At 37.6% G+C, this 72,089-nt stretch overlaps 1 protein-coding gene across 4 annotated transcripts; it reads right to left on the bottom strand.

Moving 5' to 3' along the window:
* Positions 1 to 746: 746 nt before the first annotated feature.
* Positions 747 to 27,041, bottom strand: LOC115981939 (ENHANCER OF AG-4 protein 2). 4 transcript variants are annotated; one of them, XR_004089481.1, is made up of 13 exons: positions 26,546 to 27,040; positions 26,192 to 26,268; positions 20,605 to 22,656; positions 19,990 to 20,512; positions 17,652 to 17,760; positions 17,439 to 17,551; positions 17,173 to 17,360; positions 15,496 to 16,243; positions 14,897 to 15,404; positions 10,797 to 10,892; positions 9,474 to 9,565; positions 8,913 to 9,139; positions 757 to 1,181 (listed from the first exon to the last, which is right to left on the bottom strand). XR_004089481.1 is itself a non-coding variant. In XM_031104378.1 (12 exons), the coding sequence occupies exons 1-11, from the start codon at positions 26,660 to 26,662 to the stop codon at positions 9,495 to 9,497; spliced, it is 4,602 nt and encodes a 1,533-aa protein (XP_030960238.1). In that variant the 5' UTR covers positions 26,663 to 27,040; the 3' UTR covers positions 8,706 to 9,139; positions 9,474 to 9,494. The 4 variants fall into 4 exon arrangements, 2 of the variants coding, with proteins under 2 accessions (XP_030960238.1, XP_030960237.1); XR_004089480.1 differs by lacking the exon at positions 9,474 to 9,565 and having other exon boundaries at positions 747 to 1,181; positions 26,546 to 27,041; XM_031104378.1 differs by lacking the exon at positions 757 to 1,181 and having other exon boundaries at positions 8,706 to 9,139.
* Between the last annotated feature and the right edge of the window lie 45,048 nt (positions 27,042 to 72,089).

The following is a 72,089-nucleotide window of genomic DNA, read 5'->3' on the forward strand; positions in this document are numbered from 1 at the left end:
AATTTACCCACCTTTAAGGTTGTACATTGCAATTTAGTCTCTCTCTTTTTTTAAGTAAAACTGGTACCACTTGAAGACATTGCTGCTAGGAGAGGTGAAAAAAAAAAAAGGAGCAAATTCAAGATTTACTGTTCTTCGGAATTATAGAGAGGATTAAAAAGTAAAACTAGAATCTAGAATCGGCACTTTCTAATAAAATGACAATCTCGTAACTAAGTACATATTACACTTTCGACGGTAAACTATCTCAATTACAGTTTTTTTTTTTTTTTTTTTTAAATGTAACAAATGATCCACCCCCAATTTTAAAAATAACTAAAATCTAACCCCATATCGAATATTTTGCTATTAATTAACGGAATTTAGTTTTGAAAAAACAATTTAACCACATCTATTTGTTTTGAAGAGGAATAAATTGGTCTTTCAATGCCAAATTCCATCCGACATAACACCAAAAGATATGGTAGGGAAAACATTAAAACAAAGTTATAACTTTGAAAGGTCAATCGTGCATCTTCAATGCAATAGTTCAGGGATTAAGTGTGACAATTTAGGGTAGACGAGTGATTTGCCCCCATAAATAACCCCAATCATTTTGCTTCCTCTCACACAAACGCAATCATATCACATTCATTTCTTATTTTATTTTCCCTCCTTTATTCCTCCGTTCCTAGTCTCCCTTTCCCCTAACAAGAATTAGAAAACTTGGAAAGAAGAAAAAGAAAACTAATAACACAAAACATCAATATCCCTGTAAAAGAAGACTTGTAAAGAAATGAATAATGAGTAATGAACAACCAATTGCTGTGTGTAACAGTCTCTGTGTGACTATGCAGCATGTACGAGTATCATACTCCACTCATCAGGAGAAAATGCTCGGAAGTTTTTCAGAGAGAAGCAAATTACATACAACAAAATCAAAAGCTATTGGAAAAATAAAGCATCCGCAGTTCTGAAGCATAAGATAACTATAGCTACAACGGTACAATTACCCTCATGAAAATTGTACTTGATTAACAAATATATGAGCATTATCCTGCCAAGAACCTCAAATATTTACCTCAACATTTTGCAGTAGTAATTTCTGCCACGAAGTATTGTATTTACCTCAACATGATGCGTGACCAAATTGGAAATCGCCAAAATGATGAGCGTTTCAATTTTTAGTGGTTTTCCATAACCTGTAATAATAGGATGTGTAGTTACAATGTTATTCTGAACTGAACTCTACTTCAGCAAGGGACAAAAGACAAGCATATAACACAGTATCTATCAAATTATACACTTCAAGTGAACCACATTTCAGGGTTCAGGCGCACATAAAATACTGTAGGTGATATATAGACAAAACTTCCCCACTTCCATGACCTATCTAAAAATAAAAACTTTCAAGTGGAACATTCTGCTATACTAACACCAGGATAACTTTACATGCTTTTTACTCTTACAAGGAACAAGAACATTCAAAGAGAGAACTTTCTGGAACATCAACTGTCCCACACAGCTTAAATAAGACAAGAAAATAGTGTAAGCAATTTGGAAATTGTAGATAAAGAGGATGCCAGTTTCATATTAAAATCAAAGATAAAGGTCAGATATGAAAGACAGGTAATATCAAAGATGCACAAATATCATTGTTGTATCTAAATAGCCTCAAAATCATTATCAGCGGAAAGGAGGGAGGGGGAATTGAAACTGATCAACTATACAAACCAAGGAGGAGACATCAACAAAGAAAACTGTCAACTCAAATTTATAACACCAGTAAATTGAAGAAAAGACACAAGTCTAACCTTCTATTTAACTCTTAAAGTTACTACTTTTAAGGTCCCTTCAAGATCCTCATCCAAATTAGAACTGCAGCCAAGAACTATCAGGCCAACAATATAATACAGGTAAACAGAACCAAAGACAGCCTTAAGCTTCTATTTAAATAGAATTACTACTTTCCAATCACCCCCTTTAAGATACTCATTCAAATTATAACCATGCTGTAAATATAAAAAGCAAAACCCAAGGAAAACCAAAGGAATGACTTCAAACTTCTCTTTACTTCTTAAACCACAACTCCTATCCATGTCAAGATCCTGATCCAGATTATATTTGCAGTTGTAAATGCATAAGTATTTAGAACATGTTTTGGTAAATAAATAGAGACATTCAAAACAATTTCAACCCAGAAGCCATCCAACATATCACATAAATCGAGGACCATAACCAAGCCAAACAAATATTAGTTGTTTGGACTTGTCTTGGACATGAGTGAGACATGTCAAAGTAGGCTCAAACTCAAGCCAAGCTTCACTTACCCTGTTCGATCTTGACAAGCATGTTTGGCAAAACCTCAAGTGTAGCTCAGCTTTCTATCCCAACACCAAAAGGCAACCATAGGAATTATGGATACATTTGCCATCCCAACACTAATTATGGAAAAACTCATATTCAAGCTAGAGAATTAGAAAGACTCCTCTAGATTGACTTAACTTAACCAGTTAGAGAAATTTCTTATAACTTACATATTGAGGCAATTAAAGAAGGTGCTAGTAAATTGATAACTAATCCCAATCTCAAATGAGAGGGCTCCCAAATGAGCAAATTCAGTAATGCATCTAACTAAACACAACGTAAAAAAATAAATAAAATAAAAAGTAATGAAAGAAAAGGAAGAATTTATGACAAGCTGCTCAGTTAGAGAAAAATATTGGGTACCAAATTAGATAAGTAAATGGAAGAGGTGGCGATCATAATCTGGTTATGAAAAGCTTATAATCATCTTCTTCATTTGCATGACCGTATGTCCCAAAATTAATACTGACCTTCATCGTGGTGACCATCGTGTTTATCTTTCTTTGCATGCTGCTAATTTAGGAATTTTAAAATTAATACTAGTGCGACAAGCTTAAGCTGTTATAAATGGTTGACCACACTCCCTCAATTCTGGGCCCAAACTCTCCCTTAATAACTAAAGCCCAACATGTGGGAATTTTAACTTTTTATAGGAAAAGTGGAGAGGAGATAAGGTTCGAACTCAAAACCACATGCTCGAATACCATGATAAATTACCACTAGTCTCAAAGCCTAAACTAAGAAAAACCGAATTCAATCATTTAACCATTATTCCAACAAGAGAAATTGACCCAAGGCAAGTTGATAACTAAATCCAACAAATTATAGCTAGAGAACATTTTGGGAGAAACTCAAGTAAACAAAAATTGATGACAGATCCGATGTGGGTTAGGATTTGATTTTTGTTGGATTTTAGGAATATTTTAGAGGGATTAATGGTGCCCAAAATCTGCTGAGTAAGAGAGGGAAATGAATGGCTGAAACACAAAGAAATTGATAAGAGATGATAAATAATGGATTGCTGAGGTTTCTTTATACCCTTGGCCAGACTCTTTTCTTAGGAATAAGGGAAAATATAAGACATTTTGTGGATTATTTCAAACCCATATCAAGCCTAAGCTCAGATTGTATGTTCATTAGTTTTTACAAACAAGTAATTTATTTGAGCAGTGCATTTACAAAACAAGGCCTAAAAGATAAGGATTGAGCTAGAGCACATTTGAGGGCATAAAAGAACCAAAATGGTGACTAGTTTAGCCTATTAGCTAAAATGCTTAGAAATTTTTTACAATTGCCGAAGGTTGTAGGTCCATCTCCTCAAAATCTCTCAAAGCCTAATAAATTTAATTTAATTTACTAGTTTTATCAAAGGATAGCAAAGAAATTATTGAATTACATAACATGTCTAGATAACATCATATACTAAAATCTTCTGCTATACAAAATATATTTTTCTGAGGCATTACAAAATACTACCCAACCAAAGGTAGCAATGACAAAACCTTGGGGTTACATGATACACAAAAATCAAACATCAAAAGGCACCAAAATAAGTAAAAGTAGCAAATCTAATGGTAAACAATCCAAAAGTATATAATCCTCAATCTTATTGTTAAAAAAATAAAAATAAAAAAAGAAGAGAGAGAGAGATCATGGACAAAATAACCATGAGCAGCAAAATATTATTAGTTTCCTCCTCCTGACCGAATCTGTAACAAACCTGGAGCTTCACTAGAAAGCACACGCTTACTGCGCTTTAACTGCAATTCAACTGTGCTTTACTAAACGGCACTTCCCTTGCCACTAAGAGTTATAAGAGCACCTAACAATACTTTCTGAGGGCTAAACTTTCAAAATGTTTGACTACATGATGCAGCCCATATCACCAACCAAAGAGAGAAAATTTAAACCCAAGGGCAAGTTTCTCCTGGATCTTTCTTAAATTTAGGTTAAATCCTTTTGCTTACTTCTAATTTTCTTAAGCTCTTACCCTTGACATGAACTCAAAAAATAAAGGTTCCAATAATTATCTTGCAAAATCTTTACATTATGGGCCCTAAAATTTGATGTGATCAGTAATTTGGTGGTTAAATTGGGGAATTTTAATTTTTGAGGCGTCTCAACAATCAAAGGAAAAGATTTTATGGATTTGGGATCAACTGATTGCAAAAAAAAAAAAAAAATGATGAATCTTGCAAGTTGTGACCAGTAAAGTAAATATCGAAGTGAACCAAAAAAAAAAAGATCAGAAAAAATTACACAAGGGCATGCAAGCCTACAATAACCACAGTACTCAAGGTCATTTCATCAGCTCTATTTTCTTCCGTTTACTATGACATATAGATTCACTCTTTTTACTCTAAACTTGTCCCAACAATAAGATTGACTCCTACCACCCACCCTCGAAGGCAGGATGGTACCTCCCCATACTAATATATAATATTTCCAATCATTTCAAAAATAAAGGAATGAATAATTGACTACTAAACTATGCAAAAAGCACATACAAAGGCCCATAAACTAAACAAGACTCACATATTTAGTAAAATAAGATCTGTGACACAACCACAGTTAAGTATACTTGTGCAACAGCAACTACTCTTTTGTTTTTCCTTTTTTTTTTTTTTCTTTTCTTTTCTTTTCTTTTTTGGATAAATTAACCCAACAGCAACAATAACAAAACAGAAAGCAACATAGTCCCTACCCAGGTAAATGGTCCACCTAATAGGTCCTACTTATTTACCAAAGTCTATATTTAATTTTTCTTCATGAAAAAAAAAATTAATTTTGTAACTGCAAGGATACACTACAAAATTTCAAAATACAATTAAACAGCCCGTACAAGAATAACAATAAAAATTCATGAACGAAATTATCAGAATCAAATCTTTTTCAATTTTTTTGTCATAATTTTTAGTAAAACATGCTAAGATTTGATGTTCTATGCTTCATGATGCTGATAACTTAGTTCATGAATGTTTTACAGTTATCCTTGCATGGGCTGTTTAATTGTATCACGAAAATTTTAGTGTTTTTGGACAACCAACCAGACAATAGACCATTGGTTTACTATTGAAATTTTTTTTATGACAAGGAACCCCCTCAAGGTATGGGCCAATGGGACCCCCCTTGAGGGTTAACCACAAATGCCTATACACCCCCATTGAGCAGGCATCGGGTAAATCACAAAATGCCTCAGCTATGAGTCAAACCAGAGACTTCTGGGTTTACAGTTAGTCCAGGCACTCTCCCATACTTCTGGTTTTCAATTGAAATTGCCCCAATGGTCTAATATTGACTCCAACCAACCTTAGGTGCAAACTCCTAGAGGTTTTCTTTCACTCAGTGCATACTCCAAGCAAGCCTAGGTACTGACTCTAAGCTTCTCTATCTTTATTTTCCCTGTTCTTTAATTTTGTAGTTCCAACGTTCTAGTTTGTACTATGTCATCGACTGAACAGAAAACTCTAGATCCCAGGTTTAGGGAACATATTTGCTTCAGTGAAGAACCAAGAGAGAGAAAAAAAAAAATTCCAATATCAGACTATCAATGAAATATCAAAGAAAACAAAGTTTCATTGAGAAGAAAGTGAATAAAGACAAAGACCAAACTCAAAAATAGCAAAATTTGAAAAAAAAAATAATAATAATTATTGGTACACATGCACATGATAGGTCTTGAAACCACAACCTCACCCTCCACCTTGCTCTTAGAAGGAAAGATGTGCCATTTGAGCTACTGAGCAAATGATACAAGCATTTCACAACAAACATGTGCAAAAACAACACCTTAGTATCAAAAGATCAGAGATGCCTAAAAGAACTTCAAGAATAAAATGCTTGAAGAGCAACTAGAGCCAAGTCATACCTACCACTCAACTTTGCCAACAGATTCCTAACCCACTTTAAAAGGGAGGGGGAAGGGGTCGACAATTCAGCAGAAGGAAAGGATTTTGGAATGGTAAAGGGTCTCTCTTATGCAACCCACTGTCACCACCCCCAACACAACCCACTGTCACAAAAGTAAACCTAGTAAGACTCACTCTTAATATTACACCATTACATGATTTTAAATTCAATTACTATTTGACAATACCACTGATTACAAATTATCTTCGTAATTCACACACAAACATATATGTGTGCGTGTGAACATATTTTATATATATATATATATTTACACACAATTTTGGAATCATATTTTGACAATCCTGCCATTTGATTAGTCTTTGTAATTAACATGCATGCTTGATTTCACATCAATCATATCTAATCCTACCGTTTGATTACAAAGTATATGTAATTAACATACCTGCTTAATTTCACATCAATCATTTCTGATCCCACCATTTGAAAACATGCAGTCTATATAACATGCACGCTTGATTTCAAAAAAAACATGCACGCTTGATTTCACATTTTATTACACAGGTTTCTATATCTCCTGTGCCTAACCAAAGAAAGTCCTGTGCAACTTATTCCGAAATAAACATCCACCCTAACCATGACTTCAAAATGAAAGAATATAAAAAGTTAAGCTGGAATGGTCTGGCAGACCAACAGTTGTTCAGCTTCCTAACAAGCATTTCACAACATGAGTAACACCACCTTCTAAGATTTTCAAGAATAGAATGCTTGAAGAGCAACTAGAGTTAACACAGACCTGTAGATCTCCCACTCAACTTTGCCAACATACGTTACATTTTAAAAGGGAGGGGGAAAGGCTCTTAGCCTTGTGGTTGCAGGTTCAAGCCCCACAGTGAGCATTCTTAATCTTACTTGGGACTAAGGCTTTATTGTCATCATTGAAAGGGTCTTTTATGCAACCCACAACACACAACCCACTGTCACAAAAGTTAACTGGTAAAACTCTTGCTTAATCTTTCTTTTTCTTTTTCTTTTTTATCAGTAAAACTCTTTCTTAGTATAACACCATAAAAAAATTTTAATACGATTACTCTTTTGAAGATACCATCATTCAACTACAAATCATCTTCATAATTCACACACACAAACACATATCTATGCGTGTGTGTATATTAATATAAGTCACGCTCTCTTTCTAATATTAAACTGAAAATTTTTGGAATAATATTTTGACAACCCCGCAATTTGATTTCACATCAATCTAAAGTTGTTTCTAAAAAGAACCCATTTTTTTTGTGTAGTATGGGAAAAATAAAAAATAAAAAAATTCTCTACAACAATATGCAATAGTTTAAAATAAAAAATAAATAAATAAACTAGTCCCAAAATTTTGGGGTCAACAGGTTAGTTAGGGTTGGCCATATGTAAATCCAGTTTAAAGAAAAAATAAATAAATAAATAAATTTGGGGCCAACAGGTTACACTTCAACAACAAAAAAATAAAATTTGGGGTCAACAGGTTACTTCAAAAAAAAAAAAAAAAATCTTTAATCCTCTTTATGTTCAATTGGTATAAAGAGTAGAGGGAGACATTGTAAATCCAATGAATTTTTCAAAATATGTTTTATAAAATCTTTATTAAAAAAAAAAAAAAGCATTGAAGAGTGTAGTCACATCAAGAATAACTTCAATCCCACCCATATAGTATAGATATGCATTGGGTTCATGTTACATATAGAATGGTTTTTTTTTTTAATAATTAAAAAAAAATTATTAATGGAGAAGATCACTTCATGTTGACGACAAAGCAAATACAAAAATATATACACACACACACACACACATATACAGAAATATGAAGAGTCCTGGAACTCAAGAATATAACTTCAATCAGTAAAATCCCACACTAGAGACCAAACAAAGTGTGAATTAGCACAAATGAAGCTAATCCAGAGAATTCTCAATGTTCTCATAAGTGACTTTATTACATTTCTTCCACACACTATACACATTAAACATAACAAAACAAGGTTCCAAATGTCTGTGAGTGTTTCCCAAACCAATTCCTCCATCCAAACAATAAAGTTTTTTTTTTTGATAAGTTCATCCAAACAATAAAGTTTCTACATCTAGATTGACACTTTGCAATATTTCATTAAATAACCTTCAATTAGATAAACATTTTGCTGAGTTCACAGTTGAAGTAAATGTTTTCCATATGTTTATTATGCATATGACAAAGTTTACTCATTTTGATGTTCATCCACCATCAGATACAAAACTCATTTCTTACTAGACTTCTAAATATAAACAAAGCTTTGAACATCTCTTAAATGAGGTGGCCTCTTAATGTTCGATCTTATTGAAATTTAGCAAGAATAATGAACATGTGAAGTTCATAGCTTTGAAAAAAGCATTACACCAAGTGCAACTTGAACCTATCCCCAAATATAGACATAGAAATTTGAAGAAAATGATAAGTCAGATACAGGTAAGAAGAAAACACTTATCTAATTATTGGGACATGTTACATCAGTATGTAACACAACCGATGAACAGATCACAAAACAATATATAAGTAAACAATGCCTAAATATTCAATAATTTAAATTGGCCAAGTCTCAAATTCATTGTTGGAATTGATTGCTATGTACAAGATACTCAAGTAATTACAAGAGTCAAGAAACAGATGCACTAACCAAGTCAGAAACATGGGCCTACACTTGGAAGCAAATGTTCCCAGGGATACATTTGTCAGGAAAAATTACAATATACACAGTCCTGCCAAGAGCCTCCACTAGTTCTTAACACTGCCTTCAAGTGGTAGTCGGATTTTGGCCTGAAACTGAATCTCACTCTGAGGCATTATGTAATAATCCTTTGCCACGTGTTGTGGCACCCACAGTAGAGAAGACAAAATGATCACCTGTGAGAGAGAGAGAGAGAGTACGTGCTCAATTAGCGCCTACAAGAGCAACACTTCAGGATAAAATATAAAAAAAAAAAAAGTTCATTCAAGCCATCCAAGAATTTACAAAGTAATCAGTCCTAAATGTTCGACTAACTATTAAAACACAATTATGAAAATAGTTCACAATATTAAACTCAAGGAAACCTAGACAAATAGTCCATATACATTTAAACGCAGCAAGATCTCAATTTACTAGCAGACTTCATACTTGTAACCCCTCCACTTCAATTGGAGAACGAAAAGCCATTTTGGCTGAATTGCAAGAAGTAACAAAGTACTGAAAACTTACTGAAGTTCTTAGTTTAGACTATCAAGCTGGCCGCCAACAATTAAGGGCAGAAATGTCTGGTCTACATGGAAACATCTGGGAGACGCCATGACCTGGGGATAAGTGAAGTCAAAAAATCAACATCACTCTCTGCCACAACAGAAGCACAACTGCTAAACAGTCTCACAAGCAGGGACACTGACACAAGCATGGATGATTTTATGCTCATCAATGCAAGAGTTGCAACTCAAGCAAGAAAGTAAATAATTTTAATTTATTCAATAATACTTCAAGTTTTCCCACAATGTAAACCTTAATTTATATTTTGATATGGCAATGTAAATCTTAATTTATTCAACAAAACAAATAAAAAGAGTGAACTCAAACTTGACAGCCTTCCCTTATCTTCCTCTTCTTCTCTCTCATCCTATCTTCTCTTCAGCCTAACAATATTCTCACCATGACACGTGGATTAAATTTCACTTTTGTTTTCCACCCCTTTTTTGCGTGGACGGTGGGGGGGTGGTGGGAAGGCGACTGTACTATATTTCTTACAAAAAATTACAAGCAGATCAGTAGATCTGATAATTGATAATTTACGATCGCAGAAAATTTGGATTTTAGATTGGTGTTTTGTGTAAAAGCAATGGCGAATCAGTAGATCACCTCCTTATCCATAGTCCTATTGCTATGGATTTGTGGTCTATGGTGTTCACCTTGTTTGGTATTCATTGGATAATGCCGAAGACAATGGTTGAGCTTTAAGCTTGTTGGCAAGGAAGTTTGGGAGACATCGGAATTGTTATATGGATGGCCGTTCCTCATTGCTTGATATGGTGCATTTGGCGGATATAGATAACCGGAACTTTGAGGATTCTGAAAGGACAATTCCTGACCTTAAAACTTTTCTTTTTCATAACTTAATTGGATTGGTCGTCTGCAGTAGGCAGTCATTCTAATTTGTCGGTTTTTTCTTTGATGGATGCTTGTAATTTGTGTATTTGATTGTTTTTGTCCCTATTGTATACTTCCTGCATACTTGGGTGAATCTTTTCTTGATATTTCAATAAAAAAAAATTTCATTACTTATCAAAAAAAAAAAAAAATCAAATACAAGCAGATCAACATGTTTGGACCAGAATCAAGACATCTAAGATAACACTCAATGCTTGACACAGATACAACTGTCCGGCATTCATTTAAGGCATATCAAAACATATACTCTGTATCTATGTATAGGACACAGGACAAACCAATGCATAGGCATGTATCCATGCTCTCTAGACAGTTCCAAAAATTAATTCCAGACAAAAACATGGCAGATTTTGAGAAAGGGGAGGTCACCTGCTATTGGAGCTCCAGCAGGTAGATTATTAGGGGCAGGATGCTGAAAACCAATATTATTTGCTGGTGGCCTCTCAAGAGGTGGATGAAAATAACCTGTCATAAAGACAAGATTTGAAACCATAGTAGAAAGCGTCAGTGTTGCAGACTATGCAGATCCTCACCAAAAATAAAACTTAGCTTAAAGCAGTTGGACCTAGAAAATGAAAATATCCCTGTAAGAAGCAGAATATGTCAAAGAGAAAAGTTGCCTGAATTTCCTTTCTGTTATGTGGACAAACAAGTTCTAATAGAAAAACAGATTTACACATTAAGTATATGCTCATATACAAAATGCAAACAAGTCACACACACATATATATATGGGTTAAGTTCAAGTTACACCCGGCGTAACTCTAAGTAATATTACACCACCCAATAACTTATTATAAAATTCATATTTTGAAAATCTCACAGTTGAATTATATGTTCTATATGTTCTTAACATTTATGCCAATTTTCAAATCAATTGGATACTATTTACCATTCAATCCATAAACTCATCTTTTATACATTATTTTAGACTACAAAAAATTAAAACAGTTTATTCATGACATGGCTATTCATCTTTGATCACCTTGTAGTTTTGCAAGTATAAAGAATATATGAAGATAAGTAATTTAACGGTGGATTTGTCAAAATTCACATTCAATTAAGAAATATTGAGTGGTGTAACATTCCTTAAAGTTACATCAAATGTAACTATATATATATATATATATATATATATTTCATACCAAAATCTAATTATTGCTAAGACTTGAATATATAAAAGATCGGGTAAACTACATATTTGGTCCCTAACCTTTAAGCCCATGTGTCAATTTAATCCCTAACATTTTCAATGTGTCAGTTTGGTCCCAAACCTTTGGGTATTGTGTCAAAACGTTCCATACCGTTAAATGATGGATAAAAAATGTTGACATGACTAACTGCCAAATTGAAATATTATTTTTTATGCCACATTGACTTCCACATAAGCTGCCACCTAGTTTTAATTAAAGTGTCTTTGATATCTCTCTCTTCCCAACCTTCATGACCAAAACTCTCTGAGCTCCTTCAACACAGCTTGCCTCCACCACCAGCAGTGGTAGTCTTTGAACCCAAATCTCTCTCTCTCTCTCTCTCTCTCTCTCTCTCTCTCTCTCTCAATTTGGTTTGAACTGCCATGGACGAACCTCGATGTTCTGTGACAGCCACTGAAATTATCTCCGCTCACCACCACCATCATGGCGGTGGTTTCCAAATCCAAACCCAAACCTTCTTTTGCAACTTCCTACTCTGTCACTCTAATGGTCCGTTTGGATTGAGGGAGAGGGAGGGAGAGTAGAGTAGAGTAAAGTAGATTTAGACAAAAATTAGTCTATTTTTAGCAAATTCTACTCTACTCTCCTCCACTCCCCCTTCTTCCCCCCTCAATCCAAACAGGCCCTAACTCACTCTCTCTCATCGGTCTACCAATATCAAAGCTCTAAGCCTCTAAATGTCTTTGATTTGGTACCTAAGGAGAAGCTAAAGTGGATGAAACGGGTCTGTTTCAAGCGGATGAAGCCCTTTGCATTTGTGGGTATTGTTCATTTGTGCAAGTTGTGTAGGTAGGTATGACTTGATTTGGAATTTGAATTGTTTTTCAAAAGGGGTTTCTGGGTTTGAATGTTTCAAATACTTAGTTGATTTGTAAACGGGTATGGATGTGAGTGTGTGTTCTATGTGATTTGAAATTGTTTGTTTGGATGTAAACGTCTGGGAATTTTTGTATTGGCAAAGCTTTGCATGTGATTTTACTATGATTTGGCTTTGAATTGCCCAAGTACGGTGTGGGTGGGTGTTCTGATACTTGATTGTTGTTGATATTGTTTTAGTTAGTGTTATTTTGTTTTCTCCAAGTAGAATAGCCCGGTAGTCAGCAAAAAAGAAAAAAAAAAGTTGATAGCTGGGTTTTGAGCTTATATGGGATTTTTGCTGGAATGAATCTATGTATTTTTTTTTTCCTAATTTAAGGAGGTAGAAGAAGCAGTTCTTAAGAGTTTTTTTTTCCAGGAAATAAAAATGTTTTAAGGTTTGAGAGGGGAAGAACTGCACATTCAGATTTAAGATAGCTCACATGGTGGTTCGAACGAGATTTAGAGAGTTGTGTGAGGCCGAGAAACAAATAAGAGAGCTTTGTGTTCAAAGACCACCGTCAATGGTGGCAGTGGCAAGCAACATTGAAGGGGCTTACAGAGTTTCAGTCATGCATGCCAAGCCAATAGAGAGAGACAACACAGAGAGAGTAAAAGTGAATTACAAAATGTTGATTTTTTTAATTAACATGTGGCAGTTTGTGTGGAAGTCCAGGTGGCGTAAAAAATAATATTTTAATTTGGCCGTTAGCCATGTTAGCATTTTCCATCCATCACTTAACGGTAGAAACTATTTTGACACAATGCCAAAAGGTTAGGGACCAAATTGACATATAACCTAAAGGTTTGGGACCAAATATGTAGTTTACCCTAAAAGATTTGAATATATTTCCATAGGTTCGGTGTTCTATTCCAAAATCCAATTATTGGTAAGTATATATTTCGCAGGTGACAGGTCCCAACTGAGCTCTAGCTCAAGTGGCACTTCCTCCTCCCCAAATAATGGAATGGAGGATGAGATCATGAGTTAAGACCCAATAGGTTCGTGCATATGTATATATCAATAATAGAGAAAGGCACAAATGGGACGCATATTCCAAGCCTTTAAATCCAAAAAACTCGATTAAATGATTAAATTCAAAATTTCCTAACAACTCAAGCTTTTGGAACGACGTGTAATGGAATGGAGGATGAGATTATGAGTTCAAGACCCAATGAATTCGTGCATGTGTACATATCAATAATAGAAAAACGCACAAATAGGATGCGTATTCCAAGCCTTTAAATCCAACAAACTCAATTAAATGATAAAATTTACAATTTCCTAACTCAAGCTTTTGGAACATGTAATTTATAATTGAATCAAAGCAAGAGGTCCTAGGTTTCAAACCTTGTCTCCATCTTACCCCCTATTTAAAAATAAAAAATAAAAATTCTTAAGTGTTAAGCTCCACTTAATAAGGGAAGTTTTAGAATCACATGTGAAGGAGGAGTGTTAGATACAATGATTAAATTCATTATATTCTAGTTGCTTGGGGCAATCGGTAATTTATAAACCTCCAACCTTTAAACCTTTTTTGTTATAAGCAATAGATTTTACTAACAAGAAAAGCTTAGTAGAAAGGATGTCTTCACAAGCTTTCTCAAAACATTACAACAGAGAAAAATTAGGCTTTAAAAGAAAGAGAGCCAATGAAATCTACAATTGAATGCTCATCACCATTTCCAAAAGTAAAGGACCACTCAAACAACACTCTCAAGAACAAATTTTTGAGCTCCATAACCTTTTATGTATATTGATAGTTACAACAATTGGGGGAGGGGGATTCAAACCCTGGTTCTCCCTATAAAGGGAAGCAAGCACTGCCACTGAGCGATAAGGCTCTTGGCAACTCCATAATTGAAAGCTCCACATTATTTGAAAGTGCGATTATTCCTCGCCTTGTAAGCATAAGGTGGAGAGTGTCATAGGTTAAAGACCCAACAAGTGTATGTGTAACACTTTTACCAATAAAAAAATACAAAACAGTTCCCAACGTCAATTAAAATGAAATTAACACAATTAATACGCTTCCAAACTTGTAGTCAGGTCAAGACAAAAGAAGCCCATGGTAGAAGTTTTAACACTTATGGTATGTTTGGAACGAAGGGCGAGGAAGGTGGCCTGAATATTCACGCCACCTCCCCTCTCCTCCCCCTCCATTAAAACATAGGGTTAGTGACACTTCGAACAGCCACAGTTTTTATGACTGAATAATATTTAATGGCGCATCCAAAATATCATTTTTAGAACCAATTTTTCAAAAAATTAAGATACATGGCACATGGAATATCAATGTCACATATTCACACCAGGTTAAAAGCGTTCATGTGAATATAATGCACACAGAAATAAGATTAAAATAAACCCACAAAGATTAGCAAAAAATAATTGTGTACCTTCCTGGCCATAGGTAGGTCCTGAACATGAGGGAGTTCTTTCTCCATTTGGTGTTCTCCCTCCATTCATCCACCCACCACGCTGATTTGTTTTAAAGTCACTTGATGGCATCCTCCATTGTTCATCAGCAACAAATCGCCTCTGGCTATCCAGAGGAGATGGTAAAGAGTATGGACGTGGGTACGGATGCTGAGGATGTTGCTGAACTGCCGGCTTTGTATAAGAGAAATGACTGGATGTGTTCTGAGGTGGGGCAGGGTGTAAAGGTCTTTGTGTAAAAGAGGTATTACCTTGTTGAAATGGTTGGTTAGGTTGTGAAATTTGGGGGTTTAAATAAATATCATTGTGTCCATATTCTAATTGCCTTGAAGAATTAAATCCAGATGGTTCTTGAGAACTGGATAATCCTGTTGAAATAAAGCTAGATGATTGCTGCGGAAACATTTCACTTTTCAGTGCATTATCAACATGAACGCCATGACCAGCCATTTGGACAATTTGGTTGCCCTGTGTCCAGGAAAAGAATTCTGTTACAATAGATATACTAATACAACAAAGAAAAAATTTATAATAAAAAAACAACAATCAGAAGTCTTACACTAGCTGTGCTGCAATATTCATGAGGTATGGGTGGTTGATATGCCAACTGTGGTGAAGACTGTACGGATAATTGAGGTGGTAAAAATGGTTGGGAGAGTAATGAAGACTGAGTTGGTAAAGATGCTGGAGGGACCAATGATGGTGGGGGGCCAGAATGTGGCAAAGGAGGAGGGGGTAGCTGTGACATGGGAGGTAGTGGCTGTGACGGGGGAGGTAGTGGCTGTGACGGGGGAGGTGGTGGCTGTAACGAGGGAGGCGGCGGTGGTGGCTGTAACGAGGGAGGCGGCGGTGGTGGTGGTGGTGGTGACGGAGATGATGGGGGTGGTGGTGGTGGAGGTGGTGAAGGAGGCAAAGGAGGTGGAGGAGGAGGAGAATCGAGAGGCAACGGAGGAGAACCCTCTGGTAGTGGGAGTAACTCAGAGGAATTGTTTGGAGCAGTTTCTATGGTCCTATCTGAACTCTGATGTTGTGAATCTATTTCAAAAGAACCATTTGTGAACAAGGGTCTTTCATCCTTCAAGTGTCCTGAAACATCTTCCATTTCGAGCTCACCATCCACATCCTCTAGAATGCAATGGCGCCTGTCATTAGGAAGAACAGCACATGTTTCTGACTCTCCTAAAGCGGGGGTGGTTTCCTCTGCTGATGCATCACCGGCTTCCTTAAATGAACTGCTTGGAAAATCTTCTTCCTCATCTTCAAATACATGAGAAGATAAAAAACCGGGCAGCTGAAAGGTAGCATTACTGATACAACAGCCAATAAAAAAAAAAGTTATTAAAAAGTCATTGCAAATCCAGCATATAAGCAAATGTGAGCAGGTTTCCTAATTTGCCCCAAGTAAAAATGTAATGAATTTAATGTGGACATGGTTTAAAAATGATAATCCATTCAAGATAGAAAAGGCACATGAATGGAAGGTATAAAGACACTGCAAATTATACTCAAAAGGTCCTCAATGAATAACCAAAATAACCAAATACAAGTTCGAATGTGATTAGATCCAAGTCCTACAAACAATGATTAACAATACCATGCCAACAAATCTTCCACGTATTTATCTGCATCTTACTTGTATGAAACTGGAATCACTAGCTCACATTCACATCTATATGTTTCACCACCAAGATGTCTCTCCACAATGCTGACATGGAACATTATTAATCAAATAGTAACTCACAACACTCCTCAAATTACAAAATAAGGCTAGAAGCAGAACAGAAACCAAGTAAAGAATAAGGTAAGAAGCAAAACAGAAAACTGAAAACAGACCATATATCAATTAATTAGGATTTGATATTGATGTCCTAAAATCAATAGAACAAGGAGAGAGAGGAAGAGGGAGGGAGAAAAATTCTAGTAATTAAATTTGACAAACCCAACCAGTGTTTATGTAGATAATAGTATCACTTTAAAATATAAATAAACTACTCATTGTTTCAGGGACAAACATAGCCATATTCTAATTTTTCTTTATTTGCTAAGCTAGAAAGTGATATAAGTATCAGAACTGTTCTCCATGTCCATGGCTATTCTATATAGTCTAGCAGTACGAACAAACCAATCATGACCAAATAAGTTAAATCACTCTTGAAGGGACTAGTAATCAAATGAATGACAACTAACAAGAAAAGTGAGAACTAAGAAAATGTGGAGAAAGAAATATATTGCAGACCTCCCATACTCATCAACAAGCATGCCTTCCATTTCTCTTAATGGATCATCTACAGCTCGCTCTGCTCGTGATGGTCGTCTAAGTGAAAGACCAGCGGTCGTATCATCATTTGAAACCCCAATGTCATCCATGTAAGGCCGAAGAATGGAATCGGGTATGATTTTCCTCTCAAGCCACAACCGTAAAACCTGGTAAAGAAACATAGTTTTATTTAACTCAAACAAAATAATAAAGGCTCTCCTACACTCATATTAAGGTAAATTCACCTTAAGACACTGACGACGATTTTCACGAGCAGCAGCTCCGGGTGGAGCAGCAGCACCAAGAAGACGTGGCAATGCTGCTTGAACTGTGGGAATGTATGAAGCTCCAGCAATACCTGAATATCATGTAACATTCCTATTAGAAGATCTCATTTTGAAAAAATAATTCAGCACTGATTGAAGAGAGAGAGAGAGAGAGGTCCCAAAAATTTATACCCTTCTGACTATGCGAGCATTGGGTGATGGAATCAACAAGAAAGAACAAGTCCACTTTACGATGAAAGCTAGGTTCAGTTTCCAACTTTCGGATGAGAAGTTCCACAACCTGCATACAAACATAAGATTCATATTCATCCAAATGAATGGTTTCTCTTCAAATTTACTCCATGACCTATCCCTTTCTTTCATAAGACATAATGACCAATATAGTCCCAACAAAGAGAACTTTATGTCGGGACTCCTGAATCTTGTCCCAAGTAAAAGTTGAGCACAATATTCTGACCATTGATTGGTTATTATCTTGTGACTCCAATATACACTGTTTGTTGATAAATGAAGATAGCACAGACAGTATATGGCATCAAACACCCATATATCATAGATTTGAACCCCCCCCCCTTTTTTTTTTCATAAGTGACATAATGACCAACATCATCACCAACAAAGAGACTTTTATGTCAGGACACTTGAATCTGGTCATAAGTAAAAGTCGAGAGCAAAATATTCTGACCATAAAGTTCATTATTTTGTGACTGTTTGTTGATGAAAGAAGATATGCACCAGACAGCATATGGCATCAAACACCCATATATCATAGATACGAACCACAATTATTCACCATTGGCTCAGGTGACATCATCTTTAATGATTTGTTGCGTCTCTATATATATATGTATATATATGACACAGTGTTGCATTATGATAATAGTACTTTAAAGCAAATTTTTAAGAAAAAACAATTGAATGTAACCCTAGAATTTGTCAATAGGGTATACCTACTACCTAGTCTAGATGGCACCTTCCACAGAACTCTTATCAATCTCCTCACTGTACATGCTCCACAGTTCTGTTAAATACCCCTAAACCTTCTGTCACTGTTCATGGTACCGTTCACTTAGAAAGTTTGGTTTGGAAGGGGAGAATTCATAGCACAACCAAAGTCTGGTTAGAGAAACAATATCCTCTTTGGAAGCCAAAGGTTAAGGCCCAAGAAGTGTCCGCCGTAGTTTTAATTTGGGAAACACAAAGGAATATTTGTTTTAATTTAGTAGTTTTTTTTTTTTGGTTTTTTTTTTTTGTTTGATAGTTCGATTGGAAGAACTAGGAGGTGCCAATTTTCGCAAGTCAATTGTTTGTATTTTATTTTAGGTCTTAATAGTTAATTAAGTTTATTAGTATTTTTATTTAATGTCGCAAAGTCAAGGTTGTTGTCTAGGAAAAAGTATTCAAGCAGGATGGGATAGACTTCTAAGTCATGTAATTTGATGTATGTGATGGTAATCATGTACAGATTTGACATGACAACTACTGTGAGAATCATCCTTTGAAGTTGTTGTTCCCAGAGTTGTATGCTTGCTCATTAGCTAGTGATGCAGCAATTCACTCACTGTAGGGTGAGTTTGGCTACAAATTTTTGCTTTTTGTCTCAGCTTTATTTCAAATAATCTGACTTTTAGCTTTTTTGAAATAAGCTAGCTTTTAGCTTTTGTCTCACATTATGCAAATAAGCTACTGGAAATAAGCTATTCTCAAAAGGACACTAGGTCAGCCAAATAGATGTAGAGGTGAAAAGCTGGAATGTTAGAAAATTTCAAAGAGACTTTGATTAGAGGAATTAGAGTCGGTGAATTCATTAATAAATCTTCTTTAATCGAATATTCCTAAAAGAAAGGATTGGACTTCCATGAAAATTGAAAAAAAAATCTAGGATGAACAATTAGGAAACTACCAAATCCAACATGCTTATAAATTAGATAAACTAGCAAACCATAACATCACCTTCAAAACTCTAAATTACCAAATAAAAGTTGCAAACAAAAACTCTAATCAAAGAGAGAGAGAGAAAGAGAGAGTTGCACACATAACCAGAGCCAAACATTTTCCTCATCTATGCATCAAAAGTTAAAACAACCAGAAACAAGATATGAAACTAAAAGAATTAAAAGCCCAGTTGAGGTGTATTAGATACAAATATTATTTGATCCCAAAAAGTCATATTTTAAAATCCAATATTAGTTTTGCCACAGAAATCATGAGGAAAAACTATAACAAGTGACCCATAAACCAGAGGACTTCTGAAAATATGGCACTATAAAATTCAACTAAAACTTGCATGGGAAAAATACCACATTAGAGACAAAACATATTAACAACACTCGCTACTTGGACCACATATCTCATCAAGAAGAAAAGTGGAAGCGATAATTTTACCTAAAAAAGTGCAATGAGTTGGCAAGTTCAAGACTAAAGATATTTGTGACTCATCAACTATCAGATCTATAAACAACTTTTATGTGAGCCAATTGAAATAATGCAAGCATACTTAATAACCTACCTCATTGGCAATGCCATACTTCGCACAATCAATAGCAAGACGAGTTGCACGTCCAATACTTTCTTTAGTCCTTGACAAAGTCTCTATCATTCCCTCAAAAGCATCACGAGCAACTGCTGCTTCAGTACCACCACTCAGAGAGCCACCAGCAGTCCTGTTCCCTGAACTACCTCTTCTCTCCTCAACTTCTTCAATATCAACTTGATTTCGCAATGCAGACTGGTGACCATGAGTTGATGGAGAAGCCAAACTTGAGCAAGGATTAAATCCTTGTATATCTGCTTGCATCACGTTGCTGGCACCACCAGTTAAAAGAGACTGCACTCCAGATGGACTCGGGCTATTTCCCTGTACATCAGTGGTACACAGGAAAGAACTGAAAATTCCATGAGAGAAACTTTGAGAGTGAGCTTGTCTTCTTTTTGCCTGTGCTACTGCAATAAGATGCTTCATGGACATAACAGATTCTGAAGTCTTAGAATCAATCAATGAACTATTTTTATTTTCCCTACCAGCTTCGTCTCTGTAATGAGGCATAAAACACAACCAGATGAATTAGGAAGATCAGAAAATAAATAAACAAGATAGAAAAAATGGAGTCAGAAGTTAGCACACCTTTCATCGGGCAAAGAATTATACTCTACTGAATTTTCAGACAAAAGAGTCAATTCATCAATCCTTGATATTGATTTAGGAGTGGCTTTAGATCTTTCTCCAGAAGACGAAGGCCTGTTTCTCTGAATTGTTGCTTGATTCTGAGAAGAGTTCATGCTATTAGAAACAACACCCAAACCCTTAGCAGACACAGCCTGACCCTTCTTCTGAGTACCAGTACCAGAAACTTTAGCCCCAAGTTTGGCCACTTTATGCTGTTCTGCCACTGATTTGGGGGCAGGACCTAATGGAGGAGACTTTCCAGGAGACACCAACACGTACTTAGCCTCCTTGAATGACAGCTGATCCTTGGACAACAATTGCTCCTTGAATGACAATTGCTCAGATTCTAATTTCCCTGGACTATGGGAAACTTGCACAGCCATTGCCTTTTGAGGCCTCTTCTCATCAGTTTGAACTTCACTTGGTGACAGAGACTCATTATGTGATTGGGAGGGAGATTCCTTTAAACAGCCATCCCCAAATCTAGTAGACACTCCTTGCTGAGCATTATTTGAACCATCATTATTTGCATCACTTCTCTTGGTAGCATCTGAAACATATGAAGGTGCTTTGACATTTCCGGCAGATCCACCATGGACTGGAGTTTTGGATTCATCATCGTCTTCATCAAAAAGGCACACAGCTCTCCGTTTTTTATGCAACTGGCTTCCTGGAACCTTCACATTACTAGAACATGACACATCATTCTTCATTATAAGAGGTATTATTTCTGTTTTATCATCGGTAGTAAGAGTATCTGAGTCAGACATAGCCTCCAGTGCTCGGCGTCGACGCTTTGTTACAGGTAGCACAGCCTCATTACCAGAAGCATTGGATCCAACAATACCAGTTTGGGTTCTTAAAGCCAAAGTACTTTCTGCTTTAACACTCATAGTTGATCTTTTAAACTCTGTCCTTTTTAACGCCTTCTTGTCAACATTAGGATTAGGAGAAACACTCTTAATTCTTTTTGCATGTGATCCATGTGCGGCATCATCCCCTATATCTACACGCTTCAATTTTTTGGCAGGAAGTATATCATTTGCACCATCATTAGCCTTTCCATGTCTATCTTGGGTCCTCTTTTCCGTGCCAGAAAGTTTTCCCTTGATCTGTTTATCAGAAACAACACCAGAGTCCAGCATATTATCAGGAACAATGACATGTTTTTTAGCTTTTAGCAGATCTTTTGATTTTTTCCCAGCATTGATATCAGAATCTGCTTTAAGAGGGCTCAGAGAAAATTCACGCATGCTGCTGGAGGCAATCTTGCCCTTAATTCCATCTTTCAATCGCTCAACAGATTCAAGGCGATCAACAGAACAACCATCACTTCCATCCTTTAATGATATTACAGCAGAGGTACCAGCTTTGTGTACTTCAACAGCACCTTCACGTCTTTTCTTTGACACAGTACCCATCTTCTTCAACTTGTTACCAGTTGTTAATACTTTCTGTTCCTTACCATGTTGCTTAGTGCAAACAGCATCTTCTACAAATTCATCATCACTTGCTTCTTCCTTTGGAAAGGAAGAATTATCTGGACTGGATGTCATTAATACATGTTCCTTACAGTTTCCACCACCACTTTTACTATTGTTTTTCTCAGGGGACATATCTGGAGACAAACTATCATCTGCACTACAGGATATAGAAGGCTTTACATCTTGAATGTCAGTTCCACCTCGTCTCTGTGAGCAGCGCCCCAACTTAGAGCCAGAATCACTTAAAGACTCATTCAAAGCATCTCCACTGTATGTCGCCTTACCTGTTTCAACCTTTGAGTCAACCTCTACCTCATTAACAGATAGAGCCTCACACCCAACATCAGATTTGTCGGCACCATCTCTGAAACCACTTGATTTCTTATTTTGTAGCTCATCAAACGCCACACAAATTTCGTCCACAGCTTGAGAAAAGAACCTAACTGTTTTACCCTGACATCGGGCAGACAATTTACTCTTTACCTCATTAGTGAATGCCTGAATATCCGCAGGGGCAACAAAACCTCTGTGAATGGAGGAGAAGTAACCAAAGGTAAAAGTAAGAAGCTAAATTCCTGAGGTTGTCAACTTAATCAGTGAGACAATAAGAAACACAATGCAAACAGAAATGGATGGGAGAACCATCCCATAAGAGAGATAACACAGAATTTCAACCAGTTTTCACACAACCAAAGTATATCATAGATTTCTTACCAAATTAACTTAACCTACAAATTGACCTACAACGTTTCAACCTATCTTTTAGATCGCTAAACACCTAAAATGGACAAATTTTTCAGTTAAAATTATAACCACATACACAAACCAAAGAGAAAGAAAACTTGATGGGTTTTCTTTAAAATATGTGTGGATCTCAGATAGGATAATGTCAATAAACAGTTAGGGGGTGTTGTTTGGTACACCATTTCAAACAACAATTTTCAGTTTTTAAATAACATTACATGTATTTCCACACACTTTTACACCCACACGTATTTCCACACATGTTTTCAAACAACAAAACACATGTTTTTAAGTACATGTACCAAACACCCCCTAAACATCACATGTTGGAGTGTACAGATAACACAAATGGGTTCCTGCATAGGGCTGGTCGTCTCAGCCAGCTGCAGACACATATATGATAGCGAGGCTCTACATCACACAAATATTGCTTACCCAAACACTAAATGTATTAGAACAGTACAATATGTTAAGAAATGAGAATATTCTGGGGCGTGGTCCGCAACCAATTGTACTACCCCTCGGGGTTGCCATTAAAAAAAAATAAAAATCAATGTTTCAAGAATAAAGAATATATATTACACTAAAGCAGCCTCACTAAAATCAAACAAACATATCCAGCTACTCTATGATGAACAAAAACAACTCAATCAAATATATCTTAAATATATCATAAATTAAGTAATACAATATATGGTGAAGAAAACTGAAATTATTACAGTGGAAAAAAAAAATCCATCAATAAGGATGCATACCAATAATATGTAAACAATGAACAAATGATACTTTGATGCTGTGAATTTTGCTGCTTCTAATGCGTATGGAATTATTTGTTTTATATTTAAATTGATTTGATGAGTTAGACGAAGAGTACGTCATGGCCTATTAAGAGTACATCATGGCCTGTTAAGGTTTTTAAACAAGTGCTTTGCTCATTTGTGGCTAGTAATGAATGAGATAAGTTGACCAATAGCTAATACGCATATATGTATTGACAAGTCATAGAGTTCAAAATGTGACACCAACTAAAGGCCTCACTTTGTGTCCGTTTTGGAACAACTTATCTAGCTTTTTACTGAAAATACTGTTGATAAAAGATAAAAACTAAATAAAATAAGTAGGGGACTCACGTGGGACCCGTAAATAGTAGGGGGCAAAAAAGCAATAAGTTGGCCTATAATCAAGATCCAAACACACTCTTTATATAATAGTATATATCATAAACCTCCACTCAATTCAAATGCAAGATTATTTACCTCTTTTCTACTACTTTCATTTCATTCTAAGCCACTGAATGGGGCAACTTTAACCAAAATTCACACAGTAATTAGCACGGTCAATAAAAAAAACAATTTCTTTTATAGGTAAAGGTTTAATGCAAGAACAATAAAAACAATTATTTGAAAATCAAATAGATTGATAAAGAGGTAATGTATGTGCGAGTGTGAATGTGTGTTGCAATATATAAAAACTTAAAAATCAACACTCCAAAAAAAAAAAAAAAAAAAAAAAAACCAACTATTACATACAAACCTACACAATTTATATAGTCAATTCACATTATCATAATAAGTTTAGCACATCAAAGTATCTCCCAAGTAACCTCAAAATATTTCCTTCAATTATAAAATCCTCAAAGATGATAATCAAATTAAAATTTGATCTCCACGAATGGAAATGCCCGCACAAATTAATCTTACAAAATTTCCATACTAAGACCTAGTTTCTTAAGCTTTTCCAGGGGTGCTTTGGCTTTTAAAAATGAGAAGCAAACTTCATCTCAGCCAAGGGTTTTTGTATGCTCTTCACCAATTTTGTGAGACAATTAATGCTTTTTAGGGATTTTGAGAAGCAAATTAAGAGCTACTTCTCAAAGTAGTTCAGCTTTAAATATTTTTGAAAAACTGCAGCCCTTATTTACTAGCCCTTAATGGCATGGTAGTTCTCCTGGCAAGAAGTGTGACACCCAACCCTACCTATGAATTGGCAATGCAGTGCATGCTGCATATGTCCTTTCCATACATTGTGATGTATGGGCTTCTTATCTAATGTCACTTTTCAGCAGCAAGTACATTGAAAAGATCTTGTTCAATCCACATTTGGGAACAAAGCCCAACCTAGAGCCTTGAGGAAACTCTTAGTAAACTACTTTTGCAAGAACAGCATTGCTCAACATAAAATTTATGGAGTTAGGGATGGGCTGAAGTTAATTTACCATGATTCCAACAATGAACTGTATAAGAACTATAAATTCTTGTTTTAAAAAAATACCCATAAAACTGCCCCACAATTCTGAAACAACCAAGTTATTTCTACATAAAACTTCACATCATGATTTATAATTAGCTTCCACATATTTTCCCCATCAATACTTTTTTCTCTCCACTATGAAAACCAAGCGAACCAGAGCTATAGGATATGGGAGATGTGAATGCTCGATAAGGGACCAGCAATACCTCAATGTAAACACATGAGGTTAAATGTGTAGCACACATAACACAAATTTGGAAAACTTCAATCTAACATTACTTTTGGTCAACAAGTATGTGATACCCCAAATTGTGTGTATTTGATTGATTGGATATTGTTGGAGTGTATTGTGCGGGCATGTGCTAAGTCCCACATAAGGTGTTTACTATATGAATATTGGGTTTGTAAGTGATTACAAGAATAACAAGGCAGATGTCGCTAGTGCTCTTCCTATAAGTCCCTTAATCAGAAGAATTATCAAGCCAAAAGTTAAATGATAAACATAAGCATGCTAAAGTCTATACTACAATGACCAAGGCAAACTATAGCTCACCAACCGAAAGATAATGAGAGATCTATATCAGACCTTAAGTTATGTTTGATGGGTTGTCAGCTTTGCAAAACCAATCATTCTCTTCTTTTGTTGACCCCTGTACACTTCTTGTGTACGAGGGCGTCACTTTTTTGATATCAATAAATCTTATTACTTATCAAGAAAAAAAATAGCTCGCCACTGACAATGACAACCTGAGTACAGCAAATGCCTTTTTAATAAGTAATATGTTACATTAAAAGATGAGCGACACTCTCTCCTTGGTTCTTGCACATAGAGAGAGAGAGCACCAATCCTAAATTATCAACCCCCTTTAGTCTCCTTAGAATTATCAATAGTCAACATGGTTTTTAATATTTAGCCTTTGATAGTGTTTTCAAGTTCACGACAACAAATATTTAGCCTTTCCAAGATAATATTTCAAGAAGAAACACACATTAATAATAAAAAAATTAAAAATTAAAAAAAAAAAAAAGTTAATGAAATTACATCACAATGTGTAAGAAATTCTTACATTTCTCTTGTACCAAAGAATTCAACGAAGTGTTTCTTGGGATCAGGCTGATGCTTAAATTCTTCAGGTTTGCTAATCTGTAAACACATAATCAACAAAAGTTACTGACAAAGAGATGGGTCTATAAAATCATATAAGAGCCTCAAAAACCTAAATTATTTTAAAATTACCAATAAGTGGAGTTTTTTTTTTTTTTTTGTGGGGGAGGTAAAGAAAAAGGAACAACTACCATAGTTAGATACAACAACCTAGTTCCCCAAAAACAATGAAACACATATACTAATCAATAAAAAATAAAAATAAAAACCCTAGCAGTAGCAGTAGCAGTAGTAGTAAAGAGAGAAGAGGTAAAACCTTGGCAGGCCAAGCGGGGAAGCCCTTGACCTTAGCAAGGACAAGATCGCCCACACTTAACTGGCTCTTCTTGTCCTTCGCTTTGTTGTTCGCTCCGCGTCTTCGCGCCGGAGCCATTCAACGAACCCTAAATTCTCACGATCCGGCTAAAAACCCTATCAAGTCGCCCTTGCCGGAAGTCCCGCCGGCGATAAGTGGCACCGGCGCCGGAAGTGCTAGGGCATCGGAGGAATAATGGCAGAAGAGAGAGCAAGAGATGGGGGATTTTTTTTTTTTTTTTTTTTGGTTGAGAAATGGTGTTTGGGCTTGAGGTTGTGGATGTAGCAACTATGGGGGATGTAGTCGTAATTTTTAGATTTTCCTCTGGTTTTTTTGAGACTTTGATTTTTTCTTTTTTTCTTTTTGATTATACGAGTGTCTCTCTCTCGGAGCAAGAAAATAAACCAAGGCAAAGGGTGTTTCTGTCGGCGACTCGGCGTTTTTGTGAAGCATGCTTTTAACCAAATCTATCATTTTTATATTTCCCTATTTTGGTTTTGGGGCGGGTTTCGTCCCTTGGTTTGGCCCATTTCATTTCACTCTAACTCGGCGTTTTTGTGAAGCACGCTTTTAACCAAATCTATCATTTTTATATTTCCCTATTTCGGTTTTGGGGCGGGTTTCGTCCCTCGGTTTGGCCCATTTCATTTCACTATACTTTTTTCTCGCTACCTCAACCCAAGGTTGGGCTCCAAATTAAAAATTTTAAATAAAACTTTTATATTACAATTTATTTATAATATTATTTAATAAATACATAACTACATATGAATAATTTCTTCAATTGTCATGTCATAACTATAGGTTAAAGTAATACAACTTTAAACCAATTTGGGTCAAACTTTTACCTTATAATAATGTTCAACTATGTTTAGGATAGTTTTAAAAAGTTGTACTTATTCAAAAAGGGAGAAAAAAATTTGTAATTTGGAACCACTTCACTAAATAGACATTCAGCACTACACATCCATGTACATTTTCCCTTTATTTCTAAATAATTTTATAAATTGTTGGAAAATCTAGTTTTGTATCTCATACAAAACACACAGTGAAAGCAACAATCACGGATCTACTTCATTCATAAGAGATAACATGTAACATTGAATCCTAGAACAAAAAATAGAAAGCGTACATTGATGCTATAAAATTCAAAACCAAGACTTGATAATACCTTTAATTTTCATCTCAATTCCACATGATACCTAAGAAGTGTGGTCTCTCAATTAGTATTTATGTACGTTGATTCTAAAAAAAAGTTCTTCTTCTTCTCCTTGTAGAGAAAAATTGTTTTCTTTTCTTTTCATCATACTTACATTTTAACTACCTTTGTAGTTACTTTATTTAATAACTCTTATTAAATAACAACTGATTATCTAATTGGGTTAACCTTTTGGGCCTATCCAATTGGGTTTTAGTTTGTGGCTTGAGTGGGACCAAAGGGAACAAGTAAAACTCTAGCTCCAATGGGTCTTGGACTTTTCTGTCAACTCTTGACAAGTTCAAAGTTACCATTAATTATATTTAATACTACTATTATAAATATAATTGCACTATAGGTCTTATTAATAAATTATATCACACGACTAATGATATCATTTGACCCCTCCATAAAATATCCATAATGAACAAAGTCATAATAAACTATCATTTTGTAAACAATTATTTTATTATTGAGTACCCGGTTTAATCTTTAGTTATTCACATTTATTGAAATTCAATTTCAATAAATATAAGCTTTAGTAATTCCTTACTAAAGTAGGTGTCCTGAATAACCAGTTCCCATTAAATTTATCTCAAGAGTATATTTTGTGTCCCTATAAAAAGAGATTATGGATTCCATCTTGAGAATATATGTTCCCTTAACACTACGTGTGGTTACCTAACATACTGAGATTTTGACCGTGAATATTAGATCTCACTCCTGATATATCAAAGTAACCTACATTTCATGATCAGGTTCACTACTCTCACAGGATTGAGAGTCTATGAAATTAGAAGTCGTGAGATTAATTATTCATGTGATAGTTGTTGATTGAATAATTAATCTCACAGCAGTCCAATTCAATATGTCTTAACTCTTAAAACACATCATGTTAGGAATGCTATAAGCATATAGATACTAATTGTTGTATTGAGATTTAGTTAGTTAGGTAGTTAGTTAGTTAGGTACAATTCTAAGCACGTTAATCACGTTTAGCATATGTTGGAATTATTAATGCACAATTCCAAGCATGTTAATCACATTTAGCACATGTTGGAATTATTAATGCACAATTCCAAGCATGTTAATCACATTTAGCACATATTGGAATTATTAATACACATGGGGAATAATAGAACCAATAGGATAAGACCATGTGGGCCAATGAGATTAGAATTAGTCTCCTATAAATACATAATTGTAATCCAATATGAAATAAATGAAGAATAAACAAATTTCTTAGTGCATTAGTGCATCTCTCTCTCTTAATCTCTCTCTTTCTCAATGGAGGGTGACTACCTCGAATTAAGTCAATTTACCTCTAATCCCTATCCATTCTCCTATAATTCCCATCAATCTCCATTAGGAACCATCGGGTTCCTAACAAATGGTATCAGAGCCGTTGATCTGGAGACGAGCAATTGTGATCAAAGAAAACTTTTAAAAGAAATATAGCAAATGTTGAACAAAGCTTTAGAAGAAGCCAATGATATTTCTAAGAAGATGAAGGCCTTGGCTAAATCTAACATGGCCATGAAGGAAGAACTTTCAAGAGTGCAGGAGGATCTCGAGAATATGACGGAAGAGGAGTTACAGCTTCTTAAAGGAACAAGTGACAAGTTTCAGGTTGTTGAATCAACAAAAACTACCCTTGACAATGAGGATGCAAATGACAGTGAAGATGTGACTAATCTTGAAGAGTTTCTTGATTTAAAGGAATTAGTGAGTTTTGGTGGCCCATGCAAGGGTCCTATTGCGGTTCAAGTTCAGGTTCATGGCACAAACTCCAGCAGTTCCTAACGACTTCAAAGGCGTAGATGGTTGGGTCACTTTTCAACATATCGACCCTTTAGCCGTGCCAGTCGGGGAGAAAAAGAATGTGCACCAATCCTTGAGTTCTATGAAAATATTTGACCCTAACAAAAATTGGTGGTCTTTTCTTTCAGATACGAGCATTGCAATTGTGCCCTACTTCAATTCTCTGTACCGCGACCTTTACTTTATAGAGGATCTAGCACAATTGAACTTGGACATTCTTGTCAAAGTGGGGACAAATGCTCATGTACAGACAGATTATCTAGCTTGCTTTAGTGATTGTAAGTGCATTTGGTTGGTTTTGAAAACGTTGGAATGTTCTAATAAGGAACCAAAGAAACTATTATATGGTGTGGCTGTCAATGAGATCAATTAGTCATGGGTTTGGACCATTTGGTGGGATCACATGAAATCACTTAATTTGCCCATTGAAGGCACTGGTGATATTGGGCAGGGATCTCATGGTAAGGTTACCATGTTGCCAACATTGGTGATTAACAATCAAGAAAAACAAAAGGAGCTTACACGTTGGTGCAAACATTATAGTGGAGTCCTTGACCTTAATGTGGATGAGAAGCTTCTATACCATATTTTTAGTGCATCTGGTGTCATCCATATTAACCATAATGCTTTTGGGGAACCTAATGTGGCTATGAAGGTAATGTATGGCCAATATCTTTGTAACCGTCAATTTACGGTGTCCTATGTCTACAAAATGTCATTGGAGTATTGGTTCTATGGTAGGTCACCTCTCATGAAGGTGTCATTTCAAGCAACACCTTGTGGGCAAGGTGTTTTCAAGGGGAGGGAAATGTTAGGAATGCTATAAGCATATGGATACTAATTGTTGTATTGAGATTTAGTTAGTTAGGTACAATTCTAAGCATGTTAATCACATTTAACATATGTTGGAATTATTAATGCACAATTCCAAGCATATTAATCACATTTAGCACATGTTGGAATTATTAATGCACATGGGAAATAATAGAACCAATAAGATAAGGCCATGTGGGCCAATGAGATTAGAGCTAGTCTCCTATAAATACATAATTGTAATCCAATATGAGATAAATGAAGAATGAACCAATTTCTTAGTGCATTAGTGCATTTCTCTCTCTTAATCTCTCTCTTTCTCTATGGAGGCTGACTACCTCAAATTAAGTCAATTTACCTCTAATCCCTATCCATTCCCCTATAATTCCCATCAATTTCCATTAGGAACCACCGGGTTCCTAACACATCAACTAGAAGTCTCCACTTCCATAATCAAGATAAACCATCTTAATTGATGTGTTATAGTCTTCGCAAATGAAACATCCAATTTCATCACCGACTACGAACTATATTTTGAGTTTACAAGGAACTTGTAATTTATATCTTCTGTGACTAAATCACATAAACCACATACAATGCATCTCAAAGACTATGATAATGTCCCATTAGTTCATAAATAGTCTCATATAATTAAACAACTTAATTATTTATAACATGCCAATAAATTGGATTTCAGGGCATAAACTCCAATATAAATTTGAGTTTGGCTTACCTCGGGCACTTTTTTAACTAGACATATCATTTTATTTTATATATACAATGGTAAGTGGTAGTGAGTTTTAATCTTCACGTTTTATTTAGTTAGTAAATGATGTGGCAGTCTTTCATTAAAACAAAATGAGATTTTTTTTTTTTTTTTTTAAGTATTAGAGATAAGTCAAACCTTATAAATTTTATTTAGGGCACATGCATTAATTTGTTTTTTTTTTTTTTTTTCTCTTTCTTGTATGACAAATTTGTTAGGTATGCGTATCATCTCGTTGTCTTCAATTCAAACTAGTTTACATCTTTTATATGTTCTATAGTTCCTTATCTTGTCTTTTTTTTTTTAAATAATTTGATAGCTGAAAGAGAGAGAATTTGAACCATGAATATTTTTGTTGGAAACACTATGAAATGTTAACTAATTGAGCTATTGTGGACACAACAGAAGAGTCGCTACATAGTTTTTGCAATGGCCTAGGAACCATGGGTATAGCGTTTTTTCAAGGAAGGACCATTGATCTTACTACCAGAGATATAGGTTCAGAATTTAGGTACATTTTTGGGAAGGTGTTAGGCACCCAAGACCGCTTAACCCTAAGGTTGGCCTCCCATCATTACGTCTTATGTCTTAACTTTGATAAAATCATGTTCAACACTTGTATTCTAACTCACACACACACTAGCATAAATCTAAGCATATAACATGGCATCATCATCCCAAAGCACATACATTTCCATCCATAAAACATAAGAAACTAAACTCACACATATACAATCCTAGCATTCATCTAACATGGCTTCAAAGCATTAACATAAACCCTAGTGTCAAGATTCATCATATTACATCATAACATACCCTTACATCACCTCATCCTAGCATTCATCTAGCATGGCATCACATCATATTCAAGGCAGCAACATGTATAAGAAAAGATCCAAGCAACATGTGATTCATCCAAACATTCACATTCATCTCTAACACCAAAACAAGATGTCACGCTCCGAACCCAAGTAAAAGCTAGGCACGTGACAACAGCCACACACTTATAAAGTTTACACCCTACAAGTGTGAAAGGCCTTCCTAACAACTAAAGAATTTATCCTCAAAGAAATTTCATTAATAAATCCAAAAATATCTTCAATAATGCAATTCTCAATGAATCTCCAAAATAATAATCTTCCAACTTCATAAAGAAAATAAGCTAAATCTTTGAGACTAAAGTCTGAACAAAAGACAATATTAAACATAAAAGTCCAAATCTTATTCCAATGATTCCTAAACTTCACTCATACGCACATTCCAGTGGAAGCCCAAAACATGCTACTCTTCCTTATCAGAATCTGAAAGGGGAAAAAGGGGGATGAGTTGACAATAAGTAACCAAAGTCCTAATAAGTTTTATCAAGCAAATAAATATGTAAAATAATAAGTTGAACATAGATAAAATATTTTAATCTTACAAATATATCATCAATGGATTAGAAAAAAAAAAAATCAATTTTCCATATATCAAGCTATAATTTACAATAGATTCCAAAAACACATAAGCAGTTTCTAGGACTTAAAACAGTTCAAATATTCAAACATAATTCATATTCTTAACAATCTTTACGACTATGATCACACTATATCCCCATGACTGGGCATCAGATTCAGATGAAACTAGTTCTGTGCTAATGTATATCCCCCATTAGCTGGGTCCAGAAACACGATAGGCTCGTGATGCTCCAGATAGAACTAGTTTCAGTACCAATGAATAACCCCCATTGGCTGGGTATCAGAGTCAAAACCTAGTCAGATTGTCTAAAAATCATATATATCAAATCATAGTTCAAACAAAAATATATTTCATTCAAATACATATATAAAATCATATATTTAGTAATCAAATATATTTGTGATAATTCTTTATTCTTTATTTTAAATCAATGTAGCTAAAACAATTAAAATAAAATTGTAATGATTGTAAACAATTTTTAGTAGTTAAAATACGCAAAATAAAATCTTAGGATAAGGTTACTTACCTCAGTTAGCTCACCACAAAAGAACTTCTCCCTAACACTTTTACTAAAATCCTTAGATATCACTTAAACAATTTTAAAACACCATTTACTCAATAATAAAATAATTCAAGAAAAAATTATAATGGTACCCAGCCAGAAGAAAGACTACTAAAAATATCCAATAACTATCCACTATTATCTCACACCAAAATTCCACCTAATCATAATATTTTTCTTTATATATATATATATATATATATATATTATTTTTTTTCTGCCACAACTAAAGCCCTAGAGATAAGACCATAACTCCTATTAAAACATTCACAACCGCAAATCCTATTCTATTCTATTTTACCATCTCAAAAACCTACATTATCAATTATAAAATACCATTTTACAGTACACCCAGCAACCCAAATATTATTTTACCATACTGCACATTAAAATAATATAAAAATATTTCTAACTTCTCTCTTTGATCTCTATTTCTTTTACTCTCTCAACCACCCACCACCACCACCACCACCATCCAACTTCTCAATCACACCACCCACCTCCACTGAGCAACATAGTTACACCACCCACCCACCCACCCAAAATCCTAGTCTCATCACCCAGCCAAAATCCATAGCAAAATCAAAACTAAAAATTTATAGCAAAATCAAAACCCAAAATTCATAGCAAAATCAAACTTGACCACCAATCTCGCCACCCAGCCAAAATCCATAGCAAAATCACCACCACCACACCAACAATCCAAAATCAGAAAACCACCAATCACCAACAAACCAAACTCCAAAATCCATAACCGAATCCCAACAAACCACCAAATGAGAGAGAAAGAGAGAGGGTCATGCTTCATTGGCAACCCCAACTTATGTTTCATAAGCGGCGACTAAGCCACCAAACCCACGCTGCCACAATCCCCTGCCCTTGCCACCGCTGCACCACCTGACCCACGCCCACATCAGTCACAAACTCATTACCACCAGGAAACAGAAGGGTTCTCTGAAACTTGAGCTTGCACCGAATTGGTCTCAAAATTTTACCCAAAAAGAGACACATCTTTTCTGCTGTTCACATCGCTTCTGCCATTTCTACCACCTAATCGAGCTCCAATATTTTTGCCTTTGAATCAAGTTTTGCTATTTCAAAACTAAGTTAGGTTGCTATCTAGTGTTTTGTCTCCGAATGTGGTTTTGTTTAGGTTTGATCATTGACATGTGATGTTGGATTTGGGAGGAGGATGGTGTTTAGGTCTAAAGAGAGGAGAGAGCAAAAAAGAAAGAGGGAAGGAAATGAGAGAAGAGAAGAGAAATAATGAGAGAAGGGAGAGAAATTTCAGGGAATTAAAAAGTATGAGAGAGAGAGTGTGTGTGTATTAAAAAATTATATTTGTTATACCATTAAGCTACAGTACCATCATATATTTATGATGGTACTATAGCACTATGTCAAAAAATTTTACATGTTTAGCATTCCGACTGTTGATACTGTATTTTGTCCGCCCTTGATTTGCATGCCGGACCCCGAAAAATCTAAAGATATTATTTTCTCTCCATGGAGCCATGAGAACATCTAGAATGACGTGGTGCAACCCGTTTGAACATCGGAGCGCTCAAAGTGCCTTTTTCAACCAAAATGACCAAAATGCCCTTAGTCAACCTTGGGTTGACCAAAGGTCAAACAAAGTCAAAATCCTCACAAAACAACATTTTTCATAGTTTTCCATTAAACCCGAGCTTCTCGGAGACTTTTGGCAACTTTGACCAAATTTGACCTAGAGTTGACTCCGAGCGGGCCCCAAAAACCCTAATTTTGATTCGGCCATCAGAACGGGTTGAGGCCAAATTCTCATTCCAACGACTATTTATGAGTTGAAATCAGAGTTAAAACGGTTGAGATATTGAGAAAACTGTGAAAAGCGCATTAGCACACTTCTCGAGGTCATAACTTTTGGTCCAATCGTTGGAATTTTAATTTCTTTAGTTTTCTGAAAACTAGACATCTAGAGCTTTCCAGGGACACCAAGATCTCTATAATATGAGTCCGGGAAGACCTCAAAATTCACATCCGAAGTTGGAACCAAAAAGTGCAACAAGACGAGTTTACCGATGTCACGATGGCATTAGCCCGGCGCACCTTGTTGGGCCGCCGGGTCAACCTAGCGCACCCTGAAGCTGTGCTGTACCTCGAAAAGCATGCCAAGGGCTATAAATAGCCCTTGACACCCCAAATTGGACCAGAATCAAAAAATTGGGTTTTGGAGAGCTATTTTGGCCTTTTTTTGGCATTTTTCCTCTCTTCCCAACACTTTTCTCCACCAAAAACACACACAAAAATACATCAAAATTTCTTAATACTTCTCTCTTCACCAAAAACACAAGGTATTTTTCTTACCCCTAATCTTCCTCTCCTTGGTTCCATACCTTGGACTTGAGGTTTAGGGGTGTGGATGTGGCCTTTTAGCTACAATCCACACCCCTTTCTTTCCAAAGCTTTTTCCAAAAATTTTCTAGCTTATTTTTGCCTTAATAATATGATTTATTGCTTTCCTTAGCATGTTTCTTGCTTTATCTTGCTCCTAGCATGTCCTTAGTTTAGGTCTATGTTCTTCCATGCTTGTTTATATATTATTTGCCTTGATCTATATGCTTTATGCTGTGCTTTCTATGCTTAGATTTTCTCTTTCCTATGTTTTTTATGTTAGATCCACATGCTTCCATGTCTCATACCATGTGTTTGTGCCTAGATCTATCTTTCCCATATGTTGTTTGGCTAGATCCATATGTTTCCATGCTTGTTTATATGTCTATTTGTCTTGCCTACATGATTTATGCTTTATGCCATGTTTTCCTATATTTTGTTTCTCTTTTTGCTCTATGTTGATGTTAGGGTTACATGCTCACATGTTTGTATGATGTTATTTGCTATGCCTTGCTTGGATCTATGTGTTCATGTATGTATTTCCATGCTATATGGTTAGATCATGGTCATCACATGCTTATATGCTCAGATTCATGTTCTTCCATTTTTATGTGCTAGGCTTGTACATGTTGATGTGTATGTTTCTATGCCTACTTGTCTTGACCTATGTTTTCACATGCCTATGTGCTTGGATCTATATTCTTTACATGCTTTATACTATCTTCCATGTGCTTGTGTGCTCCATGCCATGTTTGTATGCCTAGACCTAGGCTATATTTCTCATGCCATGTGCTATTGTTGCCCTTTTGTCACTTTTGTCTCTGTTTCTTGCATTTTGGCCTACTGGTTTGGACCCGATCTAGACCCTATAGTCTTTGTCATCGTCCATACCCTAGTGCACGGTCTCCCAAGCGCAAGCAAAAAGGGCGAAGACACAAGCATGTAGACATAAGCCAAGCGGCAATGTTCAGTAGTTTTAGGAGTCTAGCCTCTCCCATTCGGTTATGTACTCTTTTAAACCTCCTTCCTTCCTCCCTCATTTCTCTCTTAGATGGGTTGTATTAGGTATATCATGCCGTGTACCATTCGTCCTCATCTCTAGAGTATGACAACCCCTGTTTACTTTCTTGCACCTATATTTTGGGTTATGCTTTAGGGATGTAGGCATTTATTTTCCTACTTTGTGTGCTTGCATTATGCATGATGTATGTATATATATATATATATATATATATATACTTGCTCGCCCCTTTCGGTGTGATTGTCACAGTCCATGTCACCTAAGGCAAAGCAATGCCTAATTTCTGCTGCGAAAGTGAGGTGACATGTTGTCGAATTTTCACCGTAGAAATCTAGTACTTTGCCTGAACGCCTTAGGAAAGCATAGATTAGGACCACACCCATTCAAAAGCCAAACCTTAAAGCCCCCGTGTATGCAAAGCCCCGAAAGCTAGTGCCAAAATCATGTTTTTACTGCAAATCTCCGAAAATTAAGGTTTTATCAAAACAAAGGACTGTCCTTGGACAAGCGTTGTGCGGTGCCTAACACCTTCCCCACACATAACCAAACTTTCGGTCTCAAGAATCTAAATTTTTTTGCCATCCACATTAGATTAGGAAAAATGCCCTTTTTCTTAGCCTAAGATTGGTAATAAAATCAACTAGAAATAGGTGACCAATCACACCTTAGAAAAACCCAATGATTGGTGGCGACTTCACTTACGTTTGGTAATTCTCTTAAAATTTGGCCAAAATTCCTACCACACCCCCAAAGGTAGACAAATGCTCTCCTCCATCGAGAGAGAGAGCACCCGAATCTCCACACGAACAACTGCACAATCATCGAGAGGGGCCTTCAACGGGCCCCACATATGCGAGAGCGTCGCCACGGCGGGTGGTCGAATGAAGGCCCCAACAGTTTTTCGTCTCGAGGCCAGGTGTCAACACTTGCTGCTGAGCTACTTTGGGCCTCACATGATAAATTTTCCTTACATTTGGCATATACCATACCAATTGTGAATGCTCTTACTATGTAGGCACGTGGGCCATCTTCAAGTACATGTGTTCCTTTGTTTCCTTTCTTTTTTTTCTTTTTTTCTTTTTTTTAACACGTGACTCTATGTCAAACCTCAAAGCATGCCTAGACTACTAGGCTTCTGTATTCGCCCAATACCACCTTGGGTTCTGCTATATATCCTAAGAAGTCCACATCAGATACTATTTATCAAAGAAAAACTATGCAGAAACCTGACCATTAAGCCTAAAAGTTTGCAGCCTCTATCTACGCTTAATGCAACAAAACTATAGAAAAAGATTAAATCATTGAACCTAGAAAAATCTGTAGGTACATCGTCAAGTTTACCGAAAAATAGATCTAACTTTTCTTCATTTGCATCATTAAAACTCTTGAATACTTAAATAGTTTCACTACTGGCCAAAATACCCACATAAAAAAAATACTCTAATTCCAATTAAAGCTTAGATTTGACAAGAAAGAGATTCTTAGGCTCTTACCTCAATTGTGTAGTCAAACCTTTTCTACTTGAGTATTTTGGGTAGTCTCCTCTCTCAAAATATTTGTCATCATACGCTGACTTAAATTAACTTATATATAACTAGGATTTCAACCTTATTTTCTAAAAAACCCCTTAGTAAAATTAATTATAAAATTAACCCCATAAACAAATTTACTTAAATACCTTTCCTTTTTTTTTTCCAGGTATTACACAAGATCATATAAAAAATGCATGAACATTTCCAATGCATGACTTACCTTTTACTTACCTTGCAGCAACTCAGTACCTATGGCATTTATGCGTAAGCATGAGAATGCATATTCATGTCATCAAAACAAGGAAAATACTAAACAAACCCCAACTCTAGCATGTGATAGCAAACTAAGCAATTAAACATGTGAAACATGGGTATTGAAAGCATAAAAGCATTGGAAAGATAAGCTAAACAAACAAACATGATAAAGCAGAAGCAAAACAAAAGAGAAAACAAAAATTAGGGTTTCTGGGCAGCGACTTGCACACACAACAACAAGCCTGCATGCACATGCAAAATTATGTGTATGTAGTTCTTGCCCAGAAACCCTAAAAACACCAAAAACAGGGTAGAACCTCAAAACTAGAATTCTAACAACCTAACATGCATTTTAAACATACAAACGTATAAACCTAAACTAGATAAACATGTTAAAGCATATTAAAACAAGAAAACAAAACAAACAGAATGATTTAAAGATAGAAAATGAAAGAAAGGAAAAGAAAAGTTTAGAGTAGATACCTGAAAGAAAAGCTCTTTAAGCTTGATTTTTGATCGTTTCCCTTTGTCAAATCTATTTACAAATCAATAAAAAATAATTAGCAACGTTATGCTAAAAAGATTGTGGCCAGAAAATGTCCTAATCAAACAAAATTCACTTAAGGGTGTTTTGTGAAAAACTCCCTTTTGATTCACTATTTTCTATAGTGAATCTTGTATTTTTCCCATGGAATTTCTGTGTCTTTGAAAATATATCATGTAAGGTTTTTTATAGTGGAAAAAATGGGGTTTGGAATGGCTCCCTGACGATGTGGGATTCATTCCAAACCTCGGCCATTAAAAAAACTTGCTTTTTTTATGTCTCTGAAACCCTAGCTACGTACGCAGGAGTGTGCCTGCATATGCATGCTTTGGCCCATGTACGTAGGCTATTGCCCATGTACATGGGCCGAGGGCTAATTTGGTCATTTTATTTCCAAAAATAGATTTTTACTCATTTAAGAGGATATCTTCTATTTCCACACTCCTCAAGTCAATTTAATATCTGATTGGGCTCTAAACTAGCCTTGGCCCTTAGAGTTTGGGCATAATTGGGGAACGGGGGCCCAAGTCATAAGGGGTACAAAATGCGGTGTCTATAGATGCCCCTCTTTTGATTCGTGAGCTTCGTTGACGAAATCAAAAGAATAAGAGACAAAACATTTTGTTTCTACGTATGACTTGGGCCCAACCCACGCACACAACACACATCACTCATACATGGGGCGAGGTGCAACTCTGGAGAGTTGCGTGAGATTCGTATGTCTGAAGTCGCACCTTTGTTGCTCGGAAAACAAGTAACAACAGGTTCATTATCCCATAACCTGTTTTGCCACTTGCAAGCAAATGGCGAGTGACTCACTATCCTAGAGTCACTTAAAAAGAAAAAAGAAAAACAAATAAGGGCGCTCTTCAAGCTAACCCAACAAATAACAAAAGGATACAGTCTCTGTGGTATCCATCCAGGGCTCTTGCTTCAAACTTCTTCGGGTGACTCACTCCTCTTGTCTTCTTCACTTCTTTCTCTACCTTTTCTAGTAAGGCTCTTGCCTTAGGTTGACCTTGGTCTCTTTCTCTATTTCTATCTCTACCTTTTTCTACTGTGCCTGCATGTTCAATTTCCAGAGGATATGTGCACGAGTAGTCTTGATTGTTGGATCCACTAGATGGTGAAAACTAGCTGAGGAGTAGGTATGTATAGGGAGGAATCTTCTGCCTCTTTCATGGCTTACTTGGGGATTAGAAACTCGCTGAGGAGTAGTAGAAATGGCCTCGCAGAAGAGTAGTGTAACTTTTGTAGATGTGTGATCCACTGGAGAAGAATCTTCTCTTCCTTCATGGTATGCTGAGGATTTTGAGAAAGAATCTTCTGCTTCCTCATGAGGATACTTTAGGTGTACTTGGTTCATTGGGGAAGAATCTTTTGCTTCCTCACTTAGGATTGTTTAAATATGCTTGGGTCCATCGGGAAAGAATCTTCTGCCTTCTCCATAGGGATGATGTTCTAGATATGCTTGATCCACTGGGGGAAAAATCTTCTGCTTCTTTACTGGGGATAATGTTCTTGAATTTATGTGATTTGCTAGAAATGGTTTTGGGATGTATATGCTTCATTGGAGGAAGAGTCTTCTACTTCCTTTATTGCTCACTAGGAGGTCCTTGGTAACTTTTTACATGTAGTTTAGCCATCAAGTGTGTTCCTGCCTCTTTATTTTCCCAACAATTACCAACCGTTTCTTTTTCTTCTTCATTCTCTTCATCTCCCTCATCTCTTCACATTATTCATAACTCTTCAACTTCCCATTTTGTTTCTATAAAAACTTCCCTCTTCTCTCTTTTCCTCACATCATCTGATTCTCTCATTCTCTCAAAACTCTCATTTTCTCTCTAGACTCACTTCATCTCCTTCAATGGCACCCAAGGCCAAGAAGACTTCCTACGTCCTTTCCTCCGATGCATTTCTCCTCACCCGCTGGAATGGAGTAGTGAGATTGACGAAGCCTCTTTCATTGACATACTGGCTAGAGAATCACATCCCTATGGCTGAATCTGTAATTTTTTCAAACTTTTCTCATTTTCAAGTTTCTCTTTGATCTTCCGTTTTGATGTGCTTTGGGCCATGTAAATGCTTGGGTTTTGTAATGGGATGGGTTTAGATGAAAACCTAACACATTAGGAGGGTAGGAACATGTTTAGGATTGATTTGGATGATACATGTTTGAAAATGTTGAAGGAAACTTCTTGTCTGTGCTTCTGCGTGCATGGGCTCGAGCTTGCATACGCAGCTCTGTTCTTGCGTATGCAAGTCTATTCTTGAGGCTCTACGTACGTGGGTTCTGGCCTACGTAAGCTGGGTCTTGTTTGTGAAAGTGGGTCTTGACTTGCGTACGTGAAACGCCTGGCAGAGGCCTTACTCTACCTATTTCACTTATTTTTCCATTGTTTCACTTCTATATGCGATCCTAACACCCCTTTTTGTCATTTTTGCACCTGAACATCATCGCATCCTTCTTTTCATCTTTATTCTTGCATCGAAAACATCATTTTTCATCATTTTTACTTGAATCAAGAATCTAATGTTATCTTCTTCTTTTGCAGTCCTCATCCCTTTATACTGGTAGGGGAAGCACCAACAAGGTGGTGGAGTGGTACAACCTTCTTGTTCCTAAAACAAGGGCTTACATCCAGGAAGTGGGCTTCGAACCTATCATTAGCCTTCTGCTGGAAAGGTCCGCAAATGCTACTTTGGTGCAATGCCTTATCGAGAGGTGGTGGGATACTACTCATACCTTCCATATTGTTGAGTGGGAGATAATGGTGACTCCCTATAACTTCCACCGTATAATCGACCTTAGCTTCGAAGGGGCCATCATTAATTTGGATGGTGTGTAGGGCATCCAACTGCGTCTTGACATGTTGGGGAGGAAGTACTCCACTGAGACCATCCGTTACTTTGAGTTGGTGTCAGATTACATACTTTTCCCACAAAGGACTAAGAGGAGTGCATCCGAATGGTTAGGGCTTTTCTTCTACATTTGTTGGGAGCTTATCTCTTTACCAATGGTGGGTAAATGGTGTCCTTAAGGTGGTTGACCTTCTTTCAAGACTTTGCAGATGCACGGAGGGCCAACTGGGGGCAGGCATGTCTTGCCTATCTTTACTCTACCCTTAACACTCTTAGCTGAGACACCTTGCAACAGCTTGTGAGGCCTTGGAAGCTCTTTGAGGTTAGTTCTCTTTTCATCTCTTGTAATTTCATTTGTAGCTTGTAGTCTTGCAAACTGTATCATCTTACAAACTATCATCTTGTAAACTGTATCATTTTGTATCTAACCTGTGACTTGTGCTTCCTTTTGCAGCGGTAGATTGTTAGGTATGGCCTCATAACTCTGGGCACCGATCTAAATTTGAGGGAATTCTCTCGAGTGAGGGCCCACCTTGCTAGGTTAATTTCGGATAAGGTAAGTTTAAAAGTTCCAATTTACATGCTTCTTCATGCATTTCCCTTAGGATAGTCTTCTTCTAACCTTGTATCATTATAGGTCAATTGGACTCCATGGGTTGGCCAGCCCGTTCTCGCTTCTCCAGATTTGGAAGCTGCTACCGTCATTGCTTCGAAGATTACCCAGCCCTTCGAAGGAATGGGCTTAAGGGCACTCTACTTGGAGAAGAGGGTGCAGTGTCAACTAGTGGGTAGAGATGACCCACAAATTCCGACGGATCCTCCGAAGTTCATGTTTGCCCCACACTCCATGATCGATGCTAAGTATAACTTGTGGGGGAGTGGCGTTCCTTACGTCGGGCGACTCCTCAATGGATTGGACTATGAAGAATTCAACATCACCTGCCTCGTGCCTTTCTTTACTGCTTAGGTATATACTCAATCTTTTCTTCTTCTTTTCCTTTTCCTTTATCTTGTTTGTCATGGCTTCTAATGGTGGAAAACTTGTAGCAAGAGGAGCCTGTTGCTAGTGAGCTAATTGATCCTCCATATCTCCCTTGGACGATCTATGCTTATGGCCCTAATGACTTTGCTCGAGAGCACGCCGTGCCCCATAATCCCAATGTTATGGGCTACCATTTTCCTTCAAACACCTAGGCGCTGAGTTCTTCTTTCCCTTTGTTCTTTTTTCTTCTTGATGTCTCTTTTTTTTTCCGGTCACTAACCCTTTCTTTCTTCTAACTGCAACCTACCATCTAAGAGCATGAGGAGTTGGTATGGTTGGCCAGGAATCTCAAGCTGGAGGTGACCTACTATTCAAGGAGCTTGTACGGTCCTGGAGGGTAGCCCACCTAGGCAGTGGTGGTGATGATGATGATGGTAGTGATGAGAAGGATTCGGAGGCGACTCCTAGCTATTAGCCAAGGAAGAGGCGATACCATTGATTACTTGCGATCAAGACATACAACACACATATTTCTTTCTTTTTGTTGCTTTTATTGTTTTTTGTTTCTTTTAGTAAACATTTGAAATTAGTTTGAGGCAAAGGGTTGTACTTAAGAACATCTTTTTACATTTATGCTTTTAATTGGGACTAGTACTTAATTTACAAGATATATGGTTAATTGTATGTTTCCATACAATGTTGCTTCTTTAATGCTTGAAATCTTGCCCTTGAAATATGCCTTGAATGATCCTTTAGGTTGTAGAAACCCTAAGGATGCCTTAGAGTGGAAAAAACCATGCTTAAAACAAGGGGGAACGAGCTTCTACCAAGCGTTGTGTGTACGTGGGGATGGGCCTACGTACGCAGCTTTGACTTCACATACGCAGGGTTGACCTTGCATATGTGGGCCGCGAATTAGAGGAAACCCTAACCTTCCTAATTAAGTATGAAAGTAGCTATTTGGATCCCAAAACCCTCACCACCGTATTTTCAACTCAAAGAGCACTTTTCTGAGGTCCCCCAATGGCAGAAAATTCTCCACTCAATGTCTCGGCTTGGATTAGGAGGCTTGGTCTTGATTTCAAGGATTTCATCGCCCCCTATGGTCTTTCTTGTGTCTTTCCATACTCAAATAAGGGTGGATGAGCCTCTTCTTCGTGCTGCTGCCAACTATTAGGTCCCTACTCAGCATGTTTTCCACTTCAATGGAGTAGAACTATGCCCCACTATCGAAGAATTTGGTGCCATCATGGGTGAACCGGACGTCTTCCCTACCATAGGTAGGGATTTCCCCTCTTTGCTGTAAGTTATGCTAGGCGTCCTTCTTACTACGCCAAATAAGTGGTGCGTCTTTGACAAACTCAACCTTAGCTTGGTTTTTGCACACTTTTCCAACTTGGCCATTCCTGTAGATGAGAGGCCATGTTCATGCTTTCTTCATGTCTTTTGCTTATGTGCTCTTGCAAGGTACTTCTTGGTCCAAAGGTCATATTGTATGGACCTCCGGATGTGCATGGTGGTTTATGAGCTAAAAAGAGGTAACCTGGAAGGCTTGATCTTGGTGGAAACCCTCAATGGTTTAGATGCCTTTCTTAGGAAGGAAGCAAGTTTCTTTGCGAGGAGTCCTCTTCTTCTTCAGGTATAATCCCTAACTTTTGCCTAGTTTCTCAACCTAGCGGGATTCCTCTAATTTTGCATGGATTGTCTTTCTGTTTTCAATCCATCAAGGCACCTTATATCATCTTTCAATATTTTTTTATTTCACTCATGCTCTCTCTTCTTCTTTTTTGTGCTTTCCTCTTTCCTTTTTTTTTTTTTTTTTTTTTTTTCAAGATATGGCTACAAGAGAGGTTTTGGTTGCTTCAACCTCCTACCGTACCCCCCAGCACATACCTCCCTAAGCATTTTGGGGACTGTCAGCTTCATCAAAATGACATGAGCTTTGAGGCATACATTGAACTTATGGGTCACATCAAGGAAACCAACATTCAATGGGTCGTGGAATGGTGGCACATTTCAAGCATGATTCACTAGACCACCTTGACTTCATCTTTCCTCTTGGATCAAAAGTCTCATCTTTAAGAACCTTTAGGACCAAGTCCCCTTCTTTAAGGTTTCTTGGTTTCAATTTATTGTTGAATGCTCTAGCAACCCTTTTTTGGTACCCTTGTGCATGATATTGTGCCCTAGCCCTCTTCTCATCTATCAAGGCCAATTGTTCATATCTTGCCTTAGCCAAATCCTCTTCTAGGGCCTTGGCTTCCACTAATACCCTCAAAGATTGTCTCTCCACCTCAATAGAAGCACCGCCTTACTACCATAAACCAAAGAGTAAGGCGTTGCCCTAGTCGACACACGGATAGAAGTTCTATAACCCCATACGGCAAACGGAAGCTTCTCGACCCAATCTTTGTATATCACTACCATCTTGGCTAAGATGTTCTTCACATTCTTATTAGCTGCTTCTATGGCCCCATTAGCTTGTGGTCGATATGATGAAGACTTGAGATGCTCAATGCTATATTCTTCCATGACTTTCCGAACTTCACCCTCAAAGTGAGAACCGTTATCAGAGATGATCTCTTAGGGCACCCTAAATTGACATATGATATTTGTACAGCACCGAGGTCCCAAGACCCAGATGGGCCCTGGGCTTAGGCCCAATGGCACGGCCCCATCGCCCTAAGCTTTGCTTGAAACTGCCTTCAAAGAATACGAGTTTTGGGCCTCGGCTCCTAAACTATGCTTGGCATAAAACTTCCCGAACGGTCAGTGAAACCTTGTCCGGGCGTACCATAGGATGCTAGGGGAACGTCACTACCGAGCAAATTCACTTGAGTTGGAACCAAGTTCCAAGGCCATAATCGTTACATTCCACTTTCACCTAAACATCCACTTATAACAGATAATATTGGACCTCCAATTGCACTAACAATGGTAGTAATCATGATCTTCCCACTAACTTAAAGCTAAAAATAGAAGAAGTTGGGGAAGAAAGAGGGGTTCAGAAGGAAGGAGAGAAAAAATAGTCATTTAGGAAGAGAGGAGGAATATTACTTTGAGTCTCTGTGCTGAGAACGACCCAAAGTAGGAAATCCTGAAACCCACTTTATAAATAAATTTTGAGCCCAAGTGAGGTTGAGCCCAACAGTCTTATTTCAGGCTTGCACAATGTTGGTTTCTAAGAATCGAGCCACATGCTTAGCCTTCAATACGGAGTAGGAAGCTACTTCCACCCAATTGGTGAAATAGTCAATTGCCACTAGGATGTATTCATGCCCATTTGAAGCCTTAGGAGCTATCCTTCCGATCACATCTATACCCCAAACCAAGAATGATTATGGAGAAGTCATGCTATACAACTCACTAGGTGGTACATAGTTCAAGTTGGCGTGTGTCTGACAATCATGGCAACTCTTCACATAGTCCACGCAGTCAGTCTCCATCGTATTTCAATAGTACCCCATCCTTTGGATTTTCTTGGCTAACATTCTCCCATTCATATGAGGGTCACAAATCCCTTAATGAACTTTTTCCATTACCTTCTCAAATTCTTCCTTCTTCAAGCAACGAAGGTGTATAATATTGTAGAACCTTCTATAAAGTTGTCCTCCACATAGGATGTATTGTATTATCATCATCCTAATGGAACGACGTTCTCTCTTGTCAGCACCATCTGGATATGCCTCTAGTTCCAAGAACTTTATGATGTCATAGTAACACAAAACTTCCTCATCCTCTATGGTCCTTACTGAAGCTTCGGTCTTCCCTTTGTGCACTTCCTCATAACTTTGCTCAATCTCCAAGGGTCATGTCCATACTCCCTCGGGTATTTCAACCATGGAGGCTAAGGTAGCTAAGGCATCCGCAACTTGATTTTGAGCTCTAGGGATGATTGTGTACTCAATCTTGTCAAAGGTCTTGGTCAAGTCCTCTAAGTATTGTTGATAAGGCTTCAAGTGTTCCTCTTTCACATTCCACAACTTTTGTGCTTAGGCTATAACCAAAGTTGAATCTCCAAAGACTTCGGCCTCCTTTACCCTCAATTCTTGAAGAGTTTCCATTCCGGCAACACAAGCCTTATATTCAACCATGTTATTAGTCGCTTCAAAGTTCAACTTGATTGCCAAAGGTATGTGATATCCCTTGGGAGTGATCAAGAGTTTTCCTATCTCATTCCCATATTGGTTTATGGCTCTGTCAAAGTACATCTTCCATGTCCCTAACTCAACATCCAAAATGTCCTCATTCGGAAAGTTTTATTTACCATCTTCCCCCTCTATGGGATTCTTGGCACAAAAATCCAAAATGCTGCTCCCTTTGATAGTTTTTCTAGCCACATACTTTAAATCAAATTCTGCCAATAAGATCAACCATCTTGACAATCTTCCACTCAAAGCAGGCTTCTCAAAAAGATACTTCAATGGGTCCATTCTTGCTACCGCCCATATTTGGAAAGGTAAGATGATATGTATTAACTTCTGTACGGCCCAAACAAGTGCAAAGCATGCCTTTTCTATAAGAGTGTACCTAGTCTCCTGTAACCCCTTGCTCAAGTAGTATATGGCCCTCTCATTCTTGTCATCGTTTTCTTATGCAAGCATACTTCTAGTCACATCCCCTATGATAGAAAGGTATAAGAGTAAAGGTCTTCCATATTATGGAGGCACTAGGATAGGTGGGTGGAGGAGATATTCCTTGATAAGTTCAAAGGCCATTTGGCACTCATCATTCCATGTATGTGGTTCATTCTTCCTTAGGAGTTTGAAGATGGGCTCACAAGTGGAGGTGAGTTTGGCAATGAATCAACTAATGTATTGTAATCAACCTAAGAAACCCCTTATATCTTTCTTACTTTTGGGTGGTGGCATCTCTAATATAGCTTTGATCTTGGATGGGTTAACTTCTATCCCTCTATCACTCACTAGGAAGCCTAACAATTTTCCGGCGGTTAATCCGAATGTACACGATTCAATCTTAGCCTATGCTTTTTAATCCTCTCGAAGAATTTCCTCAAGTTTACGGTGTGGCTTTCCCTATCCTTGGATTTCACTATCATATCATCGATATACACCTCCACCTCATTATGCATCATATCATGTAACAAGGCTGTAACCATCCTTTGGTAGGTTGCCCCGACATTCTTAAAGCTAAATGGCATCACTGTGTAACAATAGATTCCCCATTCGGTAGTGAAAGTGGTTTTGGTCATATCTTTAGGAGCCATCTTGATTTGGTTGTACCCTAAGAAACCATCCATGAAAGACATCAAGGCACTTCCCGCCATGTTATCCACCAAGACATCAATGTGAGGGAGAGGAAAATCATCCTTAGGGCATGCCTTGTTCAAGTCCCTAAAATCCACACACATCCTCACCTTCCCATCCTTCTTAGGTACGAGCACGACATTGGCTATTAATTTGGCTTAGTGTACGGATTTGATGAACCCTACCTTTAATTTCTTAGTGACTTCCTCCATAATTTTTAAGAGTCATTCGGTCCTCATTCTTCTCAACTTTTGTTTGACGGGTACCATGTGATCATGAGTATCAATGTGATGATGAGCTATCTTAGGGTCAATTCCGAGCATATCTTCATAGGACCATGCAAACACCTCTTAAAATTCTGTGAGGAGCCCTTGAAGATCTTTTCTTTCTTTTTCATTTAGAGTTGAGCCAATTTTAATTAAACGTGGATTCTCATTATTGCCCAAATTAATAGTTTCAAGAGTTGATTCCATAGGTTCAATTTTCTTTTCCAATTGTTTATTAATTTCATTTTCAAATTCATTTGAATCATTTAAGTGCAGAATTTCTATGTTATGGGACACATCAAAATAAGCCAAATCAGAATTCATCTTATTGAAAATATTGAAAAGTCCATTGGAACTTGCATTACAAAACTATTTCCCCATGTTTTTAAAAAACCCAACCCTAGTCCAATTATTAATGGACCCCACAATAGGCATGATGAATTTGGAAGGATGACTTGGCTCTTCATCGATGATGGCGAACACAACCTCACTCATCTTCATCATGGTCTTTATTGCTTCAACATCCATGTAGTTCACCCAATCAACCTCTTCTTGTATCTCTTTGATCACCACGGTAGGCTTCTCCTTAAAGGTGGGCTTTTCATTAAAGAACATTTCCCAACCTGGATACACCTTTCCATCCTTACCTACCTAAGGTTCGGGGAAACCACAATAAGAGAAGTTTTCCCCTTCCTTCACGAAATTCCCATTGAGAGTGCCAAGGTTTTTCTTAATCCCATCGCAGCCTTCAAATAATCCTAAACCTTCCCTAGTCACTTGAGTCTTGACGTTGGAGAACTCGACTACCCCTTTTCCTTCTTTTTCAAGGCCCACACTAGGCATGTATCCCATGTTCTTCATCATTGCAATCACCTCATGGCTACAATAAAGGAACAAGTCGGTAGTATACCTTTCATTATTCAAGCCATAGTTAGCCATGTTTACGAACTCAAAGCCACTCATTTGAAGCTCACTTCCTCTTTCCTCCACAAATCGATGCTAAAATTTCACCATCTCCAAGCATAATGGCAATCCGTCCTTTCCATGGGATTTTCATCTTTTGGTATAGTGAAGAGAGGATTACCTCATTGGGGTGAAGCCAAGCTCTTACAAAGAGAAGGTTGTAATTTGGGGTGATGCCCATAACATGAAATTCCACAATGGTTTCTATTGGACGAATCTTGCAAGGAGCCTTGAAAGTATTCATGACCTTCCTTGAAGTGTTGTCATATGCCCTTATGGTTAAGGGAGAAGGGATGATAGTCTCCATATCTAGGCCAATAGTGAGGGTAGTTCTAAAAGGACAAACATTCAAGGCAGACCCATTGTTAATAAGCACCACTAGAACCTTGGCACCCATGCATTCAATGGTGATTTGCAAGGGTCTAGTGTGAGTAGCTCCTTCGGGAGGGAGATCTTCATCGGAAAAGGCAAGGAGGGGTGTGAGGAACCTTTAACTCCCATAAAAGACAAAACTTCTTGTGGTTTAGTTTCTATAGGTACTTCTTTCCTATTCAAGATGTCCAAGAGAGCCTTACAATGCTTTTGAGAGGCCATGAGTAAACCCTATACTGACACATGAGCTTGGGTTTTCTTCAATTGCATTAAGACCCTATCTTCTTCTTCTTTGTCTTCTTTTCCTTTAAGTTCCATGGGCTTGGACCCTTCCCTTAACTCTCTACCAGGATGATCATTTTCCAAAAAGGATGGTTTTTAATGCTTCCCACTCCTAGTAATATTTGCTACATTGTCCTCTAAGACCTTTTTCTTTAGTTCTGTCACTCCTTGGGGAAGTATTCCCCACACCGCTACCACTTCTTTTAAGACTTCATCTTCTTCATCCCATATTCTTTGGACTTCCACGACATTGATATTGACATTTTTAGTTTCTATCAACTTTAAGCAATCCCAATCAATCTCATCTATTTGCACCCAATTTTGATATAGAGGAGGAGCCCTATAGTAATCAGGCAAAGAGTTCTTTCCAATGTTGGGTTTGGTGATAATGTTAGGATTTGGGAGGGTTTCATTCTCTATGAGGTCTTGTATTTCGTGTTTGAGGTAGAAGCAATTGTCTATTTTGTGGCCAGATTTTTGGTGGTAGTGGCAATATTCATTAAGGTTCCAAGTATGAGGGATGGGATTAGGCATAGGTGTAAGGTCTAAAGGTTTGATGAATCCTTTGGAGGATAAGTTTTCATATGCTTGGGTGACGGTCATTCTTAGGTCGGAGAATTCTCGGCAAGCTTTCTTTGGGTAGGCTAGTGTTTGTTGGGGTATGATGGCACTCACATTTACGAGATTGGGTGCTTTAGTGGTGGTTGCTCCCCCTCCATATATTTTCTCGGTTGGAGGCTTACTTTCACCTTTCTCCAATTGTCCATTGTTGATAGCGTCTTCAATTCTTGTCCCACAATCACATAGTTCTCCAAATGAGCTAATAGGCGATGACAAAAGCCTACTATTATAAGCCAGAATCAAGTTCTTAATGATCATGTTGATTTGGTCCTTCTCATTTGGCCTATTGACCATTCTAGACGCCTTGGTCTTCCATCTAATCATGTATTCGGAAAATGTCTCCCCTACACCTTGTTTGGTAGTCTCCAAATCCCTTAGAGTCACATCAATCATGGTATTAAAGATGAATTGGTCCACAAACAGCTCCACTAGTTCATTCGATACCTTAGTTTTGCTTGGACCAAAGCTATAGTACCACCTTGATGCACCTTCCGTGAGTGAGAGGGGAAATGCATGCAAAGTTTTCTTCTCATCTAGCCCTTTCATTTTAGCAATGCTTAGGTATCTTCTTATGTGTTGCTTCAGATCTCTAGTCCCATCAAACTTTTTCGCATCGAAAATCTTGAACTTGGGAGGCAAGGCAATAGGAGCCTTTGAACTCACTATCCCCATGTTATAGAGGTAATCATCCATCCCTTGTGTCTTGCGGAAGGCAAGTTGCATTGTCTCCATCTTTTCCCTCATTGCTATGGTTTCTGTGGTGAGCTTCTAAAATTGCTTGTTCCTTTCATATTCCACTTTGTCCTTTTTGTCCCATTCTTCCACTTTCTCCTCATCATCATTGATTTCCACATGTGAAGACTTCTTGAGCTTAGCTTCCTCTAACCTAGTGAGACGCCCTCCCATTTTCTTAAGGGCCTCTCCATGTTCATCCAAAGCCTTAAGGAACTTTTGTGCCATTGAGTCTTTCACGGAAGTAGTCATTGTTTCTTGGGGGGTCTCTTCCTTTTCTTGCTGTGTGTCCTCAATCTTGATCAAGCGCTTTCCTTTCTCTTGAATCCAAATGAGAGTGGTGATGTGTTTTCTTGACTTTGACAGTGCAATGATGCCTGAAAAGAAGCCCCGTTTTCATTAAGTTCATGTCCCAATTAAAGTTTTTTTTTTTTTTTAGATGTCTTTAGAAAATTTTTAAATTCATTTTAATGAAGGCCCAATAACAATATCACTCCTTTCCCCCTCATGGATTTTTGCCCCTTGTTTCATTGGGCTTTTGGTCCATTTACAATAATACTCTCATCTTACTCTCATGGGCTTTCATTAGAATGCACTTAGAAATTTTCAACCCTTTATCTCAAACATGAGCTTACAATGCATTCATCACCTTTAGGCTTTTCATCTTTATTCAATTTTTTTTGAAATAGCCTTTTAGCTAGAATATATTGTAGCCTTCCTCTCAAAGTCCATGAAGTTCTCATCATTTTGGGCCTAGGCATACAACAAGGAGGCCCAAGATTAGGGAAGCTCATGTTGGCTTTGTAGGATTTTGGATGCTAAGTTCATAACAAATTTGTTGCCTTAGGCCCAAAGTCTTTTTTTTCAAAAGGGCTTTTTCTAATTAGGCCTATGATAGCAATTAGGCTATGGTCTTATGAACCTATCAAGTTAAGATATACCTTTGAATTTAGGGACAAACCTCTTATATGTGAGAACTTCTTTTCTTTCATCCCAAAACATCTTAGGGTATATCATAACTTTAGAGTCATCTCTTCCATTTTTACATATTTTATTTGTTCTTTAGAATTTGGTGAACACATGATATTTGGTTGAACAAACAAGAGATATAAAAGGTATCCTTTGTGATAGGGTCTAGGATCTCTTTAAGTGTGGGTAGGCCCCTGAAAGCTAAAGGGATCGATAAGTAGGTTACTTATAACTTGGTGGGCTATGATTCCAACTGAGAGCCTAAGTGGACCCCATAGTGGATTGGTAGAAAACATTTAACATACTGAAACCTCATTATAGGTGATGGCATTGATTGTGAGTTGGTGGGATGAACTTCGCAAGATTTAGGCCTGAATGGAGCCTTCCATCTTCCTATTCATCACCAACCGAGGTTAAGGGACAAAAGAAACTAAGTGATGTGTGTGCAAACAAGTATTGAAATAGTTTTTATCAAGGTTAAGAAATAAGGCACATAGGAATTAAACTCACAATCCCCAGTGGAGTCGCCACTATGGACACAACAGAGGAGTTGCCACCTAGTTTTTTGCAATGGCTTAGGAAGCCTGAATATAGCATCCTTTCGAGGAAGGACCATTGATCTTACTACCAAAGATATGGGTTTGAAGATTAGGTACGTTCTTGGGAAGGTGTTAGACACCCAAGACCACCCAACCTTAAGGTTGGCCTCTCATCATTGTTTCTTATGTTTTAACCTATATAAAATCATGTTCAACACTTGTATTCTAACTTACACACACACTAGCATACATCTAAGTATACAACATGGCATCATCATCCCAAAACACATATATATCCATCCATAAAGCATAAGAAACCAAACCCACACATATACAACCCTAGCATTAATCTAACATGGCATCAAAGCATTAATATAAACCCTAGTGTCAAGATTCATCATATTACATCATAGTATACCCCTACATCACCTCATCTTAACATTCATCTAGCATGGCATTACATCATATTCAAGGTAGCAACATGTATTAGAAAAGATCCAAGCAACATATAATTCATCCAAACATTCACATTCATCTCTAACATCGAAACAAGATCATATCAAAAATGCATGAACATTTCCAATGCATGAACATTTCCAATGCATGACTTACCTTTTACTTACCTTGTAGCAACTCAGCACCTATGGCATTTATGCGTGAGCATGAAAATGTATGTTCATGTCATCAAAACAAGGAAAATACTAAACAAACCCTAACTCTAGCATGTGATAGCAAACCAAGCAATTAAACATGTCAAACATGGGTATCGAAAGCATAAAAGCATTGGAAAGAGAAGCTAAACAAACAAACATGTGAAAGCAGAAGCAAAACAAAAGAGAAAACAAAATTTAGGGTTTTTGGGCAGCGACTTGCGCACACAACAACAAGCCTGCATGCACATGCAAAATTATGCGTATGCAGGTTCTTGCCTAGAAACCTAAAAACACCAAAAACAGGGCAGAACCTCAAAACTAGAATTCTAACAACCTAACATGCATTTCAAACATACAAACATACAAATCTAAACTAGATAAACGTGTTAAAGCATATTAAAACAAGAAAACAAGACAAGCAAAAAGATTTAAAGGAAGAAAATGAAAGAAAGGAAAAAGAAAAGTTTAGACTAGATACCTCAAAGAAAAGCTCTTTAAGCTTTATTTTTTACCGTTCCCCTCAGTCAAATCTATTCATAATTCAATAAAAAGTGATTACCAACGTTAAACTAAAAGGATTGGGGCCAGAAATGTCTCAATCAAACAAAATTGACTTAAGGATGTTTTGTGAAAAACTCCTTTTTGATTCACTATTTTCTAGTGAATCTCGTATTTTTCCCATGGGATTTCCGTGTCTTTGAAAATATACCATGTAAGGCTTTTTATAGTGGAAAAAATGAGGTTTGGAACGGCTCCCAGGCGATGTGGGATTCATTCCAAATCTCAGCCATTATTGTAGAAAACTTTCATTTTTTATGTCTATGAAACCTTAGCTGTGTACGCAGGAGTGTGTCTGCGTATGCATGCTTTGGCCCACGTACGTAGGTTGCTGCCCACATACGTGGGTTGAGAGCCACTTTGGTCATTTTATTTCCAAAAATATACTTTTGCTCATTTAAAAGGTTATATCTTCCATTTCCACACTCCTCAAGTCAATTTGATATTGATTGGACTCTAAACTAGCCTTGGGCCTTAGAATTTGGGCATCATTGGAGAATAGGGGCCCGAGTCGTAAAGGGTACAAAATGCGATGTCTACAACTATAAGGCTCTTTGCCCCTATATCTTGTTTTCAATTCAACTTATTTTACAACTTTTATATATAATCCCATGCAATGGATCATCTTCATCTCTCTCTTCTTCTTTTTCCTTTTTATGGGAACATATTTCCATATGATGCAATTTAATAAGTTAATATAATTAGTTTAAGTATATAAAATTTGTTCCTATATGAAATAAATAATATTTGGGCTAAAAATCAAGCAACCTCCCTTTCGGCTGGGCCTCTATCCAAAACAAGTAATTTGTAAGAGGTGGATCTTTAGGCTAACAATTAAGCAATAAAAAGAGACTTAAATAAAGAAAGAAACTTTGGAATTAAAACGGATTAAGGACAAACAATATCCTAATGTTGTTTATTAACTCCCCTCGGAATAGCTGAGAAAAACTATTAGGTTACGTTTGGTACGACAGAATCCACATTACCCCCAACATCCAAATTTTTTGGAATATGATGTCTTGCAATCTAGATGTCTTGGATTTAACTATTCCCATGTCTGGTTTATTCATAGGAATCTTAAAGGAATTATTTATTTTTCCCATCTACCCTTAAATTTATAAACCCAATATCATTTTTTTTAATCTTCCTCTAAATAAATAATAACAAACAAAATATAAACTATAAATTAAGATAAATTCATTAAAACTATAGTATAACATTTCAAAATGAAATGTATAATACAAAAATAACTATTTAAATTCTTATTCTTTATGAAAATCACAACATCATGTTCTGTTAATTAATATAAATATTTTATTTTATTTTATTTTATTTTAGCAAATAATTCATCCCATATAGGAGATATAAGTATTGCATTTTATTTTAGCATTTATATGGTTGTGTCAGGAAGAGATAAAAATAAAGGAATAGATATTGATGATTTGTTTTATGTTTTATCTCCAATTTTTTTTATAAGTATGTTTTATCTCCATTGGTTAAATGATAAGTGAAAAATGGTAAAATTGTCAATTTATAATAAATGTGATTTTTTTAAGCTTGAGAATCTGGATACCTACTTGTTCAAAGGGAATCCACATTCCTAAAAGAAGGGGGTTAAGTGGGAATCCATATACCCTTTGCATCTGATTCCCTTGTGTGATTTGCAACCAAACGTAAGAATCTTTCAACATTCCCAAAAATTCTAAAACATTACCCCATACTAAACGCCACCTTACAATAGTGTGAATACAAGGCGAAATTCCCCAAGTGTTTACAATGCTATCTCTTTCTCAACTTGACAATTTTCGATCCCACAACATGTGAGATCATTTCCTATTTATAGTTCCTATGCTTCCATCTTAGCCTTCCCCTTGTAGAGTGGATGATTCTTCAAGTAAGATACTTATCACATCTCTCCCTTTCCCTTCTTTTGTGGTTAAGCTGAGTAGGTAACAAGTTGTTGGGGCACTGTTTAAAAGGGTCATTTAGCCATTAATGCAGTATGTTTGGTTGGTACAATACATTTAATGCAGAGGAGACAATGGCTTTGTCAAGAAACTTCTACCAAATCTCATTTGGTCCAAATACTGTTCCTTTTGCCAGACATTGTCCTAGGCACGACCTGATGATCTCCAGTCATCTGCTTTATCTCACAAGCTTTTCCCCCCCCCCCCCCCTTGACTCAGTCCTCGAATCTGTTCTTTCCTTGGATTATTTGTTTTAAGAACCATAGTTTCTCTAAAAAAGAAAAAGAAAAAGAATCATATCTACAAGTTAAGAACCTCATAACTCAATGATATAACTCACTCTTCTCTAAATTAAAAATCATGATTCAAATTTCATTTTCTATGGTTGTAAATATCAAATTATTGCAGGAAAAAAATGTTCAATTAATCATCTTAAAGTGAGACAAATAAGACAATTGAATCATTTAGTCTACTATATACATATAAAGGCACTAGTATTTTTTGTAAAATAATCAAGGTTTAGTTCCACTTTACACTATCAGGTTGTTCTCAGTCTGGTTTCTCAAAAAAAAAAAAAAAAAAGGTTTAGTTCCACTTTTCACCTTTTTATAAATCAAATTTCATTTTTTTTTTTTTTTTGTGCTTAATGCCCAATCAAAATCATTGTTTTTTTTAAGCATAATTATTTGTCTACAAAAGATATTTTCAACAAAAGAGATTTTTTATGAAAAAAGATTTGCTTTTTTGTTGTTTGATTGTGACTTGGAAAATTTTTTTTTTGAGACAAAAAAAAGGGGACTCGCGTGTGGCAGTCATTGTCCCACGCCCCACGATACATTTGGGTAAGCCCATGGATACCACCAGCTCGAACTGGAGCTCGAAAACTCCGAACCCACACACACCCCAAGCTCTATTGGTTTTTGGGACTTCCAGAAATTGCAATTACAGTCCTCGTGAGAATTCGAACTTGGGATGTGGTGAAGCCTCAGCAGTCACCTACCAGTTGTACCACACCCGTTGGTGGTGTGACTCAGAAATTTTGTATGATTTGATTACACCAAAATTTTAATTATATGATTTATTAACCAATGCAGTCAAATAATTGAATTTAATTAAAAAGAACCTAAAGTTTAACGCATAAATAACTATACTTAAATTTTGGCCAAACCCCAAATAGCATTTCATGATTGCAAACCAAATCATTGTGTTGGAATTGCTCTCTAGTTGTTCCAAGTGATCCAACAATACCTATACATATTGCCTTAAAATTTTGTTTGCTTATTTGGTACAACTTATTTTTTATTTTTTAAAAAATGAGGTTATTTTAAAAGTTGTACCTTAAAAAAATTTGAAATTCGAAACAGCTATACTTTGAAATTTTTATTAAACCAAATAAACAGGCCTCATATCTTTGCTTTTGTTAGTTGTTACGCATCTTGTGTGTATATATTTATACACATGCACATTACAAATAGAGGATGAAGATTCAAATCTTGGTTCTTATAAAATAGAGCAAGCAATGCTACTAAACCACAAGCATCTTGATGTATTTTGTATTAATCTGTACTAACAATGATAGAGGGAGAAGATGAGTTGGGCAATCTATATATTTGAGATTTGCGAACTTAAAGGTGTTGAAATATTTTTATATAAAATAATTTTTTTTTTAAATATTGATTAATTGCTGATTTAATATTTATACGTGTTTAATATAATTTCATAATCTGCCTATGATGAGTTGGCTGAAATAAATATTGCTAACTAAATGAATGTTAATGGCTTAATGTATATAGCAATATTCCCTTGTCAATTACATTTCCTTATAAAATGTTTTCTTGTCATATGCTTTGTGACGTTTTAATATGGCAGTTGTGGTGAGCCTTTTATGTTACTGGGCTTGGGTCTCTCCTGCTGCACTGCAGCCTATAGATCTGAGGTAAGAGAGTTGGAACTGGCTTAAATGAAATTCACTTTAGGCCAATTTGTGCACAAGTTAAGCCATCCCGATATGGATGTGTCCTGGCAAAGATATTAAGTGTACGGCGTGCCCATAGTAGTAAACAACTGGTACAGATGTTATAGCAGGAATACAATACAACAGGAAAAATAAAATACCAAACAAATAACATTAACACTTAAGTGAGAAAAGAACAGTAAAATAATACTATAGCAGGCAGTTTAATCACAGTAAACTATCCGCCCCACAAGCACAAGAAAAAAGCTTGTTTGCCATAGAAAGTAAAATTAACTTTCTCAGCAGATAGAAATCCAAGAAGGGAACCGATCTCCAACGCAAGTAACCTCATAGAAGGCTTCTGCCATAGAAGTTACGCACTTTAAAAAAAGGACCTAAATGGTTTAAGTTTCAATCCTTAATCTCCCAAAGGGTGGGTATATCGTGAAGGAGAGAAAGTGGTAGTCTATTGATGCATGCCTCTATTCCAACCACTCATGTTTCTCTAATTTTTTGTATTTCCTTTTCCTCTCTTTTTGTTCTACCTCTTCTTCTTTCGTTCCCCTCTCTGTTTTCTGTGATGCTCCTTTACTATTCACAGCTACCACCCTTTATACTGTCTGCCATGATGAGATTTGCCATTTTTCCCCCTTAACTGCTATTAGCTCCTTATGGGTGTCCTTCTAAGACTACCCACTGGCCTGCCTAGCCACTACCATTGCATTGAATGTGTTGGTTGTACCACTTCTCATTCCTAGACGAAAATGGCTTGCCTTGTTTCTTACCTTGCTCTGTTTTCACTACTCTCATTTGGATAAGGGCTAAGTCTCTCCCTCATCTACCTCTATGGCATGCATCAAGTGGTCTCAGTTCATACTTACTTCTTTTGGGTGAGATGTCATTCTAGCAGGATATTTTTCCCCCAAAAAGTTTAAGTGAGAACCCCAAAATAGACCCCCTCTTTCTCCCCACCACCAGACCACGCCCTCTAATACCCTTGACCCTGGCCCACCTCCTATGTATTGGCTAGGTACAAGTAGGTGGTGCTTTGGCCCTTTGTGTATGCTCTACTTTTGTCTGAATCTGTTTCTTTATGACCTTCATGCCATTTTTGTTGCCTTCGTGTTTGTCTGATTCTACTGTACGTTCTAGTTGATGTTTATCTCTTGTGGCGTGAAGGATGTGTGGGCTTTTGGGCTCATGTTCCCTACCTTTCATCCCTTCTTCGAACTGGGTGTTGCTTGGGTGGAGGCCGATCCTGCCATACCTCTTCATCGTTCCTGCTATAGCATTATCTTTCTTCTTTATTTCTTATTTCCCGTGGGCTTACATGCTGATGCTCCTACCGTGCTAGCCCCTTTCCACATTTTTACCTCTTTTGGGCTTTATTGGCTAACATTTCTGCTATGCCAACCTATTTCATTCCTCAGGTTTTCTCGACCCATTTACTTCTTCTTTTTTACCTCTTTTACTCCCACGGGCTTTTTGCTAGCTCTTTTGGGCTTCCTCAGCCCAATTACCACATCCTTACCTCTTATTACTTTTCGGACTTATTAGCCTTTAAGCCAACCCAATGAATTTACTAATTCATTTCCTGGCCCATTTACTTCCTCTTTACTTCTTATTGTTCCCATGAGCTTACTACTTCATTCCTTGGGCTTTCTCGGCCCCTTTACTCCCCTTTACCTCTTTTGATTCTTGTGAGCTTGCTGACCATCAATTCTGCAATTTCATTCTGCTGGGTTGCTTCCTTATTCTCTTACTATTTTTCCTTTCCCAATTTTCCTATATTGTTAGGCTTCTTCTGCTGTTGGGCCCTTTGTCAAAAGTGGGCATTAACAGGAGTTCTTTTGTATTTTACAAGGAAGTCAAACCAACGTTAATATGTCATCAAAGACAATTTCAATGGGTATGAATTATTTAGTCTATATATATTTGCTGCCAACATGTCCGAATATGAAAAAATCAATTTTCTTATGGGCACTATTTTTATTAAAAAGAAAACTCCCTATGTATTGGATAAGTAAAAATTCTAGTTTCACGAAAATAATATATCCATGTATATACTATATTTCTGGGCAAAAGAAAAGTACTATTGAGAGCTTCTATCCTACAAGCAGTGTAGGCTTGTAAGGATAATCAACGAAGAGGTTGGGTTGTTGTATCCTGGGGGCGGCATGCATAATGTTTGGTCTACTGCACCGGAAATTCCATAGACGTGTATATCATCTCAAAACAGTGACTTAGTCCACGCCTCAACCCCGCCATCTAAAAACATATATGAATTGATGGTAATTTGCTTTTAATGTTACGAGACTACTTTGAAGCATCATCGAGGTAATATCTCTCCATTGTTCTCTAATTTTATGGTAAATTATAATTTATGTGATATGTGATTATTTAATTGATATTTTGAAGATTATTTATTTGTTAATTATTGTTCGTAGGAACAACAAAAGGTACCATACCTTATGGGGGCGTTTGGTTTGCTTAATATTACGTCAAGGTGTAAGGTTGCATTTTTGTAATGTTAGATTCATGGAATCTCATTAAAAGATTGTAACATCACAATGTTGGTTCATTAGTTACATTCCAATCAAATTCCAAGAATGTAACTAATGAATTTACACAAATATCCTTTAAAATAACTAAATAGTTTTTTTAATAAAAAAACACAAAATAACAAAACAAAATTTTACTTTACTTTCTTCCACTTTTTCAACAACCAAACAATGACAACTCTATTTTTTCTCTCCAACAAATCAATGACAAAAAGATCTAACAATGAAAAACAAAAATAAATCTAAAGCAGTCAGATCAATCAAAATTTGACATCTCATTGAAAAAAAAAAAAGGAAACTGAATCTAGATTTAAAGATTTAAAAACCAATATAATAGAACTTGACCTAATATCGCCTTCTTCATCAAATCAAACTTGATTAACGAACATCATTAGTGGCAATGACACCAACACCGAACTCAAATCTCTCCATTGGAACCATTGTCTATCCCATCACCATTGCTTTGAACACCTTAATGAATGCAAGCATGTGGAAAAACAACAACATGAAGAGCAAAGCCTAGTGAACACGTTCAAATCTAAATCTGACGTGTGTCCAAACCGCGGTGGAATAATGCGATTAGGTTTCACTGAGAAAGAATCACTCCCTTTACTAGTCCAGTGGCGGTGATACCATCTCCCTTGGACTTGGGGACACAATTGGAGCAAAGATTTGAGCCAGGCTAGGGTTTGAATTAAGGGAGAGAAAGGAGGGATGGCTAGGGTTTTAGTTTTCATATTTTAAGTTTGTGAAAAATATATGTAAGGGACAATTTTGTATTTAAAATTTATTGGTATAGACAATTCTGTCAATTTGATAAATTATAACACTTTAATAAATAATTAAGGTAAGATTACCCCTATTTATTAAATAAATGATGCTATATAAATATATATATATATATATATATTTTTTGATGAACAAATAAATGATGCTATATATTTTATAATCTTAGAAAAAATCAAATAAACCAAATATTTTAATATCATACTAGTCGCTAACCCGTGTAATGCACGGGATAAAATCTTATGAAAGTATAGTTTATACATATATTAGTTAAAAATGAATAAAAATCAATATTTATATGAAATAAAGATACACATATTTTGAAAAAAAAAAAAAAAACCAAATTGTATGTGTGTGTGTGTATGTATATAAATATATATATAAAGATGAAACAAAGGTGCGCTATTTATATTTCTATCATATTTAAAGTTTTATAAAATATGGAACAACAAAATAAAACAACAATATTGACAAAAAGAAATTTCTAAGTTTCACCGTGGCTTTTAGGGAAAAAAACACAAATAAAGTAATATAAAAATAATATTTTATAACACAAAGTATTCAAAACTCTCATTTTGACATAATTAATTAATAAATTAATAAAACAATAATGAGTAAAATTGTGGGACAACCAAAATAGTGAAGCCTCTTTAGTTTGGTTTAAAATTCTCCATGTTGTTGAGTAATAGTTGGTTTAAAACTTTCCAAGTTACTAAGCAGTAGTCAGTTTGAAACTCTATGACGTTGAGTAATAATTGATTTAAAACTCTTTAGTGTGAAGAGTAGTAATCGATTTAATAAATAAATTAATAAAAAAAAAATGATGTTTAACATTGTGAGACTACCAAAACGTATGTTTTCTAAAACCTAAAATAAAATTAATTAATGAAAGCCGTCAAGTGTTCTCTTCGAATGGAGACGTGTTCAATCAATTTATACTATTTGTTCTCAATTCTTCAATGTATCTCATGCTCTATTATTACCCTATTTTGTAAAAGAAGATTGGAGATATACTACCTATTTTCCCTAACTTCAATAGGTTTATGATTACCCTTGCTCCTATATCACGGCCAAATTGTAACCTCAAATAGAGAAGACAAACATCGACATTATCTAAGTGTGTTATCTGTTGTGGGATTTCGAAGTTAGTCTAGGACTTGGGAAGTCATCTGATATGAGATTGTAAAATTGTATCGGGTGCAAATATAAAATAATAATAATAATAATAACCAAAAAAAAAAAACCAATAAGCAAAAACAGAAGTATTAGAAAAACTTAGATGAAAAAAGAGACATACCACCTTTAGCACCATGATACTTGTCCTAGGCCTCTCGTCAAGTCTGATGGGCAATCAAGAAGCATTGATTTGGGAGTGTTGGTTGGAATGCAGGGACTATCATGGAGCAATAATAATAATAATATTAATAACAAAAAAAATATACCAGAGAAAAACCATTAAGCAAAAACAGAAGTATTAGAAAAACTTAGATGAAAAAAGGGACATACCAAGATTAGGGTTTGTTAGTTGTAGATTTAGATTTGTAAAAACACCACCTTTAGCACCATGATACTTGTCCTAGGCCTCGTCAAGTTTGATGGGCAATCAAGAAGCATTGATTTGGGAGCGTTGGTTGGAATGCAGGGACTATCATGGAGCAAGGAAGAGAAGGGAAGTCTTACGTCTAGGGTTCGAGGAGGGACAAAAAAAAAAAAACATTTGAGAGAGGGAAGGTTGTAGTGGGTTGTGTTAGAGAAAACCAAGAATGCTTGGCTTTTATCTGGTTTTGTTTTTGAGTGAATTGGGAGTGTTGGTTGGAATGCAGGGACTATCATGGAGTAAGGAAGAGAAGGGAAGTCTTACGTCTAGGGTTTGAGGAGGGACCAAAAAAAAAAAAAACGTTTGAGAGAGGGAAGGTTGTAATGGGTTGTGCTAGAGAAAACCTAGAATGCTTGGCTTTTATCCGGTTTTGTTTTTGAGTAAAATAAAGTTTTTAATTTTAATTTTAATTTTTTAAATTATATTGTACTGACATGAAAAATTGTGAGAGTTTCAAAAATTTTAACTTTTTATATATATATATATATATATATATATTAAAGTAACATGCATTACGTCAAGATCGTCACATTGTGTCAAACCGAAGTGGTTTGTCAAACATAAAGGTCATCATTTCATGGGACAAGTTTCTTTAAATGGCGTTTCCAGTTAAAGTTACCTACCTAGCGTAAAAAATAATCAAATCTTTGGCTGTTGAGGATGGCCACTAATGGTCTTGTCCTCATTAGTTCATACAATCACGAGGAGAAGTTAAATCCATCGTTGTCAGTTATGACGGCCTGGGTGCTATCCTTTCAGCAATTGTTGGATAAAGATGAGTTTTATACTTAATAAATGTTTTGAACCGGAGGAAAAGTGCTGAATTTGAATAAATGTTTTGAACCGGAGGAAATGTTAGAAAATGGCTGGGAATTTGTTTATAAACTATTTTTAGAAATATTTTATTAAAAAATGATAAAATAATAATTATTTTTTGATAAATTTTAACATTTTTTTAAATAAAAATAGTGTCAAAACTTTCCTAATATTATTTATTAACAATTGCTCTAAAAACATTTGTTAAAATGACCCAATAATAAAAACTTCGGCCAAGGAAAGCTAATAATTAATTAAGGGTAAATTATAAAGATGGTTCTAAAAACATTTGTTAAAATGACTCAATAATAAAAACTTCGGCCAAGGAAAGCTAATAATTAATTAAGGGTAAATTATAAAGATGGTTCTTATCCTTTACACAATTTGTCGATTCAGTCCCTAACTTTTTAATTGTGTCAATTTAGTCCCTAACTTTTTTAGTGTCATGTCAATTTAGTCTCTATCATTATTGTATAGATGGAAAATTCTAACGTGTCGAACGGAATAATAATAATAATAATAATTGATTTTTCATTATCTACCTCAATTTTTTTTTTTTTAAAAACCAAAATTTCTGTTCACAATTAAGTTTGGGAAAAATTCTAAAATCCCCTAACTTTCTCTTTCTCATCAGATTACATCTCCCTCTCTTCTCCCTCACCCTCACTTTCACTCACATGAGTCAAGATCTGAAGTCATGAACCTGTGATTGACCACCCCATATGGTACATCAACACCATTGGTCTCCTACAATCTATTATTTATTCTATCACGGTGTGTAAGTATAGAAAAGAGGAGGGGTTGATATATGGGATGGAGTGCTCGGTTTGCTTGAGTGAGTTTGAAGAAGATGAAGTACTAGACTTTTGCCCAAGTGTTGTCATGCTTTTCATGTACCTTGCATAGATATATACCTGGTTAAGATCAAACAAGAATTGTCCATTGTGTCGTGCCCCTGTAGTTAGTGACCTGGTTATCAGGTAAGTGTAATTAAGCCTAATTTGAGTGCTCTGGGTTCAAACCAAGAAACCCAGAAGAGAATGTTGAAAACCATAGTGGAGTGGAAAGCAATCAAATTGGAACTCAAGTGGTGGGACTAGTAAAAGTGGGGTTGGTGAGGATGAAGGAGAAGAGAGGGAGATGTAATCTAATGAGAGACAGAGAGAGAGAGATTTTAGAAATTTCTCCAAACTTGATTTCAGAACATAAAATTTGGGTTTTTTAAAAAAAACTACGTGCCGATATAGTTGGCAATTAATGTGGCATGAAAAATAAATTTTTATTATTCTATTTGAAACATCAAATTTTTCCATACAAAGGATAACAGCAGAGACTAAATTAAAATGACACTGAAAATGTTAGGAACCAAATTGACACAATTGAAAGGTTAAAAAACAAAATTGAAAAATGGTGTAAAGGATAGGGACCAACTTTATCAAAAGCTTTGGCAAAGGAAGCTATACTTGGTGCTGAACCCACCCAGCAATAACAGGGCAATTGAAGTCCTCTCTCTTTTGCAAAATAAAAATATAGATCAATTGCAAATGACATATTACAATTTGAATTTGAAAAGAAATATCCCATACCATTACTAGCGTATCTGAAAATAACCATTGGATGGCAAATTTGATTAATTTTCAGGAACTCCAAACTTTCATCTAGATGGCTAAGTGATTATATATATATATATATATATATATATGTGGGGCCCGATCCAGAAATAATGGGCTATTCCAAATTCAGGCCCGTCCGAGGAGCGTCCTGTCCGAAGAGAAACCACGTATGAAGCATTACTCAATCCCAATAAACGCCAAGGAAACCTGTCCGAGGAGTAACTCCTCCTCGGACATCACGAAGCCCAGACGAGGAACTCTCCCTAGCCACTTCAGTTCATCCTCCCAACATATAAAATGAATAAAATCCAAAATATCCCATGGAGAGCTACCACCACATTAATTGCGCCCCAACCACCCTCTTGGCCGCATTAATGAGGAAATGACCCCTGAACAGTACCACCTTGGCCTCTGCAACTCACATGGGGAGAGATGAAGGCGTCTGATGGGACAGCCACTCAAGTAGGTGCTTAGATGGTCAACAAGTGTAGGGTTGAGATGAGAGAAGGGAACTATATAATGTAGTGGAGTCCCTCAGAGAAGGGGGGGAAAAATTTTGTATGAGGAACTAAAGAAATAAACTTATACGTGAGAGATCCATTCTGGTGTTTTTATTTTCTGCAACAATGCTGTCCATATATCAGACCGAATAGACTCACTGAGACCAAGTTCTTTGACCCATCCTCTACAAATATTTATTGTGGGTTGCGCTTAGGGCCAGGGCCTGATCAATCGAATTTGGGCCAGGAAAATCGTGCAACTACAATTGGCGCCGTCTGTGGGAAGAACTAGAGCATCAGCTAGCACAACGGTCAAGCATGGCAGAACTAGGTCCGCACCAGGAGAATCCTCACTAGGCTGACTCCCAACAGACACAACCCGCCGAGTCCCAGAGGCAAAATAACCCCGTCAACCCAGGCCACAGGGGAAATCGTGAGGGAAGTGTGCATACTATCCGGACAAGCCAGAGTCACACTCAGATAGGTAGTCACGTGTCCCAGAAGCGAAATAGTCACCAGGCCATGCAACGAGAGATAGATGATCTGAAGAGGAAGCTACGACGAGCACAGCGAAGGCGATCTCCTTCAGACTCAGACAAGTCCTCTAATGCGGAGGATGTGAGTTACCGACGGAGGTCAAGGACCCCCCCAAGTGAAACATTTACCTACGAAAAGGAACCACGCCCTGTGCGGAAGTATGAGAGCACATCTAGTAAGGGTTCGAGAAACGACGCCATGAAGAAGGCGTTGGATCAGGTTTCAAGGTCCCCCTTCACGTATAGAATTGAAGGGGCTGAGCTGCCTCGACGGTTCAACCAACCAGCATTCGCCATCTATAGCGGTCGATCAGACCCGGTAGAGCATGTGAGTCAATTTAACCAAAAGATGGCGATCTACTCGCAAAATGAGGCCCTTATGTGTAAAATCTTCCCGTCCAGCTTGGGATCAATGGCGATGAGGTGGTTCAACGGCCTGAAGACAAATTCCATAAGCTCTTACAAGCAGCTCACTCGGGATTTCTGCTCTCGCTTTATCACCAACACCAGAGTCCCCAGGCCCCTCGGTTCGCTATTGTCCTTGTCCATGCACGAGGGAGAGACTCTGAAAGCATACTCCGATAGATACTGGGAAGTATATAATGACCTGGATGATAACCACGATGCTGTCGCTATCAGCACATTCAAAAGCGGCCTCCCCACCGACCATGGCTTAAGGAAATCCCTCACTGGTAAACCGGTTGCCAACGTTGATCAGTTGAGGGATAGGATAGACAAGTACAAAAGAGTGGAGGAAGATCAGCTGCAAGGGAGGGGGAAGGAGAAGGTTATCCACCCCAAAGCAAATGATTTCAGGTCGGAACGGCACAACCATAGTCAGCTGAGGAGAGATTTTTCGCGACAGGCTGGGCAGAGTAATCCGTAAACAGTGAATGCCATATTCAGAGAGTCCGTACAACAGGTACTGGAGAAAGTAAGAGATGAGCCCTATTTCAGGTGGTCGGGAAAGATGGCTGGAGAACCTTCCAAACGTAACCAGAACCTGTACTGCCACTATCATCAAGACCATGGGCACACTACTGAGGACTGCAGGAATCTGTGGAATCATCTGGATCAGTTGGTCCGAAAAGGAAAGTTACGTCACCTGCTGCACCCGTCGAGTGGCCACACCAGCCAAGCAACACAAGAGCCTCGAAAGGACGTGACCTTAAGACCACCCACCGGGACGATACATGTCATCCTCGCTGCACCAGGAAGAACGGGACCACCCATCCCCAGGGTGTTAGCTGTTGATCGGCTCCCCTCCGGGAGCAGGCAGAGGGAACACAAAAGGTCAAAAAAGGGAAGCTCTTTGATACTGGGGTTCTCGGATGAGGATAAGAGAGGAACTATTCAACCTCACGATGATGCCTTGGTGGTCACTCTGAGGATTGGGGGCTTTGACGTGAAAAGGGTGTTGGTGGATTCGGGAAGTGCAGTAGAGATAATGTACCCTGATCTATACAAGGGGCTGAACTTGAAGTCAGAAGATTTGGCAGTTTATGACTCCCCTCTCCTTAGCTTCGAGGGAAGAATGATTACGCCAAAAGGACAAATCCGACTACCCGTACAGACTGGGGCGGAGGTGGTGGAGGTGAATTTTATCGTCGTCGACGCTTACTCACCCTACACCGCGATAGTCGCCAGGCCATGGATCCACGCCCTGGAAGCCGTAACCTCCACACTTCATCAGAAGGTGAAATACCCATCCAAAAGACAAGTGGAAGAGATCCGAGGAGATCAGGCCGTATCCAGGCAGTGTATGGTGGCCGCCGTCTTACATCGGCCCCATGCCGAGTCCTCGGCCCCTGAAAGTTTATAGCAATCAGCCGCCTCGGTAAAGCAAGACGACGGACTGGCCGAGGAGATAGGGTGTGAAAGTTTAGATAAAATCGCTGTCAACGACGACCCGGAGAAGTTCTTTCTGGTCAGCTCGGAATTGCCCTCTCAAGAAAAGGAGGAACTGGTCAGATTTCTTAGAGAAAATGTCGACGTGTTCGCATGGGACGCCTACGATGCCCCGGGCGTCGATCCTAGCCTTATTTGTCACCACCTGAACGTCAACCCCTCTTCCACTCCGAAGAAGCAGCCACCCCGACGCCCTTCAAAGGAACATGCTAGTGCCGTAAAAGACGAAGTGGCAAAACTAAAAAGAGCGGGGGCTATCAAAGAGGTCTTTTACCCAGAGTGGCTGGCAAACACTGTGGTGGTAAAGAAGAAGACAGGGAAATGGAGGGTCTGCGTAGACTTCACGGACCTGAACAAGGCGTGCCCAAAGGACCCATTCCCCCTACCCCGAATTGATCGATTGGTGGATGCAACCGTGGGGCACCCTCGAATGAGTTTCCTGGACGCCTTCCAAGGCTATCATCAGATACCCCTTGCGCTAGAGGACCAAGAGAAAACGGCTTTCATGACGCCCATCGGAAACTATCATTACAAGGTGATGCCGTTTGGGCTAAAGAACGCAGGCTCAACCTACCAAAGAATGATGACTCGGATGTTTGAACCACAACTGGGCAAGATCATTGAGGTTTATATAGACGATATGGTCGTCAAGAGTATAAGGGCGTCCGAGCACGTGAAGGACCTCGGAACAATCTTCACCATATTAAGGGAGCACCGGTTGCGGCTGAATGCCTCCAAATGTTCATTCGGGGTCGGGTCTGGGAAATTCCTAGGGTATATGGTCACCCACAGGGGAATAGAAGTAAGTCCCGATCAAATCAAAGCCATTAACAGCCTACAGGCTCCTCGGAATCCGAAGGAAGTACAGAAGCTCACTGGTATGATTGCGGCGTTGAACCGGTTCATATCGAGATCGGCGGATCGATGTCGGCCTTTCTACCTCCTGATAAACAAGTGGAAAGAGTTTGCATGGTCGGAGGATTGCGTTCAAGCTTTCCAGCAACTTAAAGACTACCTGTCCCGACCACCCATCATGTCCAGCCCTGAGGCAGATGAGGTGCTGTTTGCCTACATCGCCGTAGCTCCCCACGCTGTAAGCCTGGTACTAATACGGGATGATAATGGGGTGCAGCGACCGGTGTACTATGTGAGCAAATCACTACATGAGGCCGATGTGCGATACCTACCTTTAGAAAAGGCAATTCTGGCAATAGTGCATGCAACCCGAAAACTTCCTCATTACTTTCAAGCGCACACGGTCATCGTTCTGACTCAGCTTCCCCTCCGAGCAGTGCTTCGAAGCGCTGACTATACAGGAAGGATCGCCATGTGGAGTGCGCTTTTGGGAGCCTTTGATATAAAATATATGCCCAGATCCTCCATCAAAGGACAGGTCCTCGCAGACTTGGTAGCGGAGTTTGCTGAGCCCTCCATAGAAACAATAACCGAGAAGAGGGACATGGATGGAAAGTCGGTTGGTGCGATTTCAACAGGGAGGAACACGCATTGGAAGGTCTACGTAGATGGTGCAGCCAACCAGAGAGGGTCAGGAGTTGGGATAGTTTTAATATCCCCGGACGGTGCTGCCATTGAAAAATCATTAAGGCTCGGATTCTCGGCTACGAACAATGAAGCCGAATACGAAGCCTTACTTCAAGGGATGACAATGGTTCAAAGGTTGGGCGGAAGAATAATAGAAGCGTTCTCGGACTCCAGACTGGTAGTCGGACAGGTGATGGGTGAGCTGGAAGCCCGAGATACTAGGATGCAAGAGTATCTGGGACAAGTCAAGCGGCTGCAGACGAATTTTGAGTCCTTCAATTTGACACACATTTCCAGGAGTGTCAACACCCATGCGGACTTGCTGGCCACTCTCGCCACGTCCTCGGCACATAATCTGCCGCGAGTGATCCTGGTTGAAGATCTAGCCCAGACAAGTCCCATCAGCAGAGGCCCTGCCAGAGTCCATCAGATCAGAAAGAGTCCCAGCTGGATGGATCCCATATAGAACTTCCTTCAAAACGACATCTTGCCGGAAGAAAAATTGGAAGCCGAGAAGATACGAAGGAATGCTCCTCGGTTTTGGCTGTCAGAGGATCACAAACTATATCGGCGCTCCTATTCTGGACCGTACCTACTCTGCGTACCCCCAGAAGAATCCGAATCTCTACTTAAGGAGTTACACGAGGGGATTTGTGGAAGTCATACCGGAGGGAGATCGCTGGCGCACAGGGCACTTACCCAGGGGTATTGGTGGCCGAACATGCAGAGAGAGGCCCAAGAATACGCTAAGAAGTGCGATCAGTGCCAAAGATTCGCCCCGAATATCCACCAACCCGGAGGAGTTCTCAACCCCCTCTCAAGTCCATGGCCGTTCGCACAATGGGGCCTTGATCTAGTTGGACCCTTCCCCAAGGCCGCAGGGAACAAGCGATACATAATAGTCGGAGCGGACTACTTCACTAAATGGGTGGAGGCTGAACCATTGGCCAACATTAGGGACGTGGACGCCCAAAAATTCATCTGGAAGAATATCATCACCCGCTTCGGGACTCCGCGTACACTCATTTCCGACAATGGTCTGCAGTTCGACAGTAAAAACTTTAGGGAGTATTGCCGTGAGTTTGGAATCATCAACCGATATTCCACCCCCGCCTACCCTCAGGGAAATGGACAGGTCGAAGCCGTGAACAAGGTCATAGTGAACGGACTGAAGAAGAGGTTGGACGAGGCAAAGGGGAGATGGGTAGAAGAACTCCCCCATGTCTTATGGACTTATCGGATGATGCCGCAACGATCGACCGGTGAAACCCCCTTCTCGATGACTTACGGGGCTGAGGCCGTGCTCCCGATTGAGAACAACTTTCCCACACTGAGGTCTAGATCGTTTACCCTAAGCGATAACGACGAGTTATTGGAACGGAGTCTGGACCTAGCCGAAGAAAGAAGGGAAAAAGCGATGATTCACGTGGCCTATTATCACCAGAAGCTGAGACAAGGGTATGATGCTAACGTCAAACCACGGCCTCTGGGGCCAGGTGATCTCGTAATGAGGAAGATTCTTGGCAGCGCAAGGAACCCCTCTTGGGGCAAGTTGAGGCCCAATTGGGAGGGACCATACCGTGTCACATCCGTGGCCGGAATAGGCGCCTACTACCTAGAAGATTTAGATGAAAAAGCTGTACCTCGACCATGGAATGTAAATAACCTCAGAAGATATTATTATTAATGAGAATGGCTTAGCATACGTTTTCTTTCATGATTATCCGCTGCTTGCTGGGCTACTGACAACTATTCATAGTTTTAAACAGAACCCAAGTCCTGCATGGCTCCTCGGACCACAGACTTGGGGGAAATTATTACTCATATAAGTTTTAAACAGAACCTAGTCCTGCATGGCTCCACGGACCACAGACTAAGGGAAATTAATACTTAAGGCAACTATTCATAGTTTTAAACAGAACCCAAGTCCTGCATGGCTCCTCGGACCACAGACTTGGGGGAAATTATTACTCATATAAGTTTTAAACAGAACCTAGTCCTGCATGGCTCCACGGACCACAGACTAAGGGGAAATTAATACTTAAGGCAACTATTCATAGTTTTAAACAGAACCCAAGTCCTGCATGGCTCCTCGGACCACAGACTTGGGGGAAATTATTACTTATAAGTTTTAAACAGAACCTAGTCCTGCATGGCTCTTAAGGCAACTATTCATAGTTTTAAACAGAACCCAAGTCCTGCATGGCTCCTCGGACCACAGACTTGGGGGAAATTATTACTTATAAGTTTTAAACAGAACCTAGTCCTGCATGGCTCCACGGACCACAGACTAAAGGGAAATTAATACTTAAGGCA

The sequence above is a fragment of the Quercus lobata genome, chromosome 3 (genome assembly GCF_001633185.2).
Source record: "Quercus lobata isolate SW786 chromosome 3, ValleyOak3.0 Primary Assembly, whole genome shotgun sequence".
In the NCBI taxonomy this organism is placed as follows: domain Eukaryota; kingdom Viridiplantae; phylum Streptophyta; class Magnoliopsida; order Fagales; family Fagaceae; genus Quercus; species Quercus lobata.

Bases quoted from the DNA above. Each gene is read 5' to 3' on its own strand.
- LOC115981939 (XM_031104377.1), bottom strand. From the start codon at position 26,662: ATGGCTCCGGCGCGAAGACGCGGAGCGAACAACAAAGCGAAGGACAAG. The intron at 20,513-20,604 runs GTGTGCTAACTT...GCCTCATTACAG, and splicing joins AATTCTTTGCCCGATGAAAG to AGACGAAGCTGGTAGGGAAA. The intron at 9,140-10,796 runs GTGACCTCCCCT...TCTCTCTCACAG, and splicing joins TGCTGGAGCTCCAATAGCAG to GTGATCATTTTGTCTTCTCT.